Genomic DNA, 72,089 nt, shown 5'->3' with positions numbered 1-72,089 from the left:
TACTCTAACAATCAAGCTTGGGGAAAGAAAAGAACCCGCAGATTGCCCTACAGATCAGTTATGAGCAGTTCAAAGTCTATTTCAGCATGTCCACTGAGTGAAATGGAGGTTGTGTGCTGCCTTAGAGTTCATGCATACAATACAATTTGACACATGAACATCTCCTATACTATAGAGAATACTCAACCAAACCCATCTTCAAAGAGATTTACCTCCTAAAGATCCTGGGGAGGCACCTGGACCTTAAAGAAAGAAAATCACAAGTAACTCATGCATAACAACATTTTAACAAGGCATTTCCCAAAGGCAAAATAAATGACAAAATAAAGAGAATGATTTACTGGGCATGGGGACCCGAAAATAACTGTTGTAGATAGGGGCATTTAGAATCTCTGCAACTGGGAGGGCTTGATGGGCTTCCTGAATGGAGCAAAGTACATTAAAAGAGGGCCATCACCAAAAAGAAGCTGCTTATAGCAGCTGGTTCTACAGAAGGCTTGAATAACCCAGTGATCTGTAGGAAATGCTATTGGTAGAGTGCTATCATTTGATCTGGATAACCCAGGCTAGCCTGATCTCATCAGATCTCGGAAGCTAAGGTTGGCCCTGGTCAGTATTTGAATGGAAGACCAACCAAGGAATACCAGGGTCACTGCACAGAGACAGGCAATGGCAAATCACCTCCAAACGTCTCTTGCCTTGAAAACTCTACAGGGTCATCATAAGTTGGGTGCAACTTGGTGGGGGGAAAGAAAACTCTTTGAGAGCTACACATTTAAGGACAATTGTATGGTGAGGAGAGAATCATTGGCTGAGGACAGACTGGCAGTATGAAGTGTGAGGGAGGCGGGGCAAAAAGACCAGGACCAAGTTGCGCCGGGGATTCCCGGTCGCACTGCACCTATTGATGCGGCAGCATACCAGGGAGGAGGCGCAAGGGAGTGTTCACACAGTTGGCTTGCCATTGGTGGAGGCGTGGCTGTAAGCAGCTTTTTTTACTCCAGTGACATGCGCCTATGCGCATAGGCACAGCACCGCAGCAATGTGGCTTGTTTGCTGCTTTTAACGTGCATACTTCTGGGAAGCGGGATCAACGCGCCCTCCAGGGTTTGCTACGGTTTTCACCTCATACTTTTTTAACACGGTAGGGAATCATCATAGGACAGGTTGAGTATGGCTGGGGAATGTCTGACAGCTGTGGCTGTGTGAACTGGCCCCTTTAATCCATTTGTGAAACGCGCCTATATCGGGCCAAACTGCCAGCCTGAACTCGGCCATTGTATTCCTTATAACAGAAATTACCAAGGTGGGTAACCGTGTTAGTCTGCCTGTAGCAGTAGAAAAGAGCAAGAGTCCAGTAGCACCTTAAAGATGAACAAAAGTTGTGGCAGGTTATGAGCATTCCTGAGTCACTGCTCAGTTCAGATGACTGAAGATAACCTCTTCAGATAACTTCTTCAGATATCTGGAGAAGTGAGCTGTGACTCACGAAAGCGCATACCCTGCCATAAATTTTGTTAATAGAAATTATGGTCAATCTTGTTCTTGAAGGGGTTTCTACAGGACAGGGATATGTGCAATCAGTGCTTCAAACAGTTCAAATTCTTTACCTAGACAGTCCTGCACCAATATGAAAGATCAGTCTCCATGAAGAATACAAATGGGAAAAAATGTGCATTGTTTTTGTCATTGTGCACACTTTTGGGGGGAGGGGGGCTTTGCTAGCCATATAGAAGAGCAAGAAACTTTGCTGGACCATGAAGTCCCATCTCCAACCACCAGCAATGTCCAACCACCCCTCTAAATTGCTTCCACACTTACAGGCATTGCCCATACAGCATATACTTTTAAGAACACCTTCATAACACCCCCTTCCCCCCCCTTTCCCTTTCTTTTCTGTATCCCCACTGTTTTCCTATATCACAAAAAAAGAACACTATAACCATAAGGGCCAGAAACATGAGGTGTTTTGGGTTTTTAAAGAATCAAATCTGAATTCTGTGCCTAGCAACACATCCTGTACTCTTCTGATGTTCCCACAGACTCACAGCACATAGCCCTGTTGCTTCTCATGGCACAGCACATGACTCTTCCTCAGAAGGCCATTGCCCTAAAGTTCTTTTCTGCATTAAAGCCAGGGGATACAAATAGGACCCAGCTTCAAGATGTTCCTGTGCACTGAGGCAAACTGAAAGGGCTTGCAATATTCTGAAGATGTGTCTGCCTTGCCTTCCTCAGCCCTTTCCTGACCCATTCTGATCTGTATGGTCCAGGTTAGCCCAATCTTGTCAGATGTGTGAAGCTAAGCAGGGTGGGTCCCGGTTAGTACTAGAATGGGAGACCACCAAGAAAATCCAGCCTAGCTACAAGGCAGACGATGGGAAACCACCTCAGTTTGTCTCTTACCTTGAACACTCTATGGCATTGCCCTAAGCTAGCTGTGACCTGATGGCATTTTCCACCACCAAACTAGCAGCCTTCTCTACATCTGGCAACAATGAATTCCACAAATTAATTACTCTTTGAGTGAAGAAGTACTTCCTTTGGTCTGTCCTCCTGTATCTGCTGCCCATTGGGTGCCTGTTCTAGTATTATAGGAGAGTGAGATATTGATGCCAAATACCTTGTGAATATATAGATGTTAAATTAGCCTGTGAATAACCTATACCAACATTTGTAGAGGAGAATGTCTGGAAGCAAATTAGTTTTGACTGCAGACAGGTTGAAGTTCAAAGACTGTCTGTGTAAGATCACATTCCTTTTTTTTAAAGCAGATTTGGCTCAGAAGCCAGTAGAGTTGGTGAGAGCTTTTATTAAGGCCTATTGACTTAGAATGTTTTCCTTTGGCTGTGAGGACATTTGTTTGAGGAGGATCCTTCCTCAGCAGTAACTGGAGTTCTGTCTACCATCTCATACTCTGGATTCCTTTCGCATTCATTTCAAGGTATCAGTCTCCTTCCCCATTTCTTCAGTCAGTCAAGAACAGGAAATGCAAAAAGCTCCTCACGAAGACAACCAAGATCCCATTAGGAGAGATTCTGTTAGTCAGCAATCATTTCTGGCTCCATTGGTACACCCAGAATTAGCAACATCTACAGGGTCTCCAACAGACCAAAAAGGTACCCAGCAGGGATCTCTAGGGAACAGCAATGATCAGACCTCAAGATCACAACAGCCTCCATTGGTCACTTCTTCCGACCCTTGTGGCACCTCCACCAATGGCAATAGGAAAGCCCATAAAAGCCATTTACCAAAACAAGTCTTCCCTTGGATGAAGGAAACAAGACACAGCTCCAAGCAGAACAACAGCCTTCCTTCTTCAGGTACTTTGTTTTATCTGTCATCTCCTGTGGTCACTGCCAATATGCATCTAAATAATAATTGCCTAGCATTCCAAATAAGCGTTGATGCCGAGCTCAAGAGCCAGTGTGGAAGGTAGAGTGCTGGAGTAGGTTCAGAGCTCTGTAGCTCACTGGGGGACTTTGGGCTAGTCAACTTTTCTGTCAGTATAACCTCCCTCACATAATTGTAGTCAGCATAAATGAGGAGGAGAGTATAATGCATGCTGCCGTGAGTTCCTCAGAAGAAGAGTAGGGTTTTTTAAAAGTGGTAAGATACTTCTTGTTATATTTGTATTCTACTGTTCCTCCTTACATAGAGTTGGATCCAACCAGCTTTTCCACATGTGAAAAGAGGAGGCCTCCTTTGACCACCACTCTTTTGACCACACTGGAGATCAGCATGGACAAAAGCCATGTGGTGTGGGAGCTGTAATAAGAAGGATAATTCTGTGAGATGGACTGAAAATGTCGGCTGGATCCAACCCATAGTTCCTAGATGGTTTCCTATCCACATTCCTTTAGCTTCAGCAGCTAAATCATAGCATGTGTCTTCAGTATTTTCTTTTGCTTACTCCTTGAAAATCATTGTTGTTATTTTAATTATTTATATTTATATCTTACTTTGTTCACTGACTCTCAAGCCATAGGACCAAAAGGCTTCTGTAAATCACTCAGATATAGTGGATTGGATCCAAAGGGTCATAACCAAGAACTCAGCTCATAGATCACAGTTTTTTTTGCTTCCCCTTCTCGGTAAAGACCCATGCGCCCCCAGAAAGTAGATTCTGAACATCAGGAACAGTGTTAGATCTATGAAAATTGCCCTTGCCCTCCTTACACAAGCAGAAGCAACTTTCTACTTGTGGATGAAGTGTTTGTAATTGAACCCATTGTTTCTAGATCCTTCACTAAAGATTATTTTGAAAAGAACACTCATATTTGCTCATTAAATTAAAAAAGATTTAACAAAATAGCTGTTCTATTTTGATAAATCTCAATGGTTATCTACTTCTTAAAAGTAGGATGGGTTCAGACATATCTAGAAAGATGTACAATTATCTAGCCAAACATAGATAGAAGATACACATTCCTTTTCAGATGTTACAATCACAAGAACTGGTAGCCTACCAGCCACACAGATCCTCCCAGTTTGTATGGTCACCCTATTGTGTGAACAAAGACCATGTGTATATTTACCATGCACACATAGCTCTGGATGGTACACACAAACTGACCATTGGATTTTTCAGGGTTCTCATTCATATGTACCAAGACTAGACATGCACAGTAAATATGCACATCGCCCCATTCACTCAACATGGTGCTCACATATGTCAGAAGGGTCACAGGTAGCACAGGATCCCAATACTTGTGATTGGTAGTTTTTTTTCCATTGTAATGTCTGAAGAGGGAGATAGATAGATAAAAACATTCCTAGTCTGTGAAAATCTTGTCTATAAGATGTTCAGAGCTCTCTTAAAAGAATCCAGAATTTTATCAGGATGCATGGGATATTGTCCAGTTTTGTTTTTTGAGTAATGAGACAGACATTTCCCCTAAAATGCTTGAATTGTGCAAATGCTCACTTGTTCAGCACTGTCAGACTGTTCAGTGATCAGGATTTCCCCTTGCTGCAGATTCTTTGGTATCATTTCCCCACCATCACCCACACTGCTTCCTCCTCCCCTTGTGAGACAAGTCACATGAGTGATTCCAACCAATCGTGTGCCATGTGGTGATTGGGCTGATGTCACCATTCTATATAGCCAATCAGATGTGTCTATGTGCTGTTGTTGGCCAAAAGTAATTGAGAGCAAGGGGAATACATATGACTAAGCAGATGTTTTCGTAAGGATTGTTGAGGAACGTCACCACCAAAAAGGTTTGGGTTTTCATACAGACAAAAACGTTTGCAGAAAACTGAGCAATTTCAGCTCCGCTCTAAATCTCTACCTGAATTTGGGCAGTGTGTAGCACACATATTTATACAGTTTATTATATGCAGATTTCCCCCCTAGATAAAATAGTTTGATTCTCTGCAAAGTCATCAGGATTCTGACTGAACAGAATCTTTTTTATTTCCTTTATTTAGACCCCAGGAGCTCTTTGCCCAACCTGTCCTCTTCCAAGAGAGTCCGCACAGCCTACACCCATACCCAACTAGTAGAGCTGGAGAAAGAGTTCCATTTCAACCGGTACCTCTGCCGGCCACGCAGGCTGGAAATGGCCCGGCTTCTGCGGCTCTCAGAGAGGCAAATCAAGATCTGGTTCCAGAACAGGAGGATGAAATACAAGAAAGATAGCCGGGCCAAGGGGACCACCAGGAAATCCCCAAGCCAAAGCCCTCCAGTGAGCGACTACTACAGTCAGATGGAGGCAGAGTATGAGACGGCCACTCCAGGCTCATGCAGCAAGGGCCCGAGAGAGATCTACGGCTCAGCGGCCTATCCAGACAACCTCTTTGACAGCCCCTTAATGTCTGAATATGGGCCCCTCTCTCTGCAAGGAGAAGGTCATCCTTACGGACCTCCGGTTCTGCAAGCGAGCCCGAACGAGATGGGAGAAAATTACCTGGGAAATGTGCCTGAGGCTGACTCTCTCTTCAGCTTCCCTGACTGCTCTTCGGCAAACCTGGACTACAGCTGTGTTGCTGAAATCCCCGTCCAGCACCAGCTCGGGCCTTCCGATTCCCTTCCCATTTACACAGACTTAACCACACATCCTGTGCCTCAGGGAGATTCTCAGGGACCTGTAAATCTTATGCATCTGTGAGTGGGGCTCCCTGCCATGGAAACCAAGCAGGGGAAATTGCTACAGTCCTATTAACTCATTAAAAAAAATACCTCTAAGTGCAACCACGAGTATTTCTTCCCTCCTCCCTACCCCCACCACCTCTCTGCCCACCCATTACCTCCTATTTATTTAACTGTACTGAACATTCGTGGGTGGGGGAAGAGGACCTCACTGGATGTTACAAAGTTTCAACATTCCAGTAAGATGGGGTTGATTTTTTCCCCAAAAAAATGAGGGGGGGGGGAAAGATCTGTCAGTGCATTGTATAAAATCTCTTTTTTGTAAAACAACAACAACAAAAGGCTTTTGTAAATAATTTTGCTGAAGATGACCGTTATCTCAGCCACTCAGCCGCTTTATCAGCCTTTTGAACAGGGTAGCAATTAGGGAAAATAAAATAGACAGTAATCTTAGGTCGTCTGATTTTCAGGCACCCGTACTGTAAAATACTTTAACTTAAATGGAGTATTGCCATACCCTGTTTTTGCCCAGTGCCTCCATTTTCCTACTGTGATTCTACTGGCAATCAGGTTAAATCCACCCTTTCTCCTGATTGGCTCCTTGTTCTCACAGCAAGGGTCTTCCAAGGTCACTTGCCTCTTTATGGATGAATACAGATGACCATTTTTTAACATATACCTTATTGTGCTGTGCGCATAACCTTGTGATCAGCAACTGGAAGACACAAGACCAAATCCGTCCCCTTACAAGTTACATTGTTAATGTCAGGTCACAAAGGATTTTACACAGCTGCTTACTCAGATTTCTGAATGGGTAGTAAAATTCTTCATGTCACTTAACAGGTTGTTGCAGCTCCCTGACTAACCACATGTCTTTCTGGCACAGTGTCTGGGCCTAGGGCTGGGAGACTTGGGTTCAAATCCCCACCTTGAACCATTGCTGTTTCTCAGTGAGACCTACCTCACAGGGTTGTTGTGAGGAAAGGGGAAGAATTGTGTATGCCACCCTGAGATCCTCAGAGGAAGGGCAGGATGAAAACACATCATGGCAAGTTCCCTAGAATGATCATCTGTGTCCACACACAACACTAATGATTTTCAGACTTGCTATATCCTGGGGACCCATTCCACTGGGATTTTTCTATTTAGGAACTCTTGTGTGTTACAGAGGATTCCGGGGGAATATTTTAGGGTACACTCTGCTTCCAAGGGATGCTGATCAACTGTGAAGCCTCACTATGGCTTTGTTAAGACACTATAAATCACACTGGAAAATGTTCCTTGCCTGACTGCCACTACAAACTTTCTTACTGAGCTTCCGATGTGCTTCCAAGGAACTCCAGGGTTCCTTGGAACACAATTTGGGAAACCACTGCCTTATATTACCATTTTCTCTAAACATTTTGTAATAAGGTTGTGTTGTTGTTGTTGTAGAGGGACCAGTCAGCTGCGTTTCTCCTCTTCCAGTCCCTTCATCCTACTGACCTTGAGAATCCAGGCCTCCCCCATGTTGTGAAAACCTGCCTTCGAAAGCTCTTATTGCCAGCAATCTCTTTGACAAGAAATCCTTCCTGAAGCATTTCCTAAACTCTAAACCTGCCTGTTAAAATTCTAATACCTCTTTGTGATGCAGGAACGGCAAAGAAATCACCTGTGCCTGGCTGTGTCATGGCAAGTGGGCGGCTCGCTCTGAGGGCCATTGTCTTCCAGCCAGACAGGGCCCACGCGGCATACATGTTGGAAGCGACTCAAAACTCTGCCGTTGTCACAATGAGCAATGCTTTTGCCGTACGTTAATGCATCGCCACGGGTTTATTTTTGAAACGATGGCCGGGGCTCTCTGCATCTCTTTTAATGTACTGTTTTGATACTAGGAAATAAAGTGGCTTTTTCAAACAGCATTGGGAAATTTTCTTGGCGCAGGCCACTTGCTTTTTCTCCACGAACACTGCTCTGTTGTTCTTAGAATCACTTTGCCATCTTGTAGTGTACTAGGGGCTGGGCCTCACCCTTCCCTCACCCCCATTAATCATCAAGACAGCACGTACTTCAGAAGGCCTCTAGCTCTTTCATCTCCCAGTTAGTATGCAGCTCTGGAGCTTAGAGGGCTTGTGCGGTTTTTTTTTGTCCCCCCCCCCACCGGCCCCCGTCTTCCATTAAACCTCCTCCATTTCCTTGGACTACAGGTTAGCCAGACCTTCTGTCCTCCTTTACTCTTTCTGGAAGGGCCAGCATCAAGTCATGAGACTTCAGGGTTAAGGCCCGAAGTCCAATTTGCAAAAGCGAATCCAGCTGGTTTGGTGCTGTCTTTGGGTGCAGGACTGGGAGGAGGGTCTTGGTGCCAGAATAAGGAACCAATTTCCTCCGAAAACCCCAGCTTGAAGTGTTGGCCACACAAAGCAACAGCCTTCTGCTAACTGCTGATTACCGATTGCCCTTGATTTGCCATTGAGCCGCTCCGGCGGGAGGGCGGGATAGAAATATAATAAATTTTAAAAATAAAAATAAATAATTGCGAACATATTTTTAAGAACCTCATAGGCATATATTACAAACACTGTTATGGTCACAGCAACAATCGTTCAGTGGGAATCAGGGATAGGAATCCGTTGCTGAAGTTGAAATTAAAATTTTTCACACATTTGAAATCTGGGGGAACAAACCGGAATTCAAACTTGATGTTGGAAAGTTGAAATTATTTTCACATTTTATTTTCAATTTGTTTTCAAAATCAGTCCAAGCAAAGCACTTTCCAAGTTCCCTTTGTTTCAGGAGGGAAATTGTTCCCACTGAAACCAATGGGACTGGATTGAACCCTGGTTCTCTCCTGCTCATAAATCTCAAGTCTTGTTGATTCATTTTCAGTTAATGCTGCTAAGCACAGGTTTGTGAAAGTCAATATTTATTACACCTTGTTTCTTGCTTTTAAACCCCTAAGTCTAAGAGCATCCATGACAAGGATTTTGTGGAGGAAAATAAATACCAGGAGTTAAAATTACGTTTTTACAAGCAAATTCGGCTCTAGAAGAATTTGTTTGTGATCCCCCTACCACTGTTTTCTGTTTTCCTAGCCACACCACGTCTTGAAATGCAATATCTGCATTAATGCTGTGAGCATAATTTGCAATGGTATACACAATGCAGAGTTATATCCTACTAACCCCATAGAGTTCAATGGGACTCAGGAGCAGTGTTCCCGCTAAGGTGTGGAATCTTGTGAGCAGAAATTCTACTCTGTGAGATACTGGCATGAAATTTGTGAGCGAGCGATTTAGCTACTGCATAAATTAGTTGGCTCTGGAGTCATCCTTCCTGAAGACAAAAATCTGTGAGCTGGAGGCTGAAAAACTGTGAGCTAGCTCACACTAACTCAGTTTAGAGGGAATACTGCGAGGGTGGGACTCTGCTTAGGATTGCAATAAAAGTCCCCCAAAGTATGTAATTGCATATTCTCAGAGACAACTGATAGGTGCAATATCTCTAAAACCTATCTCTGTAATAATAGGGAGGCTCACTACCAGTGAATCCAGCATGCTCTGTCCCTGGCACTCTCCAGTTGCAAGGAGCTCTGGTAACAAAACTGAAAACAGCCCTCTGTCTGAGGCCTGGTTCCACAAGTGGCAGAAAGGCAGAATTCTCAGGGCTGTACCACTTCAGGCTGGGGGGGAGGGGGAAGGGCAACCTGTTTAATGTTCTACTATGTAAAAACTCCCTGTATGTTTTTTGGGGGGGGAATCATCAGAGACAAAGGTATTGTTCAGGCCCTTCCCATGCTATGTGAGTTTTCAGCTTATAGGGAATTGTAAAGGAGACATTTGAAAAATCTCATCCTTCCCCTGTAGTCTGAAGTGGTACAGTCCATTCTATCCCCTCAGCCCTCTACTGCTTCCTTCTCTTGAATGGGCAGATCAGGACCCTGGAAAGCTGCACAGAACCAGGGTAGGTGCACAGATGGTCTCTGACTCAGGATTGGGTGGCTTCCTTTGTTCATCAGGAGATCTTAACGTTCTGTTTGGCACATCCCCACAATGAATCCCAATAGCACATGGGCACTCTACTCCACATCAGTCATTTGCTTATGTGCAAGAGGGGCTGGAGGAGATTGCTGAGTCATGGTTGCCAGCTCTGGCGGGTGAGGGGGACACAGTGCCTGGGGATGGTGGAGTTTGTGGAGGGGGAGGGAGCTTGGCTGGGACGTGAGGCCACAGAGTCCGCCCTCTGAAGCTGCTGTTTGCTCCAGGAGAACAGAGCTCCAGGCCCGTGGCACCTTTAAGACCAACAAAGTTCTATCCAAGGTATTAGCTCTCGTGTGCAGACACACTTCTTCAGAGACGTATACTTGAACCTTGTTCTTCCGCTTCAGACCAACACAGCTACCCGTTTCCTCCAGAGTAACTGCTCTCCGCAGTCTGGAGATCAGTTGTCATTCTGGGAGAACGCTGGGCCCCCACCTGGAGGTCAGCCAACACTATTGCTGGGGTCAAATGTTGGATGGGGAAGGAGATTGATGATGGCAGGGCGGGGCACTTGCAAAGGCATAGGGGCATAGTGGGGTACAGATTCAGGAGACTCTAGGCAAACTCTGGGCAAGGTGCATGGTACTTTTTTGTTCTGCTTCCAGCACACCAGCTGCCCTGGCAGTACCTACCCAGGAGATTCTGGGAGAGTCACCTTCATTCTGTGCTGGGAGTTTTGCACTCCCATGTTTAGAAACATAGAGCTGGAAAGGGACCACAAGGGCATCTAGTCCAACCCAGGAAATGCAGGAAATTCACAACTACTTCCCCCCACTCCCACCGTGACCCTTGGCTTAGCCTGCCGGATGCTTCTCCTTCTCTATTATGAGCCAGAGGCACTCTCCTCTCCCTTCCCCTCCCCACAACAGACACCCTGTGAGGTAGGTGGGGCTGAGAGAGCTCTTTCCAGAACTGCCCTTTCAAGGACAGTTCTGACAGAACTATGGCTTGCCCAAGATCATCCAGCAGCTGCAAGTGGAGGAGTGGGGAATCAAACCCGGTTCGCACAGGGCGCTGCTGGTAAGACGTCACTCCTATCAGAACGCCTGCCTAAAAAGTTCTGTTTTCACGGCCCTGCGGAACTGTGACAAGTCCCGCAGGGCCCTGTTCTCGGCAGGAAGCTCGTTCCAATAGGACGGAGCTACAAACAAAAAAGCCCTAGTCCTGGTTGCCATCAACCTGACTTCCTTTGGCCAGGGAGGTCCAGGCGGTTTTGGGATCCTGATTGCAGTGCTCTCTGGGGAACATACGGGGAAAGGCGTTCGAGGAAGGGGACCAACTGCCTAATCAGCCGAAGATGGTAAAAGGCTGCGTTGGCAGCGGCTGCTACCTGGGCCTCTATTGTTAAGGAAGCATCCAGGAGCACTCCCAAACTCCTGACCCTTGGAGCTGGCACCAGCAGCGCCCCACCGAAGGCTGGGAGTGGGATCCCTACCCCCGTACCACTCTGATTCAGGCACAGGACCTCCGTCTTCATCGAATTCAATTTCAATTGACTCAGTCTAAGCCATCCAGCCACGTCCTGCAACTCCCGATCCAGATCTTCCGGGGTAGAGTCAGACTGACTGCCCAACATCAGATAGAGCTGGGTGTCATCTGCATATTGGTGACGGCCCCTTGGGGCACACCACACACTTGTGGGTGCCTTCGGGACTGCTGCTCCCCAATGGCCACCCTTTGTCCCCAACCTTGGAGAAAGGAGACAAGCCATTGCAAGGCAAGCCCCTGAATTCCCATGTCGGCGAGGCGGCGGGAAAGCAGCTGATGGTCGACCGTGTCAAACGCCGCCGACAGGTCTAACAACAGCAGCACTGCCGCCCCGCCCCGATCCAGATGTCTCCGGAGGTCATCCGTGAGAGCGACCAGTACTGTCTCCATTCCATGGCCTGGGCAAAAAACAAACTGGAAAGGATCTAGCATGGAATAAGTCATGATGGAGTAAACTACCCCAGAAGTGGTGAAATTAGTACCACCTTTCCTTGCCACTTTTCCATAGAGCCTCTTCCACTTGACCAGAGCCACTGGTCAGCTGGTGTTCTCCTGGTTTTCATCTGAACTCAGTTCGATCCCTCTGCACAGGCCATGTTTTGGTGTTTCCGCCAAGAGTGATGAACAGATTGAGAGGGTTGGAAAATTGGTTTCCCATGAGAGTTTAAAGGGAGGAAAGTAAAGTGAAGCACTACTGTTCTTTTTTTCTTATTTTCAGTAGACACTTCTTCCTTGGCCTTGATGAACACATGAAGTTGCCTTATGCTGAACCAGACCCTCAGTCCATAAAGTCAGTATTGTCTACTCCAGGGATGGCCAACCTTGCTTACCATAAGAGCCACATAGCATAAACGTCAGATGTTTGAGAGCCACAAGACATGAACAAATATTACACACATATGTTTATCAAAATATGCAAATTTGTTTGTTATCATTAAATGAGATTGCCAAAAACAAAAACAAATGGGGTTAAAAACAGATATTGATAGTGATATTTGTGGGGGGGGGGCCTTTGAGAACGCATTTAAAGTTAAAGTTGCTTTCTTTCTCTGCTCCCTCGCACCTCAAGCTTACTCAGGGAGGGGAACACTGGCTGGGGAAGGGAAGACCGATCAGGGAGGCATGCCTTCTCTTCGCTTCTCCAGCTGCCCTGCTGGGAGCCACAAAATATGTGTGAAAGAGCTGCTTGTGGCTCCTGAGCCACAGTTTCGCCACCCCTAGTCTACTCAGACTGGCAGCGGCAGCTCTCCAGGGTCTCAGGCAGAGATCTTTTGCATCACCTACCACCTGATCTTTTTAACTGAAGATACTGGGGACTGAACGTGGGACTGAGCCACAACCCCTCACTGAAGATACTGGGGACTGAACCTGGGACTGAGCCACAACCCCTTCCCTCTGTATCATCAAAGGCCTGGTCTGCACAAACAGCTCTTTATGTATCTATATCTCCTTCTGGATTCTACCACACCATGATTATTCTCATTTATTGCCTTCCTACGCTACCACCCCAATTCTTCCATTAAGAATCTCAAGGTTGCTGGTGTAAGATTCCTAGGTGGGCTCCCATGTAGTCCCAGACCAATAAGGCTGTACCCTCCAACCATACTCTGGGACCAAGTTCAGAATGCAAGGGGAGGGGGTCAGAACTGAATAGTCCCCATGTCAAAGACAAAACCCGGGGAAAATCCATAGAAAACCAGCTAGTCAGGGAGAAAGGGTCCAGCCTGTCTTCTTGCCAACAGATGTGTGCGATAGCTATAAAAGGGTGGTATGCGACCTGAAGTGGACCGTTGAGCTCTGTTTTGTTTTTTTCAGTATTGCAAAGGCTCCAAATCAAGCACTGGGAAACTAGCATTAATTTTCTGAAGTCAAACACTTTTTACTCTCATTGGCAAAAAAAGGAGAGAGTGAGAGAGCAAGAGATTGCTGCTGCAATGATAACAGCTCTCTCCCTGGGAAGAGACCTTCGAAGAAACTGCCGAGTTTGCAAACATTAAGTATCTGTGAAACAACAGCCGAGGCAGCTTTGCGCACAAAATGAAAAGGCGGTGGTGCAGATAAATGTAAAATACATTGCAGCCGCTCTGGTTGTTTCCCGTGGCATCAGGCAATTACGATAACACAACTTTCAACTGTATTTCATTGTATTCCCCCCTTAAAAGATGAATGAGCCACCGGTGCAATCTACATATTGTAATTAACTGATAAATATTTAATAAGGGCAAGAACTTTATCCATCTTTGGTCTTCCCAGAAACAAACTTGGAGTCGGTAGTAAAAAAAAAATTACAAAATTAAAGACTTTTCTTTTTCTTCAGGCTTTCAGTGCTTGGATCTATCAGTATTATTTTTTTTTTAAAAAAAAGGATATAATGCAGAGCAGGATGCCAAGGAAATGCAGAGGCAGAAATTAGTAAAGGAGGGAGGAGAAACTGCTGACATAAGCACACCTCTAGATTATAATCTGGAATCGAGTAATAAAAGCTTAGACAGCAGAAGGATGAATCTTGGGGGTGATTTCCATAAGATCAAAGAGAAGATGGGAAAGGCAAGGAAAGGAAAGGAAAGGGCAGCCAAAGCAAGAAAAGGAAAGGAAACACAGGGCAAAGAAAGGTTAGTAAAGGCAAGGTAAAGGAAGGACAAGAAAAGGAAGGCCAGGAAAGGAAAGGCAACACAGGGCAAGGAAAGGTGAGTAAGGGTAAGGCAAAAGAAAGACAAGAAAGGCAAGGCCAGGACAGGAAAGTAAAGGTGAGGAAAGAAAAGGGCAGTAAAAGCAAAGAAAGGAAAGGAAACAACGGGCAAGGAAATGTTAGTAAAGGCAAGATGAAGAAAGGACAAGAAAGGCACGGCCAGGATAGGAAAGGAAAGGGAAGTAAAGGCAAGGCAAAGACACATAGTGCAAGGAACGGTTAGTAAAGGAAAGAAAAAGAAAACACAAGAAAGGCAAAGCAAAGAAAGAACAAGAAAGGGAAGGCCAAAACAGGGAAGGAAAGGAAATCTAGCTTGCAGACCGATCCCTACTCTGCTATGTACTTTAGTTGGGTGACTTTGGGTCAGTCATTCTTTCTCAGTCTAACCTATCTCACTGGGTTGTTATGAAGATAACTTGGAGGAGAGGTGGACCCATAAGTGCTGCCCTGAGTTCCTTGGAGAAAGGGCGGGATAAAAATGCAATAAAGAAAAAAACATACTTCAAATCTTGGTATATGAAAGAAATTATTATAAAAGTAAGGCAGGGGCCTGCTCAAGGTAAAAATGTATTTGACTGCCCTCAGAGCATCTTGTATGGGGGTGGGGAATGGGTCTCCTTTTCCAGGGCTTTTTGCAATTGGAGCCCATTTCTCCCGCTCCCTGAGGATGGGCTACAAATGGGAAATGCTAGGTGCCGAGAAGGTCCTGAGTTGGGCCCTGCTGTCACCCCAAGTTTCTAGGGTGGAGTAAGGGAACTGAGGGTCTGCCCTCTTGAGGACTTTTCCAGAGCTGCCTGGCACCCTCTTCTGCTGCTTGTGAGGCTGAATATATCTGAGTAAAGGAATTCTGCACATGTTTGGGGCACTCTCTCCTTATCAGCCGCAATGCTTTCTAATGCGCAGTATGGAAAATAAGGTTCCCAGATGCCAACGCAGGCTCTTGAAACCATTTCAAAGCATGACATTAGTGAATGCCCCCAAATTAAAGTAAAGGTGGTACTTTTAAGATGTTATTACAGAGGGGTTTGTGAGCATGCAATGGGCTATTCAGGTTAACCTCCCTGATGATTCCTGGTTCAAGGACTTCCCCCTGGAGCTTTGTGTGTGCTCTCAAATGTCCACATGGAGCTCTCACATGAGCAGACTTCCTCAGGGCTATTTTTGGGCAGGAATGAATGTAGTTCCGGCTAGCTTCTGAGTTGGCCACGTCCACGCCTACAGCCAAAACCTCTGCACATGCGTGGCTACAGAGGGAAGGCCTGGAGAGCGACCCCCCCTGGCGACTCTGAGGCAGGCGGGCCAGAGGAGGCCCTGGAAGGCTTGGGGAGGCATTTAAATGCCTCCCCGTGCCGTCCCCGACCTGTCCAAGTTTAAACTACCTTCCCTTCAAGGGCTGGCTTGCCTGGGCTCCCCACAGCCGAGGGGCGCCCGGGCAAGCCAAGGGAAGGCATGGGGTGTGGCCTAATATGCTAATGAGCTGTGTTGTCAGGGGTGTGGCCTAATGTGCTAATAAGTTTTTGCTGTTGGGTATGACCTATTATGCTAATGACTTCCTTAATGAGGACTGGCCCTTGAGCATATTCTCTTATATGCATCATTCCTTCTAGGGAACTGAATGGGAGCTCCATGTACATACTGGAGTTTCTGAAGCTCCAGTTCTCTGGAGTGGATCAGAGGATTTAGTAGTGCATGTGAATGTTCTTTTTTTAAATTCACATCTGTGCACTTATTCTTGTCAAATCTTGACATTTCATCCAAAGAACTCAGAACATTTTGCAGTTCTTCTGTCCAGATAATACACCTTCATACCCTTCCTCTTTCATTTCATTTGACAGTGTGGTGTAATGGTTAGGGCATCAGATCTGGGAGACCCAGATTTGAATCCCTGCTCTGCCATGGAAGCTCACTGGGTGACCTTGAGCCAGTCACATGCTCTCAGCCTAACCTACCTCACAAGGTTGTTGTGAAGAACAAATGGAGAAGAAGGGAGGAATGTATGCCTCTTGGGGTGCCCACTGGAGAGAAAATAAGGTACAAAGGAAGCAAATAAATAAATCTGCTACTGCTAAAGTAATTTGATTGGTGATGGTTTTTGACATTTTTGCTCCCTATTATTTTTAAGACTGGTTGTGTTATTTTGTATAGCCATCCACTCATTGTAGTTAGTGACTTTGGTTTTAGGAAATAATCTACCTGTCTTGACAATATCACCGAAGTAAATGCTGCATGAAAAGGTGCCAAGTGCGACTAGCATCACACATAGTGCTTTGGTTATGTTGTTGTTGTTCAGTCGCACAGCCGAGTCCGACTCTTCGTGACCCCATGGACCAGCTCCCGCTAGGCCCTCCTGTCTTCCGCCGTCCTCTGAAGTTTGCTCAATTTCATGTTCGTTGCATCTATGACACTGTCTAACCATCTCATCCTTTGCCATCCCCGTCTTCTTTGACCTTCAATCTTTCCCAGCATCAGGGTCTTCTCCAGTGAGTGCTCCCTTCTCATTTGGTTATGTATCAGGATGCAAATATCACTGGGAAAGGCACAAGACCTTTCGAAAGGGCATCGCAGTTGTGATCATTTACACCAGTGAAACACCATGCATGTAGAGCAATTAATCTGTAAAGTTGCTCCAGCAGTCCACATGGAACTCCTTTGCTGTTCACATGCATCAGGGTCCTTCTATTCGTGGAAGGCAGGACGATAGATCTGTTTGTGCATCTGACACACAGCAGGATCCCATGTGGAATGGGTGGGACAGTTGCATGTGCAGAACAGCTGTTTGGTGTTCACCGGAAAAAAACAGCAAGGGAGCATGTGGATCAAAGCACCCAAAAGGAGAGGGGCCATTGTTCAGAGTCAGAGCACATGTTATGAATGCAACAGGTCCTAGATGCAGTCTCACTTTCAGTTTCCAATTAAAAGGATCTCAGACAGCAGTTTTTTGGGGAAAGACCTTTTTCAGCCACAGATCTTGATGAGTCCCTGGAGTGGGGCCATGCCTCAGTGGTAGAGCATCTGCTTTGCATACAGAATGGGGTCCCAGGCAATGCTCTGTCTAATCTTTGGAGTCTTGTGAGCAAAAATTCTACTTTGTGAGCTACTGGCATTAAAGGTGTGAGTGGATTTGACTACTGCATAAATTAGTTTGCTCTGGGGCTGTCCTTCCTGAGCTCAGACAAAAATGTGTGAGCCGGAGGCTAAAAAACTGTGAGCTAGCTCACGCTAACTCATTTTAGAGGGAACACTGGTCCCAGGTTCAGTCCCTGGCAACTCCAGTTTAAAGGATCAGATCAGGGAGTACTGTGAAAGGCCTCTGTGTTAGGGTTGCCAGCTCTGGGTTGGGAAATACCTGGAGATTTTGGGAGTGAAACCAGAGGAGGGCAGGTTTTGGGAAGGGTATAATGCCATAGAGTCCACCTTCCAAAGTAGCCATTTTCTTCAGGTGAACTGATCTCTGTCACCTGGAGGTCAGTTGTAGTCCCAGGAGATCTCCAGCTACCACCTGGAGGTTGGCAGCCCTACTCTGTATTTTAATTTAGAGGGAAATTTCCTGGTGGGCCACTGTCCTAAAAGGCCGCTGGTGGCCAAGCCCCAGCTATTTTGCCAGCAGCTCAGAGGAGGCCGCTTGGCCCTGATCCTTCATTGGTAATCAGTGTCAACCCACCAGTTGCCCCCTCCTGCAGTGCTGCCATTTTGTGAGATGAGGCACAGGGTGAGCCAATGCCCATGGTCTGTGCCACTGAGTTCAGTGGTCCCTGAAGTGCTGGCTGGTAGGGGCTGCTCAGCTGGGCTTGTTCCGGGGCCATTTTCACTTCCCAGTCTGCTTTTGCCCTGGAGAGCTGTTGCCAGCGAGAGTAGACAATAGTAACCTTGATAGACCAATAGTCTGACGAAGGCTGCCGGCCCTGAGTTGGGAAATACCTGGAGATTTTAGGGGTGGAGCCTGGGGAGGGCGGGGCTTGGGGAGGGACATCAGCAGGGTATGATGCCTCCAAAGGAGCCATTTTCTGACTTTGGTCATCTGGAGTCTGACTCAGTATTTGTTTGTTTGCTTGTTTGTTTAGTACCTTCCTGTGTTCACTGGCAGTTAGAGTAGGCAATGCTAAATTCAATAGCCTGGCAGTATAAGGCTTCCTAATTCCACGGGGACCCTGGCTCAGAATACTTGCAGAAGGTCCCGCTTCCAGTTAAAATGATCTTGGGTAATGGGTGCTGGGAAAGTCCTTTTTCTTACTTTATTTACTTTATTTATACCCTGCTTTGTATCCCAATGGGGACCCGAATTGGCTTTTATCCCGATGGGGACCCAAAGTGGCCATTTCATCTGCACAACAACCCTGTGAGGCAGGTTAGGTTAAGACTGTGTGACTGGACCAAGGACACCCAGCAAGCTTCCATGGCAGAGCAGAGATTCAAACCTGGGTCTCCCAGATCCTAGTCTAGCACTCTGACCACTACACCACTCTGGCTCTGCTTGTGATACTGCTTATGTGGTAGACGGCACTGAGGCAGGTGAACCAATGGTCCATCTCACTCAGTATAAAGCAGCTTTGTATGTTTATCCAATAGCATCCACCCCTACATGAGGCAGATCAACAAATCACTTTCAGGATTGTAAATGTATTGCAATAATAATAATAAAGATTAGGAAACAGTAGGATACATCCATTACATTTCTTAAAAGATACAGTTCCTGAGCAGCGCAGTACTTCTAAAGCAAAATACTGATATTAGATTATAAAACAATCCAGTGTGGTGATCTTCATCCACCTCTGAATGATTTAAAAAAAAAATCAATAATAGGTAATTTGGACAGTTAATCTCAAATGAAATTTACTATTGCACTATGAATGACAGCTGTGGTACTAGTCTCAGTATTTGAGGGGGGAATCTGCTTGTCCATTTGAACTTTTTAGTTTTACTCACAGGCTTTCTTCTTCAAAACAAAGTTCTTGTCCGTTCCCAAGATCCTCCCAATGCATGCAATATACTTGCTGTATATTTACGAGGACCACTGCCCTCTCTGTGATGGTGGCTTCACCAGTGTCAAAGCCAGGGCTATTTTTGGGCAGGAACGCACAGGAACGGAGTTCTGGCTGGCTTCAGAGTTGGCCATGCCCACTACAGCCAAAACCTCTGCGTGCGTGGCTACAGAGGGAAGGCCTGAAGAGGGACCCCTCCCGGCGACTCCGAAGTGGGCGGGCCAGGGGGGGGCCTGGAAGTTTAAACAGCCTTTCCTACCCTCCAAGGGCCGGCTTGTTCGGGCTCCCCACAGTTGCGGGGTGCCCAAACAAGCCAAAGGAAGGCATGGGGTGTGGCCTAATATGCTAATGAGATGTGTTGTCAGGGGTGTGGCCTAATATTCTAATGATCTATGCTGTCGAGGTGTGGCCTATTATGCTAATGAGTTCCTGCTGGGCTTTTTCTACAAAAAAAGCCCTGGTCAAAGCTCATATGAAATTGTTGACTTAATGCTGTAATTCCATGCAGAAATGCGTCAGTCTAAAGAATGCACAGGACTGCCCTGTTAGAAGTCTGTTGCCCTACTCTAGGGAACCAGGGGCAAAATAGGAAGCCGACTTCCCGATGTTTCCCTTGAAAAGTCCTCTTGGCAAACAGATGTTTAGGATTATCAGTTCTGGCAGGCATTTTAGGGAATGGAGAGGGGAGGCAAGGTGGGTGGACCTCATGCACATTCTGTAAATGGGATGCCCTTTACATACACCCTTCCCCACTCGGTTAGAATGGAATGAATGGAAATTTGTTCTTCCTGGTAGCTCTTCCTCACTAGTTTTGTTAAGGATGGTTTGACAGATATAGTGATGGAAAGTGCCATCAAGTTAGAGCTGATTTGTGGCTGGGCTTGCCAGTTTCCAGGTGGAATTACAACTGATCTCCAGACTACAGAGACCTGTTCCCCTGGAAAAAATGGCAGCTTTGGGGGGGGGCACCATATCCCTGCTGAGCTCACTCCCCTCCCCAAACGCCATCCTCCCCATACTCCACTGTCAAATTCCTAGGAATTTCCCAGCTCAGGGTTGGCAACCTATTTATGGTAACCCTGCATGGTTTTCAAGGCAAAATACAAACAGAAGTGGTTTGCCATTGCCTGCCTCCGCTCAGCAACCCTGGTGGTCTCTCATCCAAGTATCAATCAGGGCTGAACCTGCTTTGCTTCCAAGATCTGATGAGATTTGGGGAAACCAGGCATATAATATTCTTATTTCTGAAGTTGCGCCTATGCCCACTGCATGCATAGTTCTGTATGAACAGACCTTGTGGCTGAGAGAACCCATGTGTGCTCCCAAACTCTCATGCCTGTAAAAGAAATCACCACATGGCTAACTAGTTTTGAGATGATGGGGTTTTGCATCCATTAGGTTTTCCCTGACTCTTTCTGTACCAAAAGATAACTGGTGTGTTATATATCTTACTGCTGTAAGAATCATATCTCTCCACTGGGCTATAATTCAACTAGGTGAGAATCCAGTGGTTGAGGCAGAATTCAGCACTGTGGGTTACCGTACATCTCATTGGAAATGTTGCATGGCCTGGACAGCTGTATCTGTCTCATATGGTTCAGCTGCCGTTTGCCATGTGAATGATAACAATTAGCATTTGGGGCGCTTTTTTTAACATTCAACGTCTATCTTCTAAATCATGTCAGAAATCCTTACAAGAATCCTGTGTGACAAGTCAGTACCCTCATGTTGCAGCGATGGGGGCCATGGTTGAAAGCACAGTAGTTTCTCTAAGGCCCCTGACAGTGCAGTCTTAGGAACCTTTTCCTGAGAGTAAGCCCAATTGGACTTGAGTAGTCCCGCTTAGGGTTGCTCTCTTGGGGTCAAATTACATATTTGAGTATTTAAATTGCTAGGTCCGGGTTCCCTGCACCCAACTTGGGTTACCCACAGCCCCAAAGGAGCTATGGGGAATGGCCTTTAAATTAAAAAAAAAAGGAGAGGCCTATCAGGTTTGGAACACCACCATAGGGGGAGGCTCCTCTCCCCCCCCCCAGTCATTTTCCCATGCTGAAAGAACACTGGGGGAAACTTATTTCCCTGTTTGGCTACTCATTGTAGGCAGAACACTCTAATTCGAACAGTAAAAGGTAAAGGTTCCCTTGCTCGAAAGCCAGTCGAATCCGACTCTAGGGCTGCGGTGCTCATCTCCGTTTCAAAGCCGAAGAGCCAGCGCTGTCCGAAGACATTTCCGTGGTCATGTGGCCGGCATGACTAAACACCAAGGCACACGGAACGCTGTTACCTTCCCACCAAAGCGGTACCGATTTATCTACTTGCAATTTCTTGCTTTCGAACTGCTAGGTTGGCAGGAGGTGGAACTAGAGATGGGAGCTCACTCCGTCATGCGGCACCCGGGGAAATAACTCCCCTAGTGCTGTGGCCTATTTCTTTAAAAGCCATCCCCCACATCTGGTATAGGGCTGTGGGGTACCTGAGTTGGAAGGAACCCAAACCCAACTCTTTAAAAACCCAAACATGTAAATGAGTTTGATTGTAGAGATAAGCGTTGAACTGGGGACATCACATTTTATCATCATAAACACTGGATATCACAAGCTCCGGAGGTGAACCCATGGGATGTACTGGATAGGCCCACTTGGTAGATCCAGGGAGAACTGTGTTCAAATCCCTCCATGGTCATGAAGGTCAGTTCCTCCTTGAAGAAAGGATAAGATTAAACATGTCATAAATAAATGAACATTTTGACCACAGTTGCTCAGCACATCACTGGTATTCTACAGTATTCTTACACACTTTGGGGGTTTTTTTGTTCCCTAATGTGACAGATGTGAATAATGGCCTAGTCAGTTTTTGATATATGGATTTAGGAAACATGGGAGTTGAAAGTCATAAAGAAATTGGGCTTTTTTGTTCCAGGATTATAGGGCTGTGGGGTACCTGAGTTGGAAGGAACCCAAACCCAACTCTTTAAAAACTCAAACATGTAAATGAGTTGATTGTAGAGATAAGCTTTGAACTGGGGACATCACATTTTATAATCATAAACACTGGATAGCACAAGCTCCGGAGGTGAACCCATGGGATGTACTGGATAGGCCCACTTGGTAGATCCAGGGAGAACTGTGTTCAAATCCCTCCATGGTCATGAAGGTCAGTTCCTCCTTGAAGAAAGGATAAGATTAAACATGTCATAAATAAATGAACATTTTGACCACAGTTGCTCAGCACATCACTGGTATTCTACAGTATTCTTACACACTTTGGGGGTTTTTTTGTTCCCTAATGTGACAGATGTGAATAATGGCCTAGTCAGTTTTTGATATATGGATTTAGGAAACATGGGAGTTGAAAGTCATAAAGAAATTGGGCTTTTTTGTTCCAGGATTCTAGTCTTTTAGTGTTTTGGAGATCATGTTTTCAAATTGACCATTGTGTAGCTCGCAGGGGTCATTTCCTGCAGGGGCGCACAGGAGCGGAGCTCCGGCAGTAAAGAGCCCAGGGGGCGGGCACATGCAACAAGCCCCACCCCCTGCTCCCAGCAGCCCTCAGTCAGAGCAAGAAGCAGCCAGGTAAGTTGCAGAGCTCCCCCCGCCCCCCCGGTCCAAAACAGTCCAGTGGCACCTTTAAGACCAAGTTTTATTCAGGTACAAGCTCTCCCTCCTCTGTGAGGACAGATCTGCACGTTCCCCCCACTCCCCCATAGCTAGCAATCCAAAACAGTCCATTGGAGCCTGAGCGGTGGGTGTTGCCTTCTGACAACACTTCCAGTGATGTCAGGGGGTGTGGCATATGCAAATAAGTTATGCTAATGAGCCCCTGCACCTCTTTTTCTACGAAATGACCCTGGTAGCTCCCATTCATTTATGTAGGAGAACTTCCCAATCAACCGTACCTTGCAACTTTAAAAGCTATCTGGGATTCTTGGTATTTAAATCTGGAGAAAAGATGCTAGATTTTTCACTGAGCTGAAGAGAGTCATAAGGGTGAATCACTGCTTGCTTTGTATCCATTCATCCTACTATTCCCTCTGATCAAACAGGTTCTGCTGAAGGATTTTGCATTGTTTCTAAAAAAAATCCCCTGCAATGCCCATTTGACCAGAGGTGAGAGCAAGACAAGAGAAAAGTGTGCGTACATCAGGGAAAGGGATGCCATACTCCAAATATGTCCAACATTCTCATGGGTGATAAAAAAAAGCATTTGAGACTGTGGATGACTCGTGTGGTTACCAATCTCCAGGTGGGGCCTGAAGATCTCCTGGAATTACTACTGACTGTAAGACGATAGAGATCACTTCCCCTGGATGGTGGACTCTATGGCATATACTCCACTGAAGCCCCTCCCTAGCTCCACCAAATTTCCAGGAATTTCCCAGCCTAGAGTTGGCAACCCTATGAGGTATATCCCCACTCTACTGGCATGTATCCTACATAGGTTGGAGGAAGCTCCTCAGATCTAAGGAGCCTTTTCCCAGCCTTCCTCCAACTTAAGTGGTTCTTCCATCAGAGGAAAGCTTCAAACTTCACTCTGTGGAATGTCAGGATACAGGCCAGCATCATTTAGGAACAAACAGCAACTAATCCAGGATGGCCCCAGCTAGGTATCGCCTGAGCAGTCGCCTCTACTTTCCTGCAGTATTCCAATGCATGCATTTCCAAGCAAATGTCTGCTATAAGCGAATTATAACCCCATTGCTGGAATTAAATCAAAACTCTGTGCTAACTCAATTCTATCTAGTATGACGGAAAGGTCAGAAGGGATCTTTGTTCCACTGCAGGCTGAGAATTTCAGTAATGAATGCTTTGGCAGCCCCACTCCCCTGAAGCCCCCACCTCCATCCCCACTAATGGACAAAGCTATAACCACAGCTTGCAAATGGCTTACTGCAAAGGGCTCTGTTGAGGCCAGAGGAGGAAGCTCCGTGTTACTTCTCTTTCCATATTTCTGTGTCGCTCTGCATTGCAGTTTGTAGTATTCTCTGTGCCCAGCCGTTCTTCATTATCAGATGCAAAGATGTGTTTGGATTCGCGTAAGGCCTGAAACGATCAACTATCAGAGTAAAAATGGGAAATGGTGTTTCCGTGTATCTCTATGCACTCCCGGGCCAATTCAAGGTGCAGAAAGCCAATCCCCCTGTTTCACCTTCAAAAATACATTGTTCCCAAATCCCTGCATTCATTCCCCCAGATTTCTTCCAATTCTTTGCCTCCTCTTTTTCCTTCCAAAATGCGTTCCCCCCCAAATCCATTATCCCTTCTGCCTTCAGAAGAAGGAGGTCTTTATACTCCACTTTTCTCTACCCGAAGAAGTCTCAAAGTGGCTTACAGTCTCCTTCCCTTCCTCTCCCCACAACAGGCACCTTCTGAGGTAGGTGGGGCTGAGAGAGTTCCAAGAGAACTATGACTGGCCCAAGGTCACCCAGCAGCTGCAAGTGGAGGAGTGGGGAATCAAAGCCAGCTCTCCAGATAAGAATCCACCACTCTTAATCACTACACCATGCTGGCTCTAACCTAAATGAAACAACCCCCCCCCATTTTCCTCATTCAGCAATCTCTGCTTCCCCTACAGCCTAACAGGACAAAACACCTCTGCTTTCCTGGGCTCCGCCTCCATCTTAAAGAGGTGGGAAAACAAAGGCCTTGGGTTTTAAGAATGGGTTGCTGCTGTCCAGTCAGCAGTTAGCCCACCATGACAAGACTAACCTAAATGAAACAAGTGGGGCATCTCGGGGCTAGGCCCCCTGACTTGCTGGCAAGGCCCCCTGACTTCCCATCCAGCCCAGGGCCCCTGAGTGGTGGCAGGGGTGGGGAAGGAGCCAGGTATCCATTAGCTAGTGCCCCCTAAGAAATTTAAATCCCCCCCCGACTTAAAAAATCCTGGCTACGGGCTTGACAAGACAGCCTCATCAAAGCTCACATACGGCATTCAAGCATCATTACAGAAACAGACACGGAGGGATCAGTTAGCGGCTCTTGTGAACCTGTACCAATGTGTCATACTTTGGAGCCTTAAAAGAAAAATTAATTCCCATTTGCACAATGACTTGATCTGAAACACAGAGCCGGATCATCTAGTCCAACCCCTGCAGAATGCAGGAAATTCACAGTCAGCTCCCCCCAACTCCCCCAGCGACCCTTGCTGTATGTCCAGGGGAAGACAAAAACCTCCAGGATCCCTGGGCCAATCTGGCCAGGAGGAAAATTCCTTCCTGACCCCAAAGTGGCCATAGGCATTACCCCGGGCACATAAAAAAGGTCCATGAGAGCTGAGCACCGGCTCATCCCTAACTGCCCTCCCTCTCATGATCTGCCTAAAGTCATAGTGAGGCTGAGGCCCTTGGAGAGTCTCATGGAGACGAGTTTTGTGTCAAAATTGCTGTGAACCCCAAGCTGTACATAGCCTTGTGTGCATCTCAAGCATACGGCGATATGAGAGAGAAATGTTTTCACTACCTAAAACAGACTCAAGTGGGTAGCTGTGTTGGTCTGAAGCAGCGGAACAAAGTTTGAGTCCAGTGGCACCTATAAGACCAACGGGGGCTGCGGTCACACGGAGCATTAGCCATGCTACAGAGACGGAAGATAGGCGGATTTTCCGGGCGCGATCACACCGCCACATCTGGGAAGCGTAGAGCTCCCGTGGCTCAACTGAGGCTTCCCACCGAAGATGCGAGGTAAAAAACTAGTACCTCCGAGGTACTAGTTTCCGGAAACCGCGCGGCAAGGGCGGGCATCTGATCGCGTTTCCGGTGGCATCCGGCGCCCGCCCATGTCCCCTCGCAAAAAGGTTTCCCCCCCCCAAGTCTCCATGGGATGCGCACAAGCACCCAACTGAGCATGCGCACATTTCAGTTAAAAAAACAACAACACACAACCCCGTTTGCCGCCCCGCCCCACTTCTTTGCCTGTGGTGTGATCGGCACCTCCCCCCTAACCACGGGACCTCAACAGGACCTCAACCGGACGTCTGATCGTGCAGTTGTGCATTATTTTGCTCCGGGGCAAACAGTCACGCTCCCCCCCCCCGCATTTTCCAGCCCGTGTGACCGGAGCCTTGGTTTTATTAAAGGAATAAGCTTTTGTGTGCACGAACACCTCTTCAGCTTATACCCAAAATTAAATGTTGTTGGTCTTAAAGGTGCCACTGGACTCAAACTACCTAAAGTAATAAGTGAATGGTCTTTTGTTTGTTGTTTTTGGCAAAGACTTTTGAGGGAGAGAATGACAAAATAATTTTCAAAACAATGAAAAAAGGTGAATTGGCTTAGTCCCAATTAAAAGGGATCCTTCTTGAGAAAGACTTTCTCAGACTCTGAAGACACACACACACATGCACATTTTAAGCCAGCTAACCACTGGTTCTCAGACAATTGTTCTTTTTCAGTCTTTCTTTGTCCAGTCTGTACAATGGGAATAATCATGACATGATACATAGTGTTGCAACAGAGCAGGAACAACAAAGATTGCAAAGCAAATTCCTGGGCAGCTTTGCAAATAGTGTAGACTTGTAGTAATATTTGTTGTCTTTCAATATATACAGGTTGAGCAGGTAGTGGACAAGCGGGCACACGATCAGGCAAGCGTTAGTTCCAATGCGACAAGAGTCAATAAGAAATTAGAATTGCTTTCTCACTTTTTAATCTGCTTTCTTGGTATATTTACTCTTTATTCAGAACAGTAAAATCACTTTCAGTCTTCTTTTACATATTAGGCTGGTTAGTTTCTACAGTGCCAGATGAGCCATTACGGGGTTCATTATTAACTAGCTAGATAAGCCACTAAGTGGCACTGAGAAAACACCCTCAGATGATTGTACCATCCCATCTCATCTCCTTCCCAGTCACCCATTCCAGACCTAATGCAGGTATTGTGAAGCTTGCTGCAGATAAGGAGACAATTCAAGGCAGGTTTCTTAATGTACGGTTCTATTCTTCTGTCCTACTTATTTTGTTTTGTTGTTGTTCAGTCGCACAGTCGAGTCCGACTCTTCGCGACCCCATGGACCAGATCCCGCCAGGCCTTCCTGTCTTCCGCCGTCCTCTCAAGTTTGCTCAATTTCATGTTCGTTGCATCTATGACACTGTCTAACCATCTCATCCTTTGCCGTCCCCTTCAATCTTTCCCAGCATCAGGGTCTTCTTCAGTGAGTGCTCCCTTCTCATTTGGTGGCCAAAGTATTTGAGCTTCAGTTTCATTATCTGGCCTTCCAGGGAACAGTCAGGGTTGATTTCTTTTAGGATTGACTGATTTGATCTTCTTGCAGTCCAAGAGTCTTCTCCAGCACCATAGTTCAAAAGAATCTATTCTTCGGCGCTCGGCCTTCCTTATAGTCCAACTCTCGCAGCCATACATGACTACTGGGAATACCATTGCTTTGACCATGCGGACTTTTGTTGGCAGGGTGATGTCTCTACTTTTTATCATGCTGTTTAGGTTCGCCATCGCTTTCCTCCCAAGGAGCAGGCGTCTTTTAATTTCATGGCTGCTGTCACAGTCTGCCTACTTATAGCCTCCATCTTTTTTTCTTTCCTAGTCCACCCTTTCCTTTCAGTATTGAGGGGTCTAGTTATAATTGGCATCTATCTGCAGTCAACCCACAGGAGCTTTGCGGGGAACAGAGATAATGTCATGATGCCCAATGCTGTGATGTTACTTCTGGTTATGTACCCAGAAGTGACTTCACAGTGTAGTGATGGCACTCTAGGAATTTCCCAACTCTCTATGATAAAAACTGTTGGGATTTGGGAAGTTGCTAGAGCATTACCACAATACAGTGTGGCCATTTTTTCCTCTATTTTTGGTCCCACTACTCCACCAAGTAGCAGGAGGTCTGTTGCTGTACAAGGAGACCTGGCTGCTCTAGGTCTAGACCTAATCCACCTAGCAGGTAGACTACAACCTCTCTAATAGGGCAAACTTCTAAACATCAACAAGAAAACAAGCTACAGCTATTTAAACACAGCAGTTGGGGAACCACAGCCATGTTCACATGTGTGCGCCATCAGTTCCACTTTGTATTTTCTGCATCAGTTCCACTTTGTATTTTCTGCATCAGTTCCACTTTGTATTTTCTGTATCCAATTTTTTCAAAGTAAACCTGTGGCTTTCAGTCTACCCTCAAACTTAAGGCACTTTTCACACATGCTAAATAATGTAGTTTCAATCCACTTCAGCGACTGTTTGCAAGTGGATTTTGCCATTTCACACAGCCGCCCTGAGCCCGTTCGTGGGGAGGGCAGGGTATAAATACAAAAATGAATAAATAAATAAATAAATAAAATCTAGTTGCAGAGTGCACTGAAAGTGGATTGAAAGCAGGCCTGTAGCCAGGATTTTTTTTAATTCGGGGGACCTTCAAATAAGTCAGGGGGCACCCCATACACCCCCACCTGCACACACACCCAAGCGAGCAGCCCCACTCCCGCCCTTCCCTACAATCACTTGGCTTTAGGGTAGGGCTTGGGAGCAGGGGGGGGGAATCCTGGGCTGGATGGGAAGTTGTGGGGCCATGGTGGTAAATCAGGGGGGCAGGCCCCAAGAGTCTCCACTGTAGCTACAGGCCTGATTGAAAGTGTGTTATTTAGTGTGTGAGAAAGAGGTGGCTCTTCACTTTTCTCAACAGAGCCAATTCCCTGCCTTCAGCTGGTTTGGGGGTAGGGTAAGGGCAACTCCACATGCTTTGGACACTATGCTTGTCTTTGTAACAGAATGGTGGTAAGGTGCTCTCTTTTATTATGCTAGAAGGCTGAGCCTCTCATGGTCCAATGCTCCAACCCTGGGATCACTTTGCTTCCGGTGCACTGTGCCTTCCTGTCCACCATAAGTTACTCACACTATACACTGTTGAAACCTGCAGATTCACCCTGTACAGACTGCTATATGTGTGAATAAGTACAGTTGCCAACCTCCAGGTTGGGGCTGGAGGTCTCCCGCTATTATAACTGATCTCCAGGCAACAGAGATTAATTCACCTGGGGGGAAAGGCCATTTTGGAAAGTGGACTCTATGGCATTATGCCCCATTGAAGTCCCTCCCCCAACCCGGAGCTTGCGATCCTAGCAAATAAGCCACCCTAGATGACCGGGGTCTGTTCATACTTTACAGGGTCAGCTATTCAAATGATGAAAAAACCAGTGATGATCAAGCCTGCATGAACCGACACTAGGGAATATAACAGTGAAGGCATATGGAGGTAGCTCCTCCTCCTGCTTCTTCCCATCATGATGCCGCTTCAGCCAGGTACAGGCCAGCTTCCTCTCGAAATCATCACCCCAATTGTTCGTGTGTGTGTGTAAAGTGCCATCAAGTCACAGCTGACTTATAGCAATCCCAATGAGAAGCAGAGGTGGCTTGCCATTGCCTTCGAGGGCTGACCTTGCTTGAGAGCCAGTTTGGTGTAGTGGTTAGGAGTGCGGACTCTAATCTGGGAGAACCAGGTTTGATTCCGCACGCCTCCACTTGCAGCTGCTGGGTGAACTTGGGCAAGCCACAGTTCTCTCAGAGCTGTTCTCTCAAGAGCAGTTCTCGAAAGAGCTCAAAAGAGCTCTCCCAGCCCCACCTACCTCACAGGGTGTCTGTTGTGGGGAGAGGAGGGGAAGGAGATTGTCAGCCACTCTGAGACTCCATTCCATGCTGATCATACCGATATATAAAAGCCACATGAGGAACTATCACCTGTTTCCTACACCAGGGGTGGCCAAATTGCGGCTCAGGAGCCACATGCGGCTCTTTCACACATATTGTGCGGCTCCCGGCAGGGCGGCTGGGGAAGCGAAAGGGAGGCATGCTTTTTCTGCCTCCCTTCCTTCCTTCCCCCTCCCTCCCCATCTGTTTGCTCTCTCTCTCTCTCTCTCATAAGAACATGAGAACATAAGAGAAGACAATGTTGGATCAGGCCAATGGCCCATCTAGTCTAACACTCTGTCACACAGCAGCCAAAAATACCAGGTGCCATCAGGAGGTCCAGCAGTGGGGCCGGGACACTAGAAGCCCTCCCACTGCTGCCCCCCCCCCAAGCACCAAGAATACAGAGCATCCCTTGCCCCAGACTGAGAGTTCCTATCTATACCTTGTGGCTAATAGCCACTGATGGACCTCTGCTCCATATGTTTATCTAATTCCCTCTTGAAGCTGTCCATGCTTGTAGCTGCCACCACCTCCTGTGGCAGTGAATTCCATGTGTTAATCACTCTTTGGGTGAAGAAGTACTTATCTGTTCTAACCCGACCGCTCAGCAATTTCATGGAGTGCCCACGAGTTCTTGTATTGTGAGAAAGGGAGAAAAGTACGTCTTTCTCTACCTGCTCTATCCCATGCATAAACTTGTAAACCTCGATCATGTCACCCCTCAGCTGTCGTTTCTCCAAGCTAAAGAGCCCCAAGCACGTTAACCTTTCTTCACCGTGAAAGTGTTCCAACCCTCTGATCATTCTAGTTGCCCTTTTCTGCACTTTTCCCAATGCTATAATATCCTTTTTGAGGTGTGGTGACCAGAACTGTACACAGTACTCCAAATGAGGTAGCACCATCGATTTATACAGGGGCATTATGATACTGGCTGATTTGTTTTCAATTCCCTTCCTAATAATCCCCAGCATAGCGTCGGCCTTTTTTATTGCTCTCTATCTATCTATCTTTCCACCTCTTTCATTCTTTCTTTCCACCTCTCTCCCTTTCTCTCTCTCTCTTAGACAAATAAATATCATTAGCAAACAAATATCATTGGACAAATAAATATCATTATCAATATCTGTTTTTACTCCTTCTGTTTTTATTTTCAGAAGTCTCATTTAATGTTAATAAAAAGCAAACCTGGGTGTTTTTAAATGAAAACGTGTGTGTGATGTTTGTCCGTGCCTTGCGGCTCTCAAACAGCTGATCTTTAGTTTGTCCGTGCCTTGCGGCTCTCAAACAGCTGATCTTTAGTCTATGTGGCTCTTACACTGAGCAAGTTTGGCCACCCCTGTCCTACACCATAGCAGAGAGCATGGTTTCATCCTGCTGTAGCTAATTCCACCACAGAACAGAAAGGGTGTAAATACAACCACTCCGGGAGGATAATATCATCTGAGAGCAGTCAAATCATTACTTTATAAATGCTCCGGAGTGACGATGAGACTGGGGAAATGATACAGTCATCCAAGAATGAGCATCGCTTAGGATAATATGCGGTGCAATCGAAGGCCTATTTAGCATGCCGTTAAAAAAAAATACGCTCTTTGGCTTTGTACAGAGAAGCAGTGTCTCAATGCCAGGCCATGGGAGCTGAGCAAACAGCGATAACAGCAACCCTAAATAAATAAATAGGCAGCTGAGTGTTTTATAAATCCTTGTTATTTATTGGCATGCCAGCCTCCCTTGCCAGTTCAAGAGACTCGAGTGAGGCTGCACCGCCGCCGCATTGTCCAAGGAATGGCGCAGCGCCTCGGCAACTCTTTGGGCGAAGTTTAGCTCTACTAAACAGCATGGATTTTAATGTCGCGTTCTAATTCTCCTATTACTGTCATAAAGCCATTTGTCAAATGCCCTGGGAGACTCCATGGACGTCAGCCTTGTAATACTTTTTATTGCCGGACTAATCTTTACAGATCGAATTAAGACCGGGGAACTTTATCAGCGGATTGCATTGGGTGAAGGGTTACGTGTGTATTTCATTTGTTCTGCTATCAAAAGGTGCACAGGCCTTTGCTCCCGCCGACTGCCACCAAGGCCAGATATGCCCATTACGGCGTAATCAAATCGCCTTTAAGAGGCTCACTCAGTGGGCTGATGCTCGGAATAAAGCAAGATGAATGTTGCCTCCCTCTCCCCCGTCTGCAGAGCAGAGGCAATTTCTTTCCATCCTGATATTAATTCTCCTATTAAATTAAATAACACTAAGGGTTGTATAGCATTCATTAAACATCACTGGCGCCTCGGCTTCCTGCAGTGTCAATGCCATCCTCATAACGCCATGCTAATTAGCAACAGGCGAAGCGAAGTGGTTCGTCTGCCTTTCCTTATTAATTACTCAGTGAAATAAACAGACTTCTTAATATTACGATATGGTTATTCTAACAACTAGAGACAAGAGGGCTTTGCCGGTTGGAGACCAGGTTGGGTCCGGAGAGGGAAAACAGGAGCGGGGAGGGTGCTGGTTAAATACGACCGGCTTCATCACATGGTGATTTAGATTATTGCTTGTGACCCAGCAAGCGGAAGGTAGCCTATATACTTCAGGTAGTTAACCAGCCCTTGTTTTTGCAACCCCAGGTATCGAAACCTGAAGGTCTGTCAAGCTCATAGCAGGTCACCGTGCATGTCTGGCGGGATGCATTGTGTGGTGGGTCATAGGTTAGGAAAGCTTGTCCACCGGCTGCCCGCGGCGACATATTGTGAGGGTGGATTGATGCAGTCCCCGAAGGAACATTCCCCATGTCACCTCCGAGCATGTGGTGCAGGAAGGATGGAGATCTGTTGAGCAAAAAAGGGGTCTGCAAGAAGGAGCAGGAAGAGGAGGTGGAACAAGGAGTCCAGAATGAGGGTCCCTTGGGAATGGGAAAGTAAAAACCAAGGGACAGGGGATGCTGAAGTTCCAAGATTGAGGTCATGTATCCCCTAAAAACAGCTGCAGAAAACTGGATTGCAGATGTGGTAGAGGGGAAGGGAGGGGAACTGTTCCCCTATGCCATTTCTCTGATCAAAAATGCCACCCCTGGGGCTTTTTAACTCCCCAGGAGTGAACAAAAGTCAAGTACCCCCGCCCTGACCTGGATAGCCCAGGCAAGCCCAATCTCTCGGAAGATCTCGGAAGCTAAGCAGGGTTGACTCTGGCAAGTACTTGGCTGGGAGAACTCCAAGAAATACCAGAGGCGGGGGCTTTATTCAGCCACCTCGCTGAATATCCTCCAGGCCCCAGGTAGGGGTCAGTGACCACAAGTCACCATGACTTCCAGATGTGCACACATGCACACGCACACATGTGCATATTTTTTAAAAAGTCAAGTACTCTGATTGTGCTTGATTATTTCCTCCATCAAGACTTAAAGGAGCTCAGGGAGGCCATTTCTGATCAAGGAAATGGTACAGGGTAGGATAGGAGTAACCTTTTCCCAGTGCCACAGTTCGTATCAAGGTCAGGATGGACACACACACATATACCTCTTGGCTCCTTTTTAGCGGCAAATTGCATACCTGGAGTTCCAGTCACAGGAATCCAATGCCATGTATTGTTTGACCCTAACAAGCAAGACATGGGGAAAAAATGGAGGGCAGAGATAACATAAGAACATAAGAGACGCCAATGTTGGATCAGGCCCAAGGCCCATCCAGTCCAACACTCTGTATCACACAGTGGCCAAAAATGCCAGGTGCCATCAGGAGATGCAGAGTGGGGCAAAGTCAGCAAGGTGGCCAAGGTCTCCCAAGGCTGAGGATCCCAGATAGGTTGGATCATACCGACCAAAGTTAGTGGACAAGCAATATGGTGCCTATCTGGCCTTTCACCTTTGACTTTCAGGATAGTGGCTTACACAGTCAAGTAGCTTAGGAAAACAAAAGTTTGAGTCCAGGGGCACCTTTGTCTTTTGTCTTAAAGGTGCCACTGGACTCAAACTTTGTTCTATTGCTTCAGACCAAGATGGCTACCCACCTCAAAGTAGCTAGTAAATCAGCATTGATGGCAACTAATGTATTTATTATCATATAAGTTACATTCAGGGCTCTAGTCGGGGGGGAGCTCTCAGGTACGGAGCTCCGGAAGAGAACCTCTAGGGGGCGGGGCGGTCACGTGGTGAAGCCCCGCCCCCTTCTTTACCCCACCCTCTGCTTCGATCCTCATTCCGTTTGGGAATGAGGATGAAGCAGGAGGGTAAGTAGCCGGGCCTTCTGACACACTTCCGGTGATGTCAGGGGGTGTGGCCTTCTGTCACTTCCGGTGACGTCAGGGGGCGTGGCATATGCAAATAAGTTATGCTAATGAGTTATGCTAATGAGCTCCGGCAGCTCTTTTTCTACAACAAGACCCCTGGTTACATTACCTATGGAAAGCATTTGGGTGGGTGCAGTTGGAGGACCCTAAGACTGTGTTCTGCCCTGGGCTTCAGGTTACCTCCCTGCAATTCTGATGGAGGGCTAGGTGGTGACTCCAGCTCCAGGTGGCCAGCTGGTGGAGCTGTGGGAGGGGTGTGTTTGTGTGTATGGCTGTGGTCACACGGCAAGGTAACTGCAATTTGTTTCCGCTATAATTTAATTGGGAATATTTTTCTTCGGGTTGGGATAATCACACATCCCTCCCCGAACCGGAAGCATTGCGTGAGGAGGCTCTTCTGGGCACCATCTAGATGCAGCCGGCCCCTCTCTCTCCACTGCCTGCTCGCCTGCCAGCCTGTCTGGCACTTCCTTCCCCCTGCCCGCCTCCAGCAACGTTCCACACCGCCTCTTGCTGCCCAACCAGCCCCGGCTTGACGCTGCTGGCAAGCCGGGTCCTCCCTCCCTCCTAATGCCGCAGTTTCAGGGACTCCTGGGGCGCACTCCACCGCCCGCTCACCTGCAAGCCCGCCTGGCACTTCCTCCCCCCCACCTCCCCCCCCCCAGCAACTTTCCAACTTTCCTGGGGCAGGCAGGACTTTTCTCGGTGCTGGATGAGCGCTTGAACCCTTAAATAATGAATTTATTAAGCGCAGGATTGCTCAAGTGCTCAAAGCCAGAAGTTCCCTGACCTGGATAGCCCAGGCAAGCCCAATCTCTCGGAAGATCTCGGAAGCTAAGCAGGGTTGACTCTGGCAAGTACTTGGCTGGGAGAACTCCAAGAAATACCAGAGGCGGGGGCTTTATTCAGCCACCTCGCTGAATATCCTCCAGGCCCCAGGTAGGGGTCAGTGACCACAAGTCACCATGACTTCCAGATGTGCACACATGCACACGCACACATGTGCATATTTTTTAAAAAGTCAAGTACTCTGATTGTGCTTGATTATTATTGCAAGTAGATAAATAGGTACCACTTCGGTGGGAAGGTAACAGCATTCTGTGCGCCTTGGCATCTATTCATGCTGGCCACATGACCACAGAAACATCTTCGGACAGCACTGGCTCTTCGGCTTCTAAATGGGGATGAACACCGCACCCCTAGAGTCGGAATCAATTGGTTTTAGAGCAAGGGAAACCTTACAACTTAAAAGATCTCCTACAAAGCCATCCTAATAGGGTTGCCAATCCCCAGTTGGGGGCAGGAGATCCCCTGCTTTGGAGCTCTTCCTCCCACTTCAGAAAACAGGGGGAGAATGCATTATACCCTATGGAGACAGGTCCCAATAGGGTATAATGAAGAATCAATCTGTGAGTATCGAGGGCTCTGGGGGGCCTGTTTTTTGAGGTAGAGGCACCATATTTTCAGCATATCTGCTGGTGCCTCTCCTCAAAACCCCCCTCCCCCAGTTTCAAAAAGATTGGACCAGGGGGATCTAATTCTATGAGCCCCAAAAGAAGGTGCCCACATCCTCCATTATTTCCAATGGAGGGAAGGCATTTAAAAGGAACATGGTCCCTTTAAATGTGACAGCCAGAACTTGCTTTGAAGTTCAAATCGTGCTTCTTCCCTCCCTTCTCCCAGAATCTCCTGGTAAGTCTCCCACCCACTTGTCGGCCTCACCTGGCAGCCCTACATCCTAAGTGGACTGAGATGCTTCTAAGTCTATTGAAATCAGTGGGCTTGGAAGAGTGTGACTCTGATGAATATTGTACTGTACATTGTTCCACTGCCTAGCAGAAGGGGCTAGCCTGTTATTATTACCTTTGACACTCAAATGGCCAAGATCTGGGATGAATGTAGATCAGTTATATATCTATGGAAAAACAACTGACTTTTCCAATGGGCATAGGTTCAGACAGAGCTTCTAGAAAGCATCCTTTTGTGGGACAGGTATTTCAGTATTACAGGCCTGGTTTGGCAAGCCACCATGTTTTTGTGTCACATTTGTCTGTTAAATTACATCTTAAATAAACATATCAAAGGTAGAAATGGAAAATACTTAATACAAATCCAAACAATGTTTCCATCATGCCTAATAAATACTTCCCAATTACTCTGTCTGACCAAAGCAGAACACATAATCAATATTAACTCTACACTTTTGCTTCCAATAAAGGTTTCAATGTTTTCCCCCAAACATTTGTCAATTTATCTGCCTTCCATACACTTTGACAACATTTGTCAGCTTGTCCATACCTGCCAACATTCACTAACCAATCTCTAATCAATGGGAACATATATTTTTCAAGCTAGGGCAATTAAGATTTCGGCAGATCATTTACATACTGTGAAAATCCAAAGAGATGTAGTTGTTGACAGTCGCCAGTGAACGTCAATCATTTTCACTTCTCTAGAGAGCATTTGAAATCTCATTTTCTAGAGGTTTTTTTTTAAGGAGTACCATGGTGAATTCTGAGAGTCACTAAAGTAGATTAGTGATTACTGCAACCATAAACTGTGGGATCAGCTTCCTCCATAAGCCCTTGACAATCCCAGATTCATCCTGTCAACCTGCCCTAAAGGTAAAGGTTCCGTTGCTCGAAAGCCAGTCGAATCCGACTCTAGGGTTGCAGTGCTCATCTCTGTTTCAAAGCCAAAGAGCCAGCACTGTCTGAAGACGTTTCCGTGGTCATGTGGCCGGCATGACTAAACACCAAGGCGCACGGAACGCTGTTACCTTCCCACCGAAGTGGTACCTATTTATCTACCTGCAATTTCTTCTTTCGAACTGCTAGGTTGGCAGGAGCTGGAACTAGAGATGGGAGCTCACTCCATCATGCGGCACCCGGGTCTCGAACTGCTGAACTACTGACCTTCCACAGCCTGCAGTTCAGCGTCTTAACCACTTGAGCCACCGCAGCTCCGAACCTGCCCTAATAAAGGTCAAAAATTGCAGCCTGTGGGTTGAATCCAGCAGTAGCTCAGCAGATGTTGTAATTGATTGCAGATCTTTGCTGCAATCCCTTCCCAGGGTCAAAAAGGACTATGAGGCAGAGGGGAGGGGGATGCAGGAAAGACCATCAATCCTTGCACCCACAGGTCTTTGCATCCAACCAGTCCAACCAGTTTGCAACAATCATCGGACCATTGGGAAGACTGTCAGCATTGCCTGGAGAACTAGAAATCTTGCACAATGTGTTTTTTTTGTTTTTTTTTAAAGGTAAAGCAAGCCGTCAAGTCATAACCCACTGATGGTGACCCCATCATGAGGTTTTCAAGGCACAAGATGAGCAGAGGTGGTTTGCCATTCCCTGCCTCTGAGCTGCAACCCTTACCTTCCCATCCCAGTACTAATCATGGTGAACCCTAAGCTGAGTTCAGACTGGCAGTTTGGCCCGATATAGGCACATTTCACAAACAGATTAAAGGGGCTGGTTCACACAGCCACAGCTGTCAGGCGTTCCCCAGCCGTACTCAACCCGTCCTATGACGATTTCCTACCATGTTAAAAAAAGTACCAGGTGAAAGCCGTAGCAAATCCTGGAGGACGTGTTGATCCCGCTTCCTGGAAGTGTGCACGCTAAAAGCCGCAAACAAGCCGCATTGCTGTGGTGCTGTGCCTATGCCGGAGTGGAAAAAAGCCGCTTACAGCCGCGCCTCTGCCAGGGGTGGGCCAACAGTGCGAACACTCCCTTGCGCCTCCTCCCCAGTATGCTCCCGCATCAGTAGGTGCAGTGCGACCGGGAATCCCCAGCACAACTTGGTCCGGGTCTTTTTGCCCCGCTTTCCTCGTGCTTCATACTGCCAGTCTGTCCTCAGCCCTACTTAGCTTCAGAGTTGTTACAAGATCAGGCCATGCTGGAATTGGTGGATCTCAATAAAAGGTATTGAGTGACTTCTGGTTTTCGATTTGGCTATGTAAGAGCATGGCTGCCTGCTTTTGAAGGGTCAGCATTCATTGGCATACACTTGGAGAAAACAATATTCATGGAACAGAAAAGTTGATATTCTCCAGCATGCACCAACATCTCCTCTTTCAGCTTTAACAGTAATATCTTCTACATAACCTCAACCTTTTTTACCTATTCCAAAAAACATTATAAAAATGGGATTAAATTTTAAATATAAAGGCCAACCCCAGTTATCGTTTCTCTCTCATACTGAATTTATTATTGATCCCAAAAAGACTACCACAGACCAAGAGGTCAGTCAAATACCTTCATACGCATAGGGGCAAGCTCCTAGAAACTGAGCAGAACTGAAGTTCAATTTAGCAGAGAAGTGGTCAAGTTTTTCTTGGACTATACCACTGCATGCTTCAGGGTAAGAGAATTGTGATTTCGAACGTTCTTCCATGGGGGGGGGGAGCAGCATGTATATAGAAAACTAACGTGCAGGGAGATATGTTCAGCTCAAATTTTTCCTTAACATAGGATTTCCCCATGTGCAGGAAAGGTTTGTATGAGGAGGAGGTTCCCCCAACATTCAAACATGCCAACTCCCACTGGTAGCCTGGGGTGATACAATCCAGAAAAAAAGAGTTTTCCTTCTTCATTCTAGGGATTATATAAATTAGGCCTTAATCTATTAGGGGAAAATCCACTTCAAAGAATGATTCTGGTTTGTCGGTCTTGACAAAGTCACGTACGATGATATACTGCTGAGTTTTTGTTTAAATGGTAGTATGAATGGGAGAAACGACAGCTGAGAGGTGACATGATCGAGGTTTACAAGACTATGCATGGGATAGAGCAGGTAGAGAAAGAAGTACTTTTCTCCCTTTCTCACAATACAAGAACTCGTGGGCACTCCATGAAATTGCTGAGCAGTCGGGTTAGAACAGATAAGTACTTCTTCACCCAAAGAGTGATTAACATGTGGAATTCACTGCCACAGGAGGTGGCGGCGGCTACAAGCATGGACAGCTTCAAGAGGGAATTAGATAAGCATATGGAGCAGAGGTCCATCAGTGGCTATTAGCCACAAGGTATAGATAGGAACTCTCAGTCTGGGGCAAGGGATGCTCTGTATTCTTGGTGCTTGGGGGGGGGGCAGCAGTGGGAGGGCTTCTAGTGTCCTGGCCCCACTGGTGGACCTCCTGATGGCACCTGGTATTTTTGGCCACTGTGTGATACAGAGTGTTGGGCTGGATGGGCCATTGGCCTGATCCAGCATCAGCTTCTCTTATGTTCTAGGCCCGTCTTGTTTCCTTGTAGTATACCGTGTCTGGTAGTTATCTTTGTAGTTCATCCAGCTGCCTCAGAGGAAGTCTCAAACCCACCTGATTTCTTTTACCTTGCTGGGTCTCAGAGACTTCATAACGAGCTGCTGTTTTATGTTCACAATTTGTAAGGGTTTGGCAATTAATGCTCTTATAGAAGCTGTTGATGTAAAGATTTTTTTTTTCATCCCAGAGGCCAGGGGCGGCCTTAGTGATCCTGTAGCCCTGGGCAAAAGTCCAGGATGGGGCCCCAGAATCACTGTCACCCCCTCCTGCCAGGGCCTAGCAAAGAGTGTCTCTTGCCTAGGGTTGCCAACCTCCAGGTGGAGATCTTCCACGATTACCAGTGACCTTTCAACCAGCCAAGATCAGTCCCCCTGGAGAAAATGGCCGCTTTGGAGGGTGGAGACTCTATGGCATTATGCCCTGTTGAGGTCCCTCCCCTCCCTAAACCCCGCCCTCTCCAGGCACCACCTCCAAAATCTCCAGGTATTTCCCGACCCAGAGCCTGAACCCTCCACTTGCCCCATGTGAGGTGGGTGGGAGCTGCTGCTGGAAGCCAGCTGTCTGGACCCCAGATGGGGTGGGATTGAGTGGCAGAGGCAGTCTGCTCTTCTTCTCTCCCCCCCTCCTCCAGAGGGACTGGAGAGGTGGTCAGGCTCTCTTTCAGCGTGGGACCACAGACAGCTGCCCTTGTTGCCCATTGGCTAAGACTGCCCCTGTCAGAGGGTAATGTCCAACGGTGTGCTTCTTTTCTATTCACATGATAGCCTATAGCAAAGGCTGGACTTCGCTTCTGTAGAGCCAGCAGAAAAGCTCCTGTCTCCACATACTGATATCCTATAGGCAGGGCTTTTTTCTGGGGAATGCACCAGAATGGAGTTCTGGAACCTCTTAAACATTTTTTAAAAAATGTTTAAGAGGTTCCAGAACTCCATTCTGGTGCATTCCCCAGAAAAAAGCCCTGCCTATAGGACATTACCAATGCAATCCTAGGCAGAGTGACTCCAGTTTAATGCCAGAATAACTGCGCATAGGATTGTACTGTTAGAAAGTCTATATTTTCAAGTCTTTAGAAAATTTCACTTTGTTGAGCAGCTGTTTTTTATGCTATAACTAACCTGTGATTGGATGATGATTATGAAAAAATACCCTTAAGAAACCCCAAGAAGACACATTCTAGGGTTTCCATTGAAGTATCCATTGACAAGTAAACTCAGTACTCCTTGTAGTTCAGTTTTTCAGAGACGTTTACAAAATAAGGAAGTGCGGGAAAACCTTTGAATATGCTTAATATACAAACTATAATGACAGCATCTGCTGCTGCTTCTCCTCCTCCTCCTCCTCTTACTGCAAATATTCAACTGTGCTACAACTGATAAACGTACCTTTAGCATTTTTAATGTTGTACTAGGTGCCATAAAGACATCGAAAGGACTTTGCCCAGGACAGGAGCCTTTACCAAATGAGCCAAACTGTTGCATACTGCATAGCACATCATGTGCATCACCACTGGTCACCCATAAGTGAATTAAGTGATTGGACTTAAGTGAATTAAGGTCAAAGTGTGAAAACAGTACCCTTGCAACAAATGCAGGGCTCTGAACAAAATGACAAAGGAAGGCTTATAAGAAAGTAGATCAAGATGGGTAGCTGTGGCCCTGTTCATACGAGGCGTTTTGGGCCAGGGGGGACGGAACGGGGGCGGAGCAAATGGGCGCGATCCCACGGCAACATCTGGGAATCGTTGCCTGCCCGTCCCTGATCTGTCCCTACCGCCGAAAACGCACACTAAAAAAGAACCACCTACCTAGGTGGTTGTATCCATTAGAGCGCCACAAGCCAGGCCGTGGGATCGGCCGGCGCGTCTTTGCGCCACTGCATCCCGGCCCCCTGCCATACTGCGCATGCTCGAGCATGCGCAGTTTGGCAGCCTCCCCCTCCCATCCGACTCTTCCTCCCCGGCATCTGATCGTGCCGTGGGATCCCGCCGTGGCATTCCAACTTTGGTGCGGCTCACATTAGCCGCAGATCAGCCGTCCTTTTCCCTGCTGTGTGGCAGGGGCCTGTGTTAGTCTGTCTGTAGCAGTAGAAAAGAGCAAGGGTCCAGTAGCACCTTAAAAGCTGAGGTCACACACACTAAATAACCCACTTTCAATGCACTTTCCAACTAGATTTTGCCAGTTCACACAGTAAATTCCAGTTGGAAAGTGCACTGAAAGTGGAAAATTCAGTGGGTGAGACCGCAGCCTTTGAGACTAACAAAACATGCGGCATGCACACTTTTAAATATTTGGTTTCCAACTCCTGATACGTAGATCCTATCTGTTCCCCTCTTTCCCACAATAGGATGAAAGCCAATGAAACAATATTAGCTGATCCTGCCTGCCAGATCAAATGGGAGCTGGCATGATGTAGGGATCAGAATGTCAGACTAGGACCTGGGACTCTGGGCTTCCAGTCCCTGCTCTGCCATGGAAGTTCGCTGGATGACCCTTTCCTGCCGCAGTCTCTCAGCCTAACCTACCTCACAATGTTGTCATTGTGAGAATAAAGTGGAGGAGGGGGAATGATGTGAAAAGTCACTCAGGGTCCCTAAAAGGTGGGTGATAATAGAATAATAAAATCAATCGGCTATCGAGCATCGTCCCTTTCCCTTTCAGATCCAGGCATGCAGCTTGTCCCTTGGGTCTCAAAGGTCCCCCTGATTCTCCCACCTTCCCACACTTTCTATAGGGAAAAGATAATTCAGAAGACACATTTGAAATAGGAATGAATAAAGCCTCTATTGGAGATCCAGTACGGCGTGGTGGTTGAAGTGTTGTACTAGGATTTGGGAAGCCTGGGTTTGAATCCTCACTCTGCTGTGGAAACTTGCTGGATGACCTTGGGCCATTCCCACAGCCTCAGCCTCACCTACCTCACAGGGTTGTTGGGAGGATAAAACGGAGGCGAGGAGAATGATGTAAGCTGGTTTGGGTCCCATTGGCGAGAAAGGCGGGATGTAAATAAATAAATATTGTAATTTATTAAACATTTTGGAAATTGGATTATTGTTGCGATCTCAAACCAAATGTCCCATGGATGTGAAACTTAATAACTCCCCCACGGATAAAAAGACATCTTGCAATACCATAAAAACTGAGGAGTTTTTTTCCCTGGCCACAAGACCTTTGCTCAATTTTGCTGCTAACAGACTAAGGCTGCAATCCTTAAATCGCTTGGGATCTATCTAGCTAAATGATACATGTGACACGGGGGTCCTCTGACCTAGCTCCCAGTCACATGTTCTATCAAAGTCAAAGTCCCCATTGCTTGCGGAGACTCCTGAGCACTGTGAGAGAGGAGGACGGCTTCAGGCTTCCCTCCTGTGTTGTTTCCACAAGCAGAAACAGCTGTAGGGAGGGCCTATATGCCTCCTTTCTGATTCCAAGACTCTGTGTCACATGATCCCAGGACGAGTGGAGCCCAAGAAAGTGGTAAACATGGCCCTCCTGCAGCCTTCCACTTCTCCTCTCTTGCAGCACTCACAAGCTCCAGTGAGCAATGAGCGCTTTGGCCTGTGAATCCCCTGATGGTACGTGTGACTGCGAGCCAAGTCGGGGGTCCCCCAATTTAGCTGGCATTACATGTATGGTTCAGCATTGAGATTAAGTCCCACCGAATTCAAAGGGATTTTCTTCTGACTATGCATGTGCACCAGCGTTACATCCTTCCAAGCTCATTGACTTCAATGGATTTAGGAGCGTTTAACTCTGTTTGGGATGGCACTGTAATGATGGTTGCCAAAAGGCCTGGAGGAAAATACCCTGTCCCTTTCATAGAGGGTTAACGTATGGAAATCGGTCATTGAAGCTTTTCAGGGTTGCCAACTCCGAGATGGGAAATTCCTGGAGATCTGTGGGTGGTAGGGTTTGGGGAAAGGCGAGACCTCAGCATGGTGTAATTCCATAGAGTCCACCCTCCAAAGCAGCCATTTTCTTCAGTGGAACAGTTATAATTCCAGGAGATCTCCAGGTCCCACCTGGTGGTTGGCAACCCTAAGCATGGGGGCAGAGGTCGATTCGGGGGAATCGCAGGAGATCGCCTTTCCTCCGGGTGAGGTGCGGGGGGCGCGGCACATGACGAAGCCCCGCCCCCTGCTTCTGGCCGCCCCGCTTTCAGCCCTCATTCAGCCAGGAGGAGGCAGGAGAAGAGGGAGGGTAAGTTGCTTCCTCCCCGCCTCTCCCCACCCCTGCCTGCCTGGGGCCAGGGAGGGCCAGGGAGGGCCAGGGACGGCCTTGGTGGGGCTTCCTTGCACTCCTGCCGCCACCGCCGGGCCCCTGATGTCAGGGGGTGTGGCATATGCTAATGAGTTATGCTAATGAGTTCCCCTAGCTCTTTTTCTATGAAACGACCCCTGCATGGGAAATAACATCCCATTAAGCCTCTGTTAAAGGGACAGGATATTTTTTTTCCCTCTAGACCGTCGGCAACCCTTGCTGTAAAATGTAACTCTGAAATTATTTTTCATGTCCAGTCTGCACTTCAAAATGGCTGTGATAAAAAATAGTTTGTTCCAGGCCCGGAACGCCTTTTGCCCCAATGCTGTGAAACACAGATTTCTCCTTGAGCAGCACATCCAAGCCATATTTTTGAATGGTGCTAATCCCAGTCCTCAAGAACCAGTTTTCATAAACTTTGGCCTTGTACAGTTCCCATTCCAAAACCCAAAGGCACGTTGGCTTCTGTTCTGCTTGCTAGTGAACTGAGAATGCCCTTTTGATCTTGGGTCTAATCTCAGGGAAGTGAACGGCTGTTTTGTAAATACAACTGGGTGAAAGCTCCCGGCGCTTGGGTTATACAGGTGGTTGGATGAAGTCCCTTTTGGATTAAGACTTGATGGGCCCATGAAAGGAGCCAAATATCTTTCTTTTGGGATAAGACGGGTGACTGCCAAACTGTGTTTGCACACGTGTTATGTCTAGTAGGCGAGCAAAGAGCCCTCCTGAACCAGCGGTGCCTCTGAACTTCCCTCTCTGTTTGTTCTTTCCTTACAAATAAGAAACTCGCATTGAGACGAGGAAGCGTGCATTGGGGCCTGCGGTGGGGCCTGCGGTTATCGCTTCATCGCTTGCAAGCCAGTCACTCAGCAGGCTGTCACAGCGCTTCTTTCTTTGCACCGAGGGTGTGGAGAGAAGGAACCCGCCAGCATTCCTGGAGAGGTTCTTCAGGGAAGGTGCCTTCAAAGATACAGCCGCAAGCTATCTGGGAAGCCCCAAGGGAGGTGGCGGCAACAGGCAAGTGTACACTTCACAGCTGAAGGACTTTCAAGGAGGTGGGCAGGCTTCTTCCAACACACATTCAGGCCCAAACAAGACAAATTGCTGGAAACACAACAGACTGCGCTCTCATGGGGGGGGGGGGAAGGCTTGCCTTTTGTTTGTAGGCCAGCTGTTCATGATGACACAAATTGTTCACGTCAAGATAAGGGTGCTTGTTTGTTGGGAGCCCTCTCCTAAATGAACCAGTTCCTTAGTGGAGAGGGCTCTTAGGTCCATTTAGGGTTTCCAGCCTGCAGGTGGTGCCTGGAGATCTCCTGCTTTTACAATTGATCTCCAGGCTTTAGAGGTCTGTTCCCCTGCAGAAAATGTCTGCTTTGGAGGGTGGACTCTACTGGATGATGATGAAAAAAACACCCTTAAGAAATCCCAATAAGACACATTCAAGGGTTTCCATGAAATCAGTTAGGCTGAAAGCATATGACTGGCCCTACACCACTCCAGTTCATCTGGAGAAAATGGCTGCTTTGGAATGTGGACTCTGTGGCATTATACCCTCCCCAAAGTCTGAAGCTCCTCCCCTCCTCTCCCCAACCTCCACCTCCAAAATCTCCAGGTATTTCCCAACCCAGAGCTGACAATCCTGTACCATGATTAATCCATACTGCCCGTTTGTCCACTGTTGTCCTCCCCTGCAAGTAGACTGGAAACAGAATGAGAGGAAATACTTCTGTGGCTAATCTCACAGAGACAGGACCATTTTATCCAGATCTCCAGAGCAGGGCCTGTCTGCGTAGCTCCACGCTAAGTTCCCAGCTGTTGAAAGCAGTTAAATCAGTGGCACTCACTCTGTGCCAACCAAAAGAGGACATGGCTACTGTATGCCCTGTGCTACTGAGACGCTGACCAGAGAGGTGTGTAGGGTTGCCAGGTCCCCTGGAGGGGGCGGGGAAACCCCTGCTCAATGGGTCCATTACCCGCTGGCCCAGATCGGGCCGCCGGGGGAACCCCGCCCCCAAAGTGCTGGGATCGTGGACGGTCCTGGTGTGATTGCGTCACCCATCAGGCACATGGCAGGGGGACGCTCTATCGTTCGAGGGGAAACTCTATGGTTTTCGTGCATGCGCCAAGTAGCTCCTGGTGAGGGCCACGACTCCCCCCGCTGCAACTATGGTAGGACTTGGCAACCCTAGAGGTGTACTTCCTTGAAAGTTCAGTCAGGGAGGAAAGGCAGAAAAGAGCTTATTCCCCACTAAGGTTGCCAAATCTGGGTTGGAAAATGCCCGGAGACTTCGGGAGTGGAGCCTGAGGAGGGTGGGGTTTGGGGAGAGGAGGGACTTCAATGAGATATAATGACATAGAGTTCACTTTCCACAGTGGCCATTTTCTCCAGGTGAACTGATCCCTGTATTTTAAGGGGGTAAAGGTGGTTAATAAATGTTTTAAATAAATAAGGCTGTGGTCAGACATGCCTTTAGATCTGACTCAGCTGTGAATGCCTAATGGATCTAAAGGGCACAATCAGACAGCAATATCTGGGAAAGGTCCCACAGCTGTTGGCACCGCACGTCGGGGATGTGGGAGGCGGGGGCACAATCATCCGAGGGAAAACCATAGAGTTTTCCCTCGGATGATTGTGGCCCCACCCCCAACATCCCCGACGTGCTTGTGTCACTTCCGTGTAACATGCTTTGGGGGTGGGGTTCCCCCCGGGGGCCCGATCCGGTGGCGGCGGGGAACGGGCCTCCCGAGCGGGGTTTTCCCCGCCCCCTGGGGGGACTTGGCATATCTACCCCGTGCTGCTCTGCCACAGAAGCGGAGTCAAAAGGTACTGGGGAAAGTCTGGTCCCAATACTTGCCAATGGGCCACAGATGGACTTTCCCCTGTCTGATCACTCAAGCATGCAATCAAGCTGTCGGGATGGTTTGCCCATTCCATCACAACTCAGTGCCTTTTCCCCCCTTGCTTAGAAGTATGTGTACTCCATGGGGAACCGTCTGTGCAGGGGTTCGATTCCTCTTTTATGCACATGGGATGCAAAAGGCAAAAAAACCCCACTTGCCCGAACGTGGGATCTGATCGCACAGTAATGGGCTGAGCCCACAGTGCAAAGGGATGTGTGATCGCGCAACTGTGAGTCAAATTCCACCGGAGGTAATGGAGCGCTTCCCCTCCACACCAAATGGCACGTCTGACCACAGCCTAAAACACACAAATAAATTCAGCTTGAAGTTGGCTAGAGGAACTCTCTTAGCTCTGATCTTCAGTTGCCTAGGCACAATGCTCCAGAATACTAAAGGCTGGGTCAGCCCTCTTTGTTCTTACATGAGCAAAGCTGCAAAGATATGGCATTGGTGGTCTGAGCTCAGAGGGATTCACTTAATAGCAAACAAATGGCGTCTTTCAGATACTTCCCTTACTCTCATTAGGCCTACATTGACAGTGTTGGGAGAGCTAAAAAGTTAGGTTTAATAGCAAGTTGCAGCCTAGTTTAATAGCAGAGGGCATTTTCTGCCTCTCTCCAGTCATGGTAGGGTTGCTAGCTCTGAGCTGGGAAGCAGTGGGGAGCAGTGTTTCCTCTAAGCTGAGTTGGTGTGAGCTAGCTCACAGTTTTGGCCTCCAGCTCACATATTTTTGTCTTAGCTGAGGAAGGCTGCCTCCAGAGCAAACTAATTTATGCAGTAGCCGAATCGCTCACGCACAACTTTAATGCCAGTAGCTCACAAAGTAGAATTTTTGCTCACAAGACTCCACAACTTAGAGGGAGCATTGCTGGGTAGGGTAGGGTTTGGGGACAGAAGGGTGCAATGCTATAGAGTCCATCCTCCAAAGCAGCCATTTTTTCCAGGGGAACTGATTTTGGTCAACAGGAGATCAATTGTAATAGCAGGAGATCTCCAGTTGCTGCCTGGAGACTGGCAACCCTAAGAGTTGGGGAATATGTAGTCGAATGCTGATTCTTGGTGGATGAAGGCGGGAAAGTGAGGAAACAGCCTGCACTGCAGCTTCAGTTACCACTGGTAGCCTAAGGGTTCTTTAATTGGCTTCTTAATTATCTAGCAGTCAGGGGTGGTCTTGGTGGTTCTGGGGCCTGGAGCAAAAGTCCAGGATGGGGCCCCAGAATCACTGCCAATCCACTGCTGGCCCCCGCTGGGGCCATTTAAGGTTGGTGGGTGCAAACACGTGGCATAAGCCTGCTCTTCTTCTTCTCCGCCCCCCCTCCTGGGAGGGGCGTGGGTGGTCTGGCTCCCCAGCACTGGGCCAGTGTAGCTGCTTCTGTCGCCCATTGCCTAGGACCACTCCTGCTGGCAGACATGTGTTGAACGGTTCAACAGCTATACGTGGCTCCTGAGCCACAGTTAAACCACAGAAGAATACAAGAAGAGCCCTGCTGGGTTCGATCAGTGGTCCATCTAGTCCAGCATCCTGTCTCACACAGTGGCCAACTAGTTCCTCTGGAGGTCCAGCAACAGGGCATAGAGGCCGAGGCCTTCCCCTCAAGTTGCCTCCTGGCTCTGGGATTCAGAGGTTGGTTGGCTCTGAACGTGGAGGTTCCCTTTAGTCACCATGGCTCATAGCCATTGATAGACCCAGGCCCGTAACCAGGATTTTGTGGCTTGTGGGGCAATTTTTTTTCTGGTGGGGCAGAAATTCTCAGTGCAGAAAGAAAAGCCAGGATTCTGAGGATTATGACTCGGCTACCCTTCTCTCTCTGAGTCATTTCAAGCTGCCTATTCTACATAGGTGTTCTTATGCTAGCAATCACCCTTAGCCTATTAACCATTTAGCCAAAAGAAAGCTGTTACCAGGATAGATCTCTAAACTGCAAGCTGTCAACCACTTTGGATGACAGTTCTCATCTGCTGCGAGTTAATCACTTCTGCCAGCCTAAGCAACAATTCTGATAACAAACCGGCAGGTGGGGTGATGACTTCTATAGTCAGGAAAGCTAACACTTAGGCAGAAAAACTCTATTAAAGGAGACCAATTTCTTGACACAGAGTCAGAAGAGATCCTAGAGGTCACCTACTCCAACCCCCTTGCTCAGTGCAGGAATTAGTCAACTAAAACACCCCACTCTGCTTAAAGGCACTTACAAGAGAATTTCTTGTGGAGCTGTGCCTTTAGGAAAGGGGGAAGAGCCCCCCAAAGCCCTACCATAGCTATGGGCCTGGGCAGACCTCTCTTTCATTCATCTGTCTGATCTCCTTTTAAAATTGTCTATGCCTCTGGCCATCACTACATCCTCTGGCAGCGAATTCCACTTTTTAATGACTCCATATGTAATTTCCTTTTGCCCATCCTGAATCTACTGCCCATCAGCTTCATTGGATGCTTTCAAGTTCTACTATTTTGGGATCAAACAAAAAAACAAAACCCTGATAAGCAGAAAACATGTTGTATTGCTTTCCCCCCACTGAAGTTCTTGGTCACGATGGGTGCCAAAAGAAGTCATGCCTCCTTCCCTTCCCCTCCTCCAAGAGAGCATTACTTCATAGGAGCCCAAGGCAAAACGAGAGCCTCCATCTTCACCAGAGGTGATGGCCTGCAGCTGGAGAAATTTGGCTGGAACTAAACCCGCCTTCCCTAGAGTCCTCCTTCTGGCCAGACTAGAGGGAAATTCCTTCTGCAGGCCTATTGTGGAAGTTTCCTTTCTCCATTTAATTCATCACAGAAGGCAAGGCAGTTCCTTTCCCCCACAATAAATCTAGCAAAAAAACATTAGCCCTGTTAACAGCACAGCCTTTGGCTCACTCAGCTTTCTCTCAATCTTGTTAGATCCTTCTAGAGAGGATAGATGGGCCGAAACCTTCTCTCACAGCTCTGGAGTTCAGCCCATGGGCGGGGGAGGGGACTGCTCTTCCCCACTGAGTGAAGCAGGCAAATGGCCAAAAGAAGAGATGATGGGGACGATCCCACAAACATAAGAACATAAGAAGAGCCCTGCTGGATCAGACCAATAGTCCCATCTAGTCTAGTATCCTGTCTCACACTGTGGCCAACCAGTTCCTTCAGTCGGCCAACAATAGGGCATCAAGGCTGAGGCCTTCCTCTGATGTTGCCTCCTGGCTCTGGGATTCAGAGGATTAGTGCCTCTGAATGTGGAGGTTCCCTTCAGCCACCATGGCTAGTAGCCATTGACATACATCTTCCGTGAATCTATCTAATCACCAGAGTTACAGCTGTTGAATTGGTAGAGCTATCCAGAGCACAGTCTACTCCAGTTTTATTGGATAAGTTTCAGGTGATACAACTCGAGGATGCAGACAAGATGCTTGGACAGGTTCGTGCAGCCACCTCTGTACTGAGTCCTTGTCCCTCTTGGCTTATAAAAGCCAGCATGGGAGGGATAACCAGCTGGACCAGGATGGTCACCAAAGCCTCTTTGCGAGAGAGAGTGGTCCCATCCTGACTCAACGAGGCAGTGGTGAGACCACTTCTCACAAAACCCTCCCTTGACCCAGAAAATTTAAACAACAATAGGCTGGTACAAATATTCCTTTCCTGGTTGCCAGTCGACTCCAGGTATTTGTGGATGAAACAGATTACCTGGATCCATTTTGATTGGGGTCCAGGCCTGGTTTTGGCACAGAAACAGCCTTGGTCGCCCTGTATGATGACTTATGCCGGGAGCGAGATAGGGGGAATGCCACCCTTCTGATACTGCTGGATCTCTCGGTGGCTTTTGATACCATCAACCATGGTATACTTCTGGAGCGGCTGGCTGAAATGGGAGTGGGGGGGGCGCTGTGTTGCCATGGTTCCACTCCTACCAGAAGGGCCGTCTCTAGAAGGTGGTGCTTGGGGAATATTGCTCAGCCCCGTAGATTCTCCAGCATGGAGTTTGTCAGGGGTCTGTTCTGTACCCCGTGCTATTAAACATCTACATGAAACTGCTGAGTGGGGTTATCCAGAGTTTTGGAGCGCGTTGCCATCAGTACGCTGATGACACTCAGCTCTATTTTTCTTTTTCATTGTCAGCAGGTGAAGCTGTGGATGTGCTAAACCGGTGTCTGGCTATGGCAATGGACTGGATGAGGGCTAAGAAACAAACTCAGTCCAGACAAGACTGAGATGCTGTTGGTGGGTAATTCCTTTGACCGGATGTGGGGTGTACAACTTGTTCTGGATGGGGTCGTACTCCCCCAGAAGGAGCAGGTTTGCAGCTTGGGGGTGCTCCTTGATCCGTCTCTGTCACTTGAGGCTCAGGTGGCATGGTGGCTCAGAGTCCTTTCTACCAGCTTCGGCTGGTGGCCCAGTTGCACCCCTATCTGGACAGGGATAGCCTGGCTTCAGTAATTTATGCTCTGGCAATCTCCAGACTAGATTACTGCAACACACTCTACGTAGGGCTGCCCTTGAAGACGGTTCAGAAGCTGCAGCTGGTGGAGAATGCAGCACTTAGGTTAATAACTGGGACCTGGAGGTCCAAACATAAAAGACCAGTTCTGGCCCACCTGCATTGGCTGCCTGCATGTTTCTGGTCCCAATTCAAGGTGCTGGTCCTAACCTATAAAGCTCTACATGGTTTGGGGCCATAACACCTATTGAAGTGCCTCTCCCAACCCTAATCTACCCAGGCACTACACTCAACCTCTGGGGCCTTCATTTGGGTGCCAACCCCTTGAGAGGCTTGGAAGGTGGCAATTGGGGGAAGGACCTTTTTAGTGGAACAACCTCCATGCTGTGGCCCACTTGGTGCCACATTTGCCATCTATTCAGTACCAGGTTAGGACAGTCCTCTTTGTGGAGGCCTTTAAAGACCTCCCTGGTTATGCAGGGGTCCGATACAATGAGCCAGGTGTTTTTCTTTCACTTTGGATCAGATCTTTTGGGGTCAGGTTTATTGTTCTTTAATGTTTTTATGTTTTATGTATTATATTTTATTGTTTTATATTTGTTGCAAACTGCCCAGAGAGTTTTGGCTATGCGTGGCATAGAAATAAAATAAATAAATAGATAATAAAGCTCTATCATGTCGTCGTCCCCCCCAGCCATCTATTTTCTGAACTGAAAAGTCCCAGTCTCTTCAGCCTTTCCTCATAGGAAGGTGCTCCAATCCCCTAATCATCATCTTGGTTGCCCTCCTCTGTATTTTTTTCCAGTTCTGCAATGTCCTTTTTGAGATATGGTGACATCATGTTCAAAACCAGAATGGAATTGAGACCTCTTCTGTAAAGACAAAGAAGGAACAGGACTGCCCAGTCCACCACCAAAGGTAGGTAAGACCTGGGAATGTGACAGACATTTCAAATTGACTGATGTGGCCTTCCTGTGAGGCTTTCTCAGGTGGCAGGGCCTGGGTGCCATTAAGGGCAGCATAGTGCAGCATGATCCATTAGGGAGTTCTCCTGCACATGCCTCACAGAAAAAGAGTGGAAGCTGGACAGGGGGGTCAGTGATGGTCTTAAATGATCACTGAGTCAGACCATTGACCTATCAAGGTCAGTATTGTCGACTCAGATGGGCAGCAGATCTCCAGGGTCTCAGCAGAAGCCTTTCACATCACTTGTTATCTGACCCTTTCAATGGGAGACGCCAGGGATTGAACCTGTGACGTTCTACCACTGAGCCACAGTCTCTCCCCTACTGTAGGTTTATCAAAGATAGCACTGTCTACTCTGACTGACAGCAGCTCTCCAGGGTCTCAGTCAGAGAAAAGTCATTCCCGTCCGACACACATACTTGGGTGCTTCTTAATCAGAACAGCAGGATTGGTATTTATATATCTATATCTAGGCTCTGACCTGGATGGCCTAGGCTAGCCTGATCTCGTCTGATCTCAGAAACTAAGCAGGGTTGGTCCTGGTTGGTACTTGGATGGGAGACCACCAGGAAAGTGCAGGGTTGCTATGCAAGAGCAGGCAATGGCAAACCACCTTTCAAGGTCTCTTGCCTTGAAGACCCTATGGGGTCTCCAGCTGTGACTTGATGGCATGTTCCTGTTGGCAGAAGTGGAGTACTGTGGAAGTGGAACATTGACTATTTAGAGAAAAACTAGTAAGTTTATTTTAAAAAGACAAACTTTGATAGAGCACAGAAGAGAGAGAGCCTTAACTGTCTAGCCCAGCTGCAGTGAGAAAAACCAGAGCAAGAAGGAAGCTCTGCAGGAGCAGGAAGTCTCCAGAAGAGCCAAGCAGGCGACGGCAAGGACATAATCTGAAACTGTGGGCAGTCCCTAATCTAGCTATGTTAACTACCAGTCCTTCAGCTGTCCCCCTGTAGGGTGATCTCCAGATCTTCTTCATAAGGCTGCACAGTAGATCTTGCACATTCCACCATATCTATATCCAGAGAGAGGGAGATAATATTTATCTCGGAGGGGGGGAACTGCAAGTACTCATGGGGGAAGGGAAATCCACTCCATTTCCTCTGTCCCATGCTAAATTGTACCATACAGAGAATCAGGCCATTAGTTTTTGGTGTGGGGTTGGGGTTTTTTTTGCATTGTGTGTGCGCTTGTGCATGCATGCATGCGTACTTGGAAGTCATGGTGACCTCTGGCAACTCCTACTGGGGCATGGAGGATGTTCAGAGAAGTGACTTGATAGCTTGCCTCTGGTTTCCCAGCCCTGGCATTCTGTGGAGGTCTCCCATCCAAATACTTGCCAGGGTCGGCCCTGCTTAGCTTCTGAGATCTGACAAGACTGGGCTTGCCTCGGTTATCCAGGTCAGGGCAAGAATCAGGCCATTAGTTGATCAACTTCAGTATTGTCTACTCTGATGGACTGCAGCAATCCAGAGCAATGTTCCCTCTAAGCTGTGGAGTTCTGTGAGCAAAGATTCTACTTTGTGAGCGACTGGCAATAAAGTTGTGAGTGAGCAATCTGGCTGCTGCATAAATGAGTTTGTTCTGGAGCCATCCTTCCTGAGCAGAGACAAAAAAAATGTGTGAGCCGGAGGCTAAAAAACGGTGAGCCAGCTCACACTAACTCAGCTTAGAGGGAACACTGCTCCAGAGTCTTGTACACAGAAAGCACCTGGTCCTCAACCATGGAGATGCCAGTGACTAGACCAGAGGCCCCACATAGCATGGGTTCTGTGACTAAGCCATGCCCCCTCCTTTATGCATCGGTCCCATATATTTCACTGGGGGTTTTATGGGGAGACTTCCAGATAGATTGGGTCCCAAATTTAATTGATAGCAGGGGGAATTAATTCATGTGCCATTTGAACTTTTCTTCACCTCCTCCGACATGTCTTCACCTGGCCATGTGAATGAAAAAGACCGAGAAAGGGAGGGGGGCATGGGTGGGATACTCAAATGGATCAAATAAATTCTTTCCCCTGAACGGAGTGTCATTTAGCTGGGGAGATTATAGGATCTCAAAAAAGCCCAGGCCTGCAATCTGATGGAGATGCTCTAATGAGCTAGATACACCCTCTTATAGACCTTTAAAAGCAACTGTACACTATGCTTGTGTTTGGGGGGGGGCGGTATTTAAGGATACGAATGTTGTGATACCATCCATTTCCTAATTAGGAATACATCTCACCAACACCAACCTTCACAAGGCCAGGTTTGCTAGGAACAGACAGCTGATGGCCCAGAGGCTCCTTATCTGATCTCTGCTGGAAATACCAAGGATCCCTTTATTATACACCTTGAATATTTCATCCCATAGTAGCTGAAACACAGGCTTTTTAACCTCTTCCTTCCTGATGGGAATAGCAGCAAAGTCTTTGCCTATGGTGCCACTCACAGTGGGGAGAAGCCGCCTTCTACCTGTGTGTCTGGTCTCAATTGTACTTGAAGCACAACAGCAGAACTGATTTGAAGATGGAGCTTTAGCAATGCGCCCCTCTGTCCAGCCATCAGTGAGACATTCAGTCTGTCTAGCATAAAGGCATGGCAGAGTGGGCTATCTGATGTCCAATGGTTTATCACAATTTTTTTTTCACAGGCTGAACATGCACCTGCTGTACAGTTGGCCCATGAATATCTTCTAATCAGGGAGGACAGGTCCATCAATGGCTACCTGCCATGGTGAGTAAAGGGAACAAAGGCAACAAACCTCTGAATACCAGTGCCGGGGGCAGCATCTGGGGAAGGTCTTAGCCTATATGGCCTGTTTGTTGGCAACTGGTTGATCACTGTGTGAAACAGGATGCTGGACTAGACGGACCACTGGTCTGGTCGAGCAGGGCTCTTCTTAGGTTCTTAATGAAGACACAGTTTTCGATAAATAGAGGATGAGAGGACGGAGTGAGTGTTAGACAAACAGGTGACATGGAGAAATCTGTTGGTCTTTCTGTTTCTTTATTTATACAATGTACACACTCTGTCTAAATGCTTGAGGTGGCTAATGAACAGCAGTGAAGCAGCAGAATAAAATTATCGCAACAAAAGCATAACATTATTGTAGTAAGACAAGATATACATGTTACACACAAGTCCACATAATTGTAACTGGAAGACCTTTTGGAAGTGGAAGCATCTCTTAGGGGAATGCAAAAGTGGCCGGCAGGGAAGGCACACTACTTAACCATATCTCTGAATCCAGACCTCCACCCTGTTCATTGCAACAGAAGGAGTGACTTGTTTTCTACACTGAAATTAATAGGCAACCCTTGTAGGGGTTTCATTGTGGGGAACTTGTAAGGATCTTATACATGCATTGGATGGCTTTTGAAATCATGTTGTAGCAGAAAGAATTCCCTAGGTCAGCTGTTCTTCCCCTCAAGCCTCTGGGATAGGGCATGGAGTTGCCAACTCTAGGTTCGAAAATACCTGGAGGTCTGAGGGTGGACCCTGGAAGACTGGGATTCAGGGAGGGGAGGGGCCTCCATTGGGTATAATGCCATGCAGTCCACTTCCCAAAGAAGCCATTTTCTCCAGCAGAAGTGAAATAAATGTTTTAATTAATTAATTAGCTGTTTACGTAGTCTGGAGATCAGTTGTGATTTTGGGAGATCTCCAGCCCCCACCTGGAGGCTGGCAACCCCAATAAAGCAAGATACAAATGAGCCTGAGCAAATAAGTCAACAGCTATCCATTATGCCTGGATCCAGCTCATGTTTTAGTACAATCCTGGACAGAGTTACTGCACTCCAAGTCCATTGAAATCACTGGGATTAGACTACATGGGTTTGCATTGTGAGAAACCCTCTCCCCCAAGAAACATTTGTACTGAACATTAAAGTTAAAAAAAAATGATAAAATCCTGTGAGCCACTTTGAAAGCGAATTTTGGCAGGGAAATGGGGATGGTGGGGAGGATATCATAAATAAACAAGTGTGGATGACATCCAAACATCTTTGATCAACATTTCCTCTTATTCATGTTCTTTCACAGACACAGAGGGTTCAAGACATCAGGGAAAGAAGCAGGAAGATAAGTGGACTTGATTCAGGGGCGTTGTCTCTAAAGAGGAGATTCTTCTGCCAAATAAACAGGCTCCCTGGTGCCTGCTGTTTTGTGGACTGCCGCTACTGTTAGTTGATGGGCAGTTATTGAAGGAATCCAGGACTGCCACCGAGAAGTCCAGGGTTGCTACGCAGAGGCAGGCAAAGGTAAAACCATTACTATCTCTTAAAAACATTTTATTACGAAGGCAAATGTATGTTTTAGCAATGCTCAGATGGCTACTTAATGTCATGTTTATCCCAGGCCAGACACTCTCTGAAACAAATGAGAGTTTAAGATCTAGCTTTCCTTTTTGTTTAATGGAGCTCAAGTTGTTTAAATCATCCACTTCCATATAAACGTTTCACTTAAAACAAGCCGACCTATTCCTCTCCATTAAAAGTTCATTCATCACGAGCAGAGGAAGGTTTCAGCAAGTTTCAAAGAGGGATTGGACATCTCTGTGGAGCAGCGAGAATAGCTAATAGTTTCACAGACTAAGGGGACAGAATGTGAAACCTCCCGCCTCAGGGCTATACCTGATCTCCACTCTGTCATTATACAGGCAAGCCATCTCATCAAAGGTTATACACTCCCCCCCACACACACACACACACCACCAAAGGTTTAGATGTGTTGGGGACAGGATATTGGTCTGGAAGGGCCATATGTGCAACCCTGGGCAGCATCGCATTTAGGGAAGGATAACGTCTAATAAAATCCAACAGCTCAGGACACCATCAGCCACTTCAGATGTTAATGATATGTACAAGTACAGGAAGCACAGTGTCTCCCATTTCCTGTCATTACAGTTCATTAGTGCCAAAAATGGGGCCACCCACATAGTTCCCAGAAGGGGACACATGTGCTTCGGATGTGGGTCCATTCAGTGTCAGTGCCATGACTGAAAGCTCTTCTGCACACGCGACTCAGTCAAGCAGGGCAGATATCATTTGGGGGATCTGGTGGTTAAACGTTTCCCTCCCACCTCAAAATCAAAACAAATCATTTCCCTATATATAGAAGTCTAGCATGCTAAAGAGAAAGAATGTCTAGGTTTCTCTTTCTGGCATTTTCATTTTACATGGATAGAGAGACTGTGATGTGGGGGTACATTAAAACATGAGGTCTTCCCCAAGAGTCTGGAATGGTACAATCTCAAGAATTCCGTGCCACATGGACTACATCTGTAGACCAGCCCTGAATCCATACTTCCTGATTTTGTGCGCAAGGCTAGTGGTCAGTGGTAGGGCACCTGTTTGGCTAGGAGAAGGTCCCAGGATCTCTCCAGGATCGTGGGTGTAATGTCCCCCTTTGGCTGTGGGTTCCCAGGTTAGAGTACTCACTCAGGCACCCATTCTCAGGTCCATTCAGCAGAGACAAGCTGGCTCAAAATATTAGCCGTTTATTTGCAAGGAGACTGGAAACTGGGTTTATTTGCAAGGAGACAACTCTAACAACAAATAACTTCAGCTAACCTACAAAACTGGAAACTGAAACATGAGTTCCACCCAATAGGACCAAACTCAGATATCAGGGGAGGAGCAGACTGTTCAATTACATACATACGTAGGCTGTTATCACATTATTTACTGTGTGTGATCACAGCCATAGATACAATAAATATACCACAGTGGGCAGCAAGTATTGGGAAGGACCTTTCTTTGCCCAATATCTTGAAGAACTACTATTAGTAAATGATACTGGGTTAGATGTACTAATGGTCTTTCTCAGACAACTTTGTGTGTTAATATTGACCCAAGTCATGGATGGGTGGCTGAAGGTGCTGTTACATCGTAATGCTTGACAATCAAAATGTCTTGACACATTGGCTGGAAATAAAAAGTGTTGATGCCATCTGAACTTGTGCCCATGTCGCATGTTTAAGACTGTGTAGAAGGTTGGCTAGATCTGAAGCGCGGCCATTGCTGGCACCAAAACTCTGGAATTTCTCTCCCCGGGGAGATTTGTCTGTTCCCTTCTGTTGCCCTCTTCTGCCAGGGGGCGAAGACTTTTTAATTTTGTTTCACATTCTTTCACTGATCCCTCCTTCGTCACTGATGTTTTAATTGTTCTTTTTATGTCTTTGTATGTATTTTAGCTCTGTTTTAGTGGTTTTAATGATATGTGGGGGGTTTGTGATGAGGTTGATTTTTAAAAAATTAAATGTGATTTTTATTATGTGTGTTTTGATTTGTTAGCCACCTTGGTGGCCTCTGTGAGGGCAGAAAGATGGGATATAAGTTTTGTAAATAAATGAATGAATGCAGCTGTCAAACAGATCACAGATTCTTAGTTGATTAATTGTCCACCTCTTAACTGTTTTACATATATTTGCATGTTATCAGAATTTCGATTTAGGTGCCTATTTGAGATATTAAAAGAAACTTTATGGAACTTGGAATAAACAAAGGCTGGACAAGAAGAGGCTGGACAACTGTTTGTCAGAGATGCTTTAGGCTGGTCCTGCATTGGGCAGGGGGTTGGACTAGATGGTCTGTATGGCCCCTTCCAACTCTATGTGTAATGTATTCTTTGTGAGGCCAACTGAATACATGTGTTATTGTGAACCTCCCCATTGAAACCTAATGTTAAGCTTCATCCTGGGCTAGGATCCAAAGACATTCTATCTGAAGACTAGCCCAGGAAACTGCATCCAATCACTTCACTGCTAGCTCCCTGATTGGTCCTTATCATTTCAACCTCATTGGTTGGGTATTGTACAGTGGGCGCGGCTACATTAGCCGGGAATGTTTAAAAGCAGGACAGCTGCAATGTTAAAGCTGTTCTGGCTGACTGATGTTGATCCGTGTTAGAGTTGTGTGCGTTCTGAAGAATAAAGTTATGTTCTTGCTGAATCACTCTCTGACTGCTTTTGTTAAGTGAGCGATTTAACACTATGATTCTATTATTCTAAGAATGCGTTCCCAGGAATCAGCCCCACTGAATAATGCGGGATTTGTTCTGAGTAGACTATTTTAGGATTACCCCCAAGGTGAGCAAGTACCTGGCACTTACTCCCAGGAATGTGTTCTTAGGACCGCAGACAAAAGCTACCACTCATTGTTAAAGGAAAATACTGTTAGACGTACCTGTGGTATTCAGTTTTTTAAGTCACAGTACAGCAACACACCAGAACCAAAATAGCCCTAAGAAATAAAGAAACATGCACTGCATTAGTTGTTATCACTGATTACAATTAGCCCTCAACAATGAATTCATTTTAAGTGTTAGCTGATTAATCTATCAACTAAATTCTGCACACTCAGTACTTGATAGGAGACCACCAAGGAAGATTCTGCAGAGGAGGGCAACTGGCAAACTATCTCTGCTTCTCACTTGCCTTGCGAAACCTATGTGGTTGCCATAAATTGACTGCAAACTGACAGATTTTACATACACAGGAAATCAATTCCACTGAAATCATCAGAGATTTATTTAGTGCTTTATTTTAGTGCTTTATTTATCCCGTGCTGCCTTTCAGGCCCCCTCCCAAGACACTTACAACAATAATCAAATATGAAAAAATAATACAAATATTGAAAACTGACCACAGAATACAATGACAGAGGACACGGTACCATCAAGCAACAAGGCAGCTCAAAGGCCTGCTGGAACAAGATTTTCAGTTGTGTCTGGGTAAAGGGGGCCTCAGCCTAACCTCCCTGGGAATGCAATTCCACATAGGGAGGGGGGGGAAGCAGAAAAGGGCCTCCCCTGACTCCCTATCATTGACAGTCTAACTTCAGACAAGGCCGGTTCCTACGGGACAACCATCAGTCTCAGGGTTTAGATAGGTTGATGCCGTAAAAAGTGATCCATTCGGTATTTTGTGTCAGCTAGCTGCCATTTTATGTTGCTTCTGTCCCGCTTGCTCACAGCTCAGCAGCTTTGCGTAAACATTGCTTCGGAGACTGTGGGAGCTCAGCTCAGCTAGACGGCGTTATCAGTCTGGCCTTGTAAGGATGGGAGGGCTTGCGGTCCACCACTGGTGTGAATCTTTCTGCTCTCAGGGACCCTGCGAGTCTCCCGCTCATTATGTAACTTCCCGCCGGGAGAATTTCCCCGCACGCACTCGAGGTTCATTTGCTTAGCTATTCGCCTCGTCTGGCTATATGTACGGATGTTCCCGCCCTATAGTTATTCCTAACAATAATCCTGTGGATGTGGTACCGGTTTTGTACTCTAATAAAGCATAACGCTTCTCAGGAAACGTGTGTGAAGAGTTACTTGCTGTGGAACCTGACACTTTGGACCAAAACTGTTTAGGGCTTTAAAGGTCAAAGTCAACACTTTGTAGAGTCCAGAAGCAAACTGGAAGGCAGTGTAACTCTAGGAGAACTGGCTTGATATGTTTATTACGAAGTTCCTGCTGCACTTTGTACTAGCCAAAGTTTCTGAACTACTTCCAAGTGCAGCTCACTTGCTTTTGTGTAAATGCATTCAAGATGATAAAGCAATATGATTCAGAAGCCTAATCCACAGAGCATTTGAAGACAGATTTAGGCTGCAATCCTACAAATATTATACTCAGGGTAAGCTCCAGTATCTACAATGGAACTTACTGATGAGTAGGCATGCTTGGATTCCTCCCTTTATTACCTACTTAAGATTACATTTGTTTGATGAAAAGATGGGCCTATAAAGATTTTCAATGGATACAGCGGAAACTGAATTTTGTATAAACGTGACATTTTGCAAATATGACCATTTCAGAATTTGACTTTTGAGCATTTTAAAATCTTGCTTTTGAAATATGACTTTGTAGGATCCTTTAAATAAAGCAAAAAAAAAAAAATTAAATCCAAAGTCTTGTTGATGGATTTCAGTTAGGTTGATTATTTTTACTACAGGTCCTAAAACCAACTACATTCTTCATTGCAATGGCTAAGAAGAAAAGTTCACATTAAGGGGAAAAAATGGTATTCTTGCAAACCGGTTCAGGAGTGAGGAGGGGGCATGGCACAGTGGTAGAGCATCTGCTTGGTATGCAGAAGGTCCCAGGTTCGATCTTCAATCCCTGGCACCTCCAGGTAAAGTACTTGGCAGTAGGTAATGAGCAGGGCTTTTTTTGTAGAAAAAGCCCAGCAGGAACTCATTAGCATAATAGGCCATACCCAACAGCAGGGACTAATTAGCATATTAGGCCACACCCTGACAGCACAGCTCATTCACACATTAGGCCACACCCCCGTGCTACCAGAAGTGTGGTCATCCAGCCACACCCACCTTTGCTTCTTATTCTCTTTACCTTGTTTGTTGACAAAACCCAGGGCTTTTTTGGGAGCAGGAACTCCTTTGCATTTTAGGCCACACACCCCTAATTGTAACCAATCCTAATGAGTTTCTGCTGTTGGGTGTGGCCTATTATGCTAACGAGTTCCTGCTGGGCGTGGCCAACTTGGGAGCCAGCTGGAACTGGCAAAAAGAGCCTTGTCACAGGGGAAAGTCCATCCATGGCCTGTAGCAACCTGTTTGCTACTGGACTTTCCCCAGTATCTTTTAACTCTGCTTCCGTGGCAGAGCAGCATGGGTTGCTGATGACTGTGGGATGCTTCCCAGATGTTTGATTCTGATTGCTCCGCTTAGATCCATCAGGCATTTGCACCTATGTCAGATCAAAAGGTGCATGTGATCGCAGCTGTAATGAGATAAATAAACTAACAAATAAACATGGGATCTCTCTTACTTACAATGTCCTCCCCTCCCTCTTTATCAGTGACTCTGTGGCTAGCGTTTTCATCACACCTTGATTAAAATTTGGCAGACCGACTAGCGACTGCAAACAATAGCTTTGGAGGCCAGATGTTGTTCATATGCTGCCAGCGCCTTATGCACAGGATCACAGACCCAAGTGTGAATATAGAAATGTAGATGAGTGCATTCCCACACCTACACACGTACACATGTGCAACCCAAAGGATAACTCACACTTTTAAAAATATTTCATCACACTTATTTTGCAAGGGATTGCCCATGGCATTTCAAACTGCTGTGTTTTGGTTCTCACTCGCTAATACAACAAAGTAATCCTTCACCAAAATGATACTAGCCAGGCACAGGTTTAGTATTCAGAACAAGCAGAGATGGTCATTTATTGCATTTTGACTGGCATTTTGTCAATAAAGAAGTTCCCCTACTTAGCCTGTGCACGTTAATCTATTTTGTATAAATTCTACGATTGCATTTTATGTTTGTTTAATGGCTATTAAGAAGCAGAAATGCATTTTTATGCTTCTTATCACTGCCTCTGTATCGTGTGTTTGGGGCTTCTTTATAACAAATTAATTGCATTACAATCGTTTCTATGTGAGTTTTATGTTTGCCACAGTTGTAAATAAAAAAACCTAAACAATGATGTTTATAGCACAGTCCATTTTTCCCCTCTTACTCCCCCCCCCATCAAAGGAAAATAGGAAGAAACTTTGTGAGCTTTCTTAAGCAGGTCTACTCAGAAGCAAGTCCCATTTTATTAAAAGGTCCTTACTTCTGGGTAAACCTTTGTAGGATTGCAGCTCCTAAATGTTCACAGACGGGTAAAAAAATAGAAAATCACACACATATGGAAGGAGAATGAATACAAGTGTTGTCAGCTCTGTGGATGTCTTCCATATCTTTCATTACACCCATAAAATTAAAACACATGGGGGATGAATGTACAAAATGTGTCAGATAATATGGGAAGGGAAAAGGTGTTAATCAAACATGTGGCCTTATAAAATAAAAGGAATAATTGGGAAAGATATCTAATTTGTCTATTGAATGCCTCCAACACTCTCTTTATCACTTAGATGGACAGAATATAATTGGTGCGGTGAAAGCCATCAATCTTAGCAACTGGGCTTCCCGAACAGGCTACAACTATTACTGTCATATTATGACACCATAATATCAAGATCAATGTTGTTTTAAATGTGCGCCAGTTATGGGCAATTGGTGACGATAAAAACAGTGACAAATTGATGGAAACAAGCATCCAATGATCTGGTGTCTCAAATAAACCATAAATAACCTCTCTCTTTTTTGGTAAACAAAAATTACATAGATATCCACTGAAATCACAGACTTCCCCAGCTGATGGCATTTGTGGGGTCAAGCTAGAGTGCTCGTGGAGGGAGAAACCTTCCGATTTTATTTAAGGGGTTGTTCCACCAGCGCTTTCATAATGTCATGGTTTGCATAATCGTGACCATAAGAAGAGATTAGATCATCTAAAATGGGAAGCACACAAGTTTTTTCTGTGGATGAACAGTCAGCACAAATGGAAGGCAAATAGAATTTTGTTTTTGTTTTGTATTTTTCATGTGTGTGTGTGTGTGTGTGTACGTGTTAGTGTGTGTGCACCTGGAAGTCATGGTGACCTCTGGCAACTGACCCCTACTGGGGGCCTGGAGGATATTCAGAGAGGAACCTGAATAAAGCCTACCCACACTTCTGGTATTTCAAGGAGGTCTCCCATCCAAGTACTTGCCAGAGTTGACCCTGCTCAGCTTCCGAGATCTGACGAGATCGAGCTTGCGTGGGCTATCCAGGTCAGGGTAAATATGATTTTTAAAAAAATAAAAGGAAGGGTAAGACAACTCTTCTGTGCTTAGCGTCTCATTCATATTAGGTGGTTGCTAAAGGACTGTCGAGTCTGACAGGCAGGCGAGGGGAGAGGGGTGGAAAGGTTGCTCCCCAAACTCCACTCACTAGCCCTACATACCACCTCCACTTCTCCAATATGACTTTCCATCTCCCTATCCATCAATGAAGTCATTTGCATAGAAGAAAGACAGGGCAGGTTTTCCCATACCTAGCCTGACCCTCTTTCCAAACTAAACACAGCCTCCAGGTCTTAGGAAGGAGAAGAGGGCCCCTAGCCAGATTCCATACTGATTATATGCCTCCCCACAACTCCTTGAACAAGGGCTTGATGTAAACTTGCAGCAGGTCAAGATGGTGATGAGGTGGCATGGAGCTGAGGTGATAAAAGGGACTATATTAATTTTCTTGCCCTTTGATGGCCCAGGCTAATCTGATCTCATCAGATCCTGGAAACGAAGCAAGGTTGGCCACCATTAATTCTTGGACAGGAGACCACCAAGGAGGTCCACGGTTGGTACACAGAGGTAGGCAATGGCAATTTGGCAAACCACCTCTGTTTTGCCTTGAAAACCCTACCAGGCTGCCTTTCAGTCAACTTTGACTTGCCTATACTTTTTACCAGCACTAACAAATCCTCCACATACCGAGGAAGATTTCCTTGACTTCCCTCAAGTGGCAAAGTAGTACAGCATGTAAAGTGATAGACTGGGACTTTCCTCCCCTTGCAAAAAATTTTCTCAGTGTTTAAACTGCCTTCCCTTGGCTTGCTCAGGCGCCCCGCAGTTGCGGGAAGTCCAGGCAACCCCCGTTTGGAGGGAAGAGAAGGCAGTTTAAACTGCCTTCCCTTGGCTTGCCTGGGTGCCCTGCGGCTGCGGGGAGCCTGGGCAAGCTGGCTCTTGGAGGGAAGGGGAGGCAAACTGCTTTCCCTTGGGTTGCCTTGGACAGACTGGGGGAGGCATGGGGAGTCACCGGGGGGGGGTTTGCTCTCCAGGCCTTCCCTCTTTAGCCATGCACACAGAGGTTTTGGCTGTCATGGGCGTGGCCAACTCTGAAGCCAGCCGGAACTCCGTTCCTGTGCATTCCTGCCCAAAAATAGCCCTGCCTCCCAGTATTTAAGAAGACAAGCTTTTAGGAGTAACCATATTGGCCAGCTGACTGGATTTTTGTCAGATCCCCGGTCAAGTTACTCTCAACAACTTTCTGTTTGGCAGTGATAAGTTTATTGAGATGTATGCATGATCCAGAACATCACTTGTGCAGACAAAACTAAAGAGTATTGGCAGGTACAAGCTTATTATAGGCAAATCAAACAAAAGCCCCTTCCTTCCCCAAGCATATGTCATTCAAACATGCCACGCCTAGCGCTGCCATCTCAACCAAGTGGAAAATATATGGCTTGGTTATGAAGACAGGTGCTGCTTGTGTTCTATGGGAGAAGTGGAATTGATGCTCCACATGTTCTTCCACTGTCCTTTTCATCAAGGTTACAGGGACAAGCTTATCACCCCCCTCTTAGATAGACCAGCATTTGATGCAGTTAGTGCCAATCTTGAGAGACTTTTGATAGAGGAAAATCAGCAAATCTCTAGACAAATAGCTAAATTCTGCGCACATCTGGTAAAAGTCCACAACAAAGTCGATCAAGCATAACCTTTATCTATCTACCACATAACTCATAATTAGTTCAGTTGTAGATATTTTATAATTTTTGATACAATGGATTTTTAAACTTTTAATGATTTTAAGGTTATATGTCTAAATATCTTTTAAGCTGAAAGCAAATTTCTTTGTGCCTAATGAATATGTATTTCTTTGATCATTGGTCTTGGATTGATTGATTGATATGGCTTCATTATCTACTGCTGAAGTTGGTACCAAAAAGCTCTCAAGGACACCTCTCCCTGGGAAAGAAGGAAAGAGAGAGGCACATCCTGCAAGGAAAATTATGACTTCTAAAACAAAGGTCTCATTCTCTCACTCATTCACTCACCTCGCCTCCTCACAGGAATTCCCTCCCCCCATTACTACGGGAACCCCTCAAGCGAGCTTAGCAAAGCAAGGTTTGACAGTTTTACTTGGAATCAACCCACTGCCTTTTTGGTCTCTTAGCTGGCCCAGATTCACAATATTTTTTAAAAAATAAAAAGCAAGTCTTCTATCTCCACATCCAGAGATAGAAGAAAAATACGTAGAGAATTTTTTGCCTAATTCATGCAGTGGGGAAAAGCCCATCCTGCCCTCCTAGCCAATGAGTGAGGCCATGACTGTGACTGACAGGTATGGGAAGCAAAAGACCACTCCTTGCTTCCCTGTTGGTAGGAACTGCTCATCGCTAGGAGCAGCATCCCTGTTGGAAGGAGGCTGGCTGCCTTAATTGAGGGCCTGCAGCAACAGTTCATAGTTCTGTTCACATTTTCTATTTGTTGAGCTTTAACTGGCATCTAAAAATAAATATTTTAAAGAAAAGGTATCATACTCCCTCCCCAAACCAAGCAATGTAATAAAAGCCGAGTCTCGCTCTTTAACAATATTAAAGGATGGGGCGATTTCTCACTAGAGCTGCCTCGCAGCACAGCGCCGTTTGCCCCAACACAAACATGTCAAGTTCACACCCGAAGCTCCGGGGCTGCATTTTGACTCGGGCTTCACCAGATTTCCTCCGCAGTTTCGTGATCCTGGTTTTTGAGGATCATGAAACTGCGGAGGAAATCGGGCGAAGCCCCGAGTCAAATGCAGCCCCGCAGCCTCGGGTGTGAAATTGACATGTTTGTGTTGGGGCAAACGGCACTGTGCTGCGAGGCAGCTCTAGTGAGAAATCGCCCATGGTGTTCACCAGTTCCTCTCCAAGCGGCATCTGCATGTTTGCAATCAGCAGAAACACCAAGTGATCTTTATATTTTCAAAAATGAAAAATTCACTTCCCACAGCCCAGTTCTCAAAGTCATCTCATTAAAAAGTGCTTATAAATGTCATCTGGGGTAAGAGGAGGCAACCTAGGATTGTCAGCCTCCAGGTGGGGCCTGGCCATCTCCCAGAATTAACTGATCCCCAGATGTCAGAGATCAGTTCCCATGGGGAAATGGCTGATTAGGAGAGTGGACTCTCTGGCATTCCATCCTGCTGAGGCCCCTTCTCTTCCCCAGGCTCCACCCAACCTGGAGCTGGCAACCTGAAAGCATGGGCAGAGTGGTTCATGAGGAAGCAAGTGCGCAAGGTTCCAAGGGCCCAAACTTACAATAAAAAAGGACTGATTCTGAAAGGAAATCATAATTTACACATGGGGAGGGGCAGCAGCTCAGTAGCAAAGCACCTGCCTGTCTTGTAGAAGGTCCCAAGTTCAATCCCCGGTGTCTCCAGTAAAAAGGCTCAGTTAGTAGGTGATGTGAAAGACCTGTGGAGAGTCTCTGCCAGTCCAAGCAGACAGTACTGACCTTGATGGACCAATGGTCTGATTTAGTATAAGGCAGATTCATTTATTAATATGCATGTTAAGGGCAGACACCAAAAGACTTTTAAAAATGGCAAAAGGCAATAAAGAAGTGGGGGGGAATCCTCCATTGATTGGTGCATAGTCTCCAGGCCAGACAGGGCTCAGAAGTTTATTACTATCTCAAGATGGTTTTGGCCATGTGTCTCAGACAAAGGGCCAAGAAGGTACAGGAAAAATGAAATCCAAGCATCTTGGTTGAACTTGGTTGAATCCAAACATCCTGGTTGAATACTTCATTGGCAGAGGTCATTTCGGGGGGGAACGCGGGGGAACGCAGTTCCCCCAGGTGAGGTACGGGGGGGCACATGACGAAGCCCTGCCCCCTGCTTCTGGCCGCCCCGCTTCCAGCCCTCATTCAGCCAGGAGGAGGCAGGAGAAGAGGGAGGGTAAGTTGCTTCCTCCCTGCCTCTCCCCATCCCTGCCTGCCTGGGGCCAGGGAGGGCCTTGGCGGGGCTTCCTCGCACTCCCGCTGGCCTTGCAGGTCCACCGCCGGGCCCCTGATGTCAGGGTGTGTGGCATATGCTAATGAGTTATGCTAATGAGTTCCCCTAGCTCTTTTTCTACGAAATGACCCCTGTTCATTGGTCAGATTGCATCTGGAGTACTCTGTGTGAAGTTCTGGAGGCCTCACTTCAAAAAGGATGTGGACTAGGGTTGCCAGGTCCTTACCGGTTGCCAGCAGGGGGCTCCAGCCTTCTCATTGAGATCTTTGCGCACCTGCCGTGATGATGTCACCCAGAAGTGACGTCATCATGTTGCTGATGTTGGGGAGTGCCACTCTAGTTTTTGGGCAAAACTCTATGGGTTTTTTTGCCCTCAAAATCATAGAGTTTGCCCAAAAACTAGAGCGGTGCCCCCCAAAGTCAGCAACGCGATGATAAGAACATAAGAGATGCCAATGTTGGATCAAGCCAAAGGCCCATCCAGTCCAACACTCTGTGTCACACAGTGGCCAGAAATACCAGGTGCCATCAGGAGGTCCACCAGTGGGGCATCCACTTCTGGAGGCCTCACTTCAAAAAGGATGTGGACTAGGGTTGCCAGGTCCTTACCGGTTGCCAGCAGGGGGCTCCAGCCTTCTCATTGAGATCTTTGCGCACCTGCCATGATGATGTCACCCAGAAGTGACGTCATCATGTTGCTGATGTTGGGGAGTGCCACTCTAGTTTTTGGGCAAAACTCTATGGGGTTTTTTGCCCTCAAAATCATAGAGTTTGCCCAAAAACTACAGCGGTGCCCCCCAAAGTCAGCAACGTGATGATAAGAACATAAGAGACGCCAATGTTGGATCAGGCCAAAGGCCCATCCAGTCCAACACTCTGTGTCACACAGTGGCCAGAAATACCAGGTGCCATCAGGAGGTCCACCAGTGGGGCATCCACTTCTGGGTGGCATCATCCTAACAGGGACATTCAGGGATGAGGTGGATTAAAACCCTGAAAATTGGCAACCCTAATGTGGACAAATTGGGGCGGGTGCAGAAAAGAGTGACGAGGATGATAAGGGGCCTGGAGACCAAACCCTACAAGGCAAAACTGAGGGACTTGAGACTGTTCAGTCTGGAGAAGAGGAGGTTGAGGGGGAACATAATTGCTCTCTTGAAGTATTTGAAAGGCTTGTCACCTAGAGGAGGGCAGGAAGCTGTTCTCGTTGGCAGCAGAGGATAGGTCTCACAATAATGGGTTTCAATTATGGGCAGAAAGTTGCTGCTCGGATATTAGGGGGAAATTTTTTATGGTTCACAGTAGCTCAGCATTGGAATTGGCTCCCGAGGGATGTGGTGAGCTCCCCCTCACTGGCAGTTTTCAAGCAGCAACTGGAAGAACACATGACAGGGATGCTTTTAGGCTGATCCTGCATTGATCAGGGGGTTGGACTAGATGGCCTGTATGGCCCTTTCCTGCTCTATTATTCCAACGAGCCCCAAGCACATCTTCTAATACCAATGAGCTACTAAAACCAGCCTCTGTAACACCCCCAGAGCCTCCAGTTGGGTCCAGTTAAAGGCCTTTCACCCAATGAGCAAGTAGCCAAGTAGTCAGTTAGATGGGGAGTTATGTAGATAACATGAGAAACCTGCCACTCAAGAAGGTAACTTTGGAAGAATTAGAATGTAACAGAAGAATTGTACAGGGCGCTGGACATTTAGACAGAAGAAATTGCTCCAAAGAACTGTAGCATACATACAACTAGCATTAGGGGTCGTTTCGTAGAAAAAGAGCTAGGGGAACTCATTAGCATAACTCATTAGCATATGCCAAACCCCCTGACATCACCAGAAGTGTGTCATAAGGCCACACACCCTGACATCACTGGAAGTGTGTCATAAGGCCACACACCCCGCCCCCAACGGTCCCGGCCGCTACCGACGGCCTTGCAGCTCCACTGCCGAGCCCCATGAGGGGCCCGGCGGTGGACCTGCAAGGCCGGCGGGAGTGCAAGGAAGCCCCGCCAAGGCCCTCCCTGGCCCCAGGCAGGCAGGGGTGGGGAGAGGCAGGGAGGAAGCAACTTACCCTCCCTCTTCTCCTGCCTCCTCCTGGCTGAATGAAGGCCGGAAGCGGGGCGGCCAGAAGCAGGGGGCGGGGCTTCGTCATGTGCCCCCCACCCGTACCTCCCCCAGGGGAACTGTGATCTCCTGCGATCTCCCCCCCCCCGAAATGACCTCTGACTAGCATACTGTTTAAATATGGAAAGAAATTGGTTGCCGGGTGGAATAGCCACAAAATGAATTTCACATTCATGCATCCCGCTCCATACATGCATGGTTGGAATGGCAAAGGATGGGCTTTAGGCCTTCCACAGAGATTGCATTCAGATTATTTTACCAGAGTTTTAAATCTAGTTTATAAAAGCTGGTTGTAACAACATGGTGGTCATCATTCGTCAAGTATGTTGTTTCTGCCCACCAATCTGAGGGTAGAATTTTACAGAAGACTTAACTCGAGACTGCCATTGAAAAAGGCAGCCCTGTTTGAGTCCCTGCCCTTTGCTCTATAACATTTGTTTACCAATGATGTTTCTCAGCATTTCCTCACCTCTACCAATAGGGTAGGGGAATTATTCAAAAGGGCTTTTCTACACAGGAAATTGGGTAGCGCTGTACAAAAGGCTTCACAAAGTTACTTGGATAAATTAGTGGGGACAGTGGTCTATACTAGTGGGTACAGTCTGCTGTGGATTGAATCCTGTGGTGTATTTTGCATCAATTAATGTGTCGTGCTGTTTTTCAGACTTCTGCTTGGTTCTACAATCCAAATCCTGTTTCACTGTGTATTGAAATGTCCCATCCCGTTTGATTTTACTGACTCCCTCTGTGTACTCTGCCTTGAATCCCAGTGAGAAAGGTGGACTATAAATAATGTAAATAAAATAAAATAAAATAAAATAAATGAATGACATGGAAAAGTGTGACTGAATGTTACCAAAAAACTTGAACCGTTTTCAGCACCAGCCAGCCCTCTGTGGAGCATCACACATAGTTTCTCCAGAGACTCAGATGTTCCCTGCAACTTTCCAGTGACGTCTGCAGTAGAGCTTGGTGAAGAAAAGAGAAAGACATTTATTCTAGCAAAAGCACTTTGGTGCCACCACCATTTCAAGACTTCTGTGGACGAATGCTATTTATTTTTTTCAAGGCTCTTTGAACATAACCATATTGAACCTGACGTCCAAGAGCTGCCCTCCCCACAAAGAGATTTGGAGGCCTTTTGGGTTCTGTCTCTGCAATGAATATGAAATGTGACCCAAATATGGGAAGCAGACATTTTTGCCCATCTTTTTGTAATTCCCCAAGTCAGCTTCTCGGAAGTGCTAAGAGATTGTTCCAGGGCACAAGTCTTACTTTAAGAGAGAAGTACGAACTAATTCTTCCATTTTGGGCATTTGCTAGGTAACAAGGACACATGAAAGAAACAGTCTTGTATATGTATTTTTAAAGGGCAGAAGTGAAAAGCCATCTGTGAACATATGTGCACAAGCCCAGACAACTTTCCTTTTCAGTCTGAATCTTGAACTGCATAATTTTTCAGCCTACCACTAGTGCACCCAAAAAGAAATGCAAAGATTTCTCATTTTGCTGCCATTTTAGCCAGCTGGATAGAATTAAGTATGAAACCATTAGGGCAAATGGGAGCTCTTTATCAAACATTTGGGCTTGCTCCTTTGCTCTTAGAACAGATGATTAACGGCAGTTGAGAAGGGTGTTACTTTTCAGGAGGCTGCTATGAGTTTTGGCCAAAATCTATCCTTTTTTTTCCTGCTGGAGCCTCAGAAATATACACTGCACATGAGTGCATGAACATAGTTGTGCAGATTCTGCTCATTTAAATGGGACTGGCTCAGCAAGCGTGCTGACTGGATCATAGCCTTTAAAACTCAGCATTTGAGAGGCTTAGCTTCAGACATCGCTTTACATTTTGTTTGGAATCTTAGCCCCTTGCCCCTCTCCACTAAAATGCTTGCAAGGGATGACATCATTTCTGAGCTTCCTATGGAGTGTTCCATTGTGTATCTACCTGTCAAGTTTCCTTGTACTCAGGAGAGATACCACACGGTGATGTGTGTTCCATATCCCATGTAAACAGGTGCTGCGGTCCAGCTTGTATTTAAACTGGAAATGTCAAATCAATGAATTTCATACAGATATGTCAGGATTCAAGGAAGATGTAGCATTACAAACAAGCTGCACAAGTGTATTAAACCAAAGACTTTGCTTCTCTGGGCCAGTGATCCACATGATTGCTTTTAAGTGTGTATAAGCAGCCATCATGGGTCTGTTGTTACAGACATACGTCATAAGTCTATACAGAGAAATATGTGCAGCTTCATGCATTGTCCTACAATAAATGAGCAATCACTACTGGCTTTGCAGAACTTTTCTGACTAAGTGAGAAAGGTACATGATTGAATTACCATTACAGGAATAACTGTATCTGACCATGGCTGTAAATTCTCAAGAATGAGGT

The 72,089-nt window shown here is 46.7% G+C and overlaps 1 protein-coding gene and 1 long non-coding RNA gene across 2 annotated transcripts in view; both read left to right on the top strand.

Moving 5' to 3' along the window:
- Positions 1 to 6,235, top strand: part of LOC107112374 (homeobox protein Hox-D3-like) — a 28,876-nt gene extending 22,641 nt beyond the window's left edge. Inside the window, exons 2-3 of the mRNA XM_015413498.1 lie at positions 2,945 to 3,323; positions 5,434 to 6,235. Of these exons, the coding sequence (XP_015268984.1) occupies positions 2,945 to 3,323; positions 5,434 to 6,113 (1,059 nt within the window). The 3' untranslated portion in view covers positions 6,114 to 6,235. The remainder of the gene's footprint in view (positions 1 to 2,944; positions 3,324 to 5,433) is intronic.
- A 45,580-nt stretch (positions 6,236 to 51,815) lies between these two features.
- On the top strand, positions 51,816 to 56,164 carry LOC107112382. Its single transcript, XR_001482587.1, has 3 exons — positions 51,816 to 51,920; positions 54,607 to 54,689; positions 55,998 to 56,164. It is a non-coding gene; the product is annotated as an uncharacterized LOC107112382 (long non-coding RNA).
- The last annotated feature ends 15,925 nt before the right edge of the window (positions 56,165 to 72,089 follow it).

The sequence above is a fragment of the Gekko japonicus genome, unplaced genomic scaffold (assembly GCF_001447785.1).
Source record: "Gekko japonicus isolate JY-2015 unplaced genomic scaffold, Gekko_japonicus_V1.1 scaffold218, whole genome shotgun sequence".
NCBI lineage: Eukaryota > Metazoa > Chordata > Lepidosauria > Squamata > Gekkonidae > Gekko > Gekko japonicus.
Note: the sequence above shows the minus strand (reverse complement) of the source record. Positions and strands in the feature narration are given on the sequence as shown.